The 72089-nt window shown below is 43.7% G+C and overlaps 3 protein-coding genes and 1 long non-coding RNA gene across 12 annotated transcripts; 2 read left to right on the forward strand and 2 right to left on the reverse strand.

The window, feature by feature from the left end:
• Window positions 1-24480: 24480 nt before the first annotated feature.
• LOC120651318 lies at window positions 24481-30729 on the reverse strand. Of its 9 annotated transcripts, XR_005666118.1 has the most exons (18): window positions 30276-30729; window positions 29254-29652; window positions 28481-29161; window positions 27749-28349; window positions 27556-27669; window positions 27336-27454; window positions 27204-27257; window positions 27037-27124; window positions 26828-26941; window positions 26603-26733; window positions 26464-26523; window positions 26299-26377; window positions 26115-26218; window positions 25796-26028; window positions 25542-25725; window positions 25349-25459; window positions 24963-25274; window positions 24481-24870 (listed from the first exon to the last, which is right to left on the reverse strand). XR_005666118.1 is itself a non-coding variant. In XM_039928787.1 (13 exons), exons 2-9 carry the CDS (start codon window positions 27234-27236, stop codon window positions 25864-25866), a joined length of 780 nt encoding a protein of 259 aa, XP_039784721.1. In that variant the 5' UTR covers window positions 27237-27257; window positions 27336-27454; the 3' UTR covers window positions 24481-24870; window positions 24963-25146; window positions 25349-25459; window positions 25542-25725; window positions 25796-25863. The 9 variants fall into 9 exon arrangements, 8 of the variants coding, with proteins under 8 accessions (XP_039784721.1, XP_039784722.1, XP_039784720.1 ...); XM_039928787.1 differs by lacking the exons at window positions 27556-27669; window positions 27749-28349; window positions 28481-29161; window positions 29254-29652; window positions 30276-30729 and having other exon boundaries at window positions 24963-25146; window positions 27198-27257; XM_039928788.1 differs by lacking the exons at window positions 27556-27669; window positions 27749-28349; window positions 28481-29161; window positions 29254-29652; window positions 30276-30729 and having other exon boundaries at window positions 24963-25253; window positions 27198-27257.
• A 3124-nt stretch (window positions 30730-33853) lies between these two features.
• LOC120651319 lies at window positions 33854-38630 on the forward strand. Its single transcript, XR_005666119.1, has 4 exons — window positions 33854-34209; window positions 34945-37206; window positions 37611-37835; window positions 38253-38630. It is a non-coding gene; the product is annotated as an uncharacterized LOC120651319 (long non-coding RNA).
• A 62-nt stretch (window positions 38631-38692) lies between these two features.
• LOC120647966 lies at window positions 38693-41790 on the forward strand. The gene is made up of 5 exons (XM_039924760.1): window positions 38693-38840; window positions 39595-39757; window positions 40466-40533; window positions 40938-41002; window positions 41213-41790. Exons 1-5 carry the CDS (start codon window positions 38693-38695, stop codon window positions 41264-41266), a joined length of 498 nt encoding a protein of 165 aa, XP_039780694.1. The 3' UTR covers window positions 41267-41790.
• Window positions 41791-66312: 24522 nt separating this feature from the next.
• LOC120647967 lies at window positions 66313-66960 on the reverse strand. The gene has a single exon (XM_039924761.1). The coding sequence runs from the start codon at window positions 66958-66960 to the stop codon at window positions 66313-66315; it is 648 nt and encodes a 215-aa protein (XP_039780695.1).
• Window positions 66961-72089: the final 5129 nt, after the last annotated feature.

A 72089-nucleotide genomic window follows, 5' to 3' on the forward strand; every position in this document is an offset into this window, starting at 1 on the left:
TGGTGATTATCTAGGCAAGCATGTACGTTTCATGCAGGCCTCTTACTAGCAAGATGTGGCTAATGATTTATACACGTGAGCACGCATGTGTTTGTTTATTTCTTTTACTTTCATGTTTATCTTTATATTGATCAACACGTAAATCACATAACAGACTGCGTGAGCCAATCGATTTTTTTATTTAGTTAGTGAACCAGGAGGGTATTTCCTTTAATTGGTATGTTCTTTGTGTCTTTGGAGTAGCCGGCCAGCCGGCGGCGTATTCGTCTACGTATTTGCACGTGGAATATATATGAATATACTTCCATCTATATTGCTCTCGCTTTTCACTCGTATTCACGGAGAAGTACCTGATCAGCTGGCTGCATATTCGAGCTGAGTGGGCCATATTCATAGCTTTTTTTTTCTAATTTATGCTATTTGATTTGGTTTTGATTTGGATAAAATCTGGCCATAAACACATTTTATTTGATAAGGTATAATTATTACTCATATTTTGGACTATGCCAAAATTGGTGTCAACAACCGCCACCGCTACCTCCGCCACCCGGCTTGGCAGAGGTCCTTGCTGCACAGACCGTGCTGCTTTGCCAAATTGCCCAAGGGCAGCAGCAGCGAGGCGGACGCAATGACAACCAACCTCAGTCAGCAACGTACCCGGATTTCTTTGGGACGCACCCTCCTTTGTTCAACAGGACGGAGGAACCCCTTGATGCGGATGCTTGGATCAAGACAATTGAGTCCAAGTTTGACTTATTGACAGTGCCATGCTCTGAGGCTAACAAAGCCCGTTTTGCCGCGCAGCAGCTTTGTGGCTCAGCACGTTTGTGGTGGGATCACTACAATGGCATGCTCCCTGCTGATCATGTTGTCACTTGGGATGAGTTTAAAACTGCTTTCAGAGCTCATCATATTCCTGAAGGTCTTATGGACAGAAAGTTGAATGAATTCTTGGCTTTAACTCAAGGCACTAGCACAGTGATGTAGTATGCTCAAGCTTTCAATCAGTTGTGCCAATATGGCAGATATCACGTGGATACCGATGCTAAGAAGCGTGGTCGCTTCCGTCGGGGTCTTGATACCAAGTTGAAGGAACATCTAAATCTTGTTCGAGTTGATTCCTATAATGAGCTAGTGAACATGGCAATTACTCAGGAGGATTGTATCATGGCTCATAAAGGTGAAAAGAAGAGGAAGGCACCAGTTGGACCCTCGAGTGCTCGGCCACCGAGGTATCGTTTAGTGCAGAACACTCCAGCTGCACCCTCTCAGAAGGCCCCTCAGCAAGGGCGTTGGATCATCAGGCCTCCTCAGCAGCAGCAGCAGCAGAATTGCTCAGCACCTTTTTAGCAGCAGCAAAATGGCCCAAGGCCAAATATGCAGCAATCATCTCGCCCCGACAACAACAACCGTTGTTTCAAGTGCGGGAGTCCGAATCACTTTGCCAAGCAATGCCCCCAATCGGGACAATCTCAAGGGCAAGGACTCCGTCGAGATAATCAGAACAAAGGCAAGAAGCAGACTGTGCAAGTCAGGCAAGGTCGAATTAATTTCACCACTCTTGCTGATCTACTTGAAGGAGCGCCAGTTATGACGGGTACATTTTCTATTCATCACAAACCCGCAGTTATCTTATTTGATTATGGTGCATCTCATAGCTTCATTAGTGCTAAATTTGGGGCAAAAGCTAGTTTAGATTTTTGTCATACACAAGGGTCATACATGATATCTACACCTGGTGGTAGGATTGCATCAAATTAAATCATAAGACACGTACCAATAAAATTGGGCAGTAAAATTTTCAAAACAGATTTGATACTGCTAGCACTAGAAGGCATAGATATAATTTTGGGAATGGATTGGATGAATCGTCATGGGGCAATCTTAGATATCTCTTCTCGAGCTATTGAATTAAATTCCCCTAACCTTGGAAGCTCTACTCTTTACCTGCCATTTCGGGAATGCATAAAGTCTTGTGCATTTGCCATGAAAGACATCAAATTAGAAGATATTCATGTGGTATGCGAGTATGCTGATGTTTTTCCGGATGACTTGCCTGGAATGCCACCAGATTGGGACATAGAGTTTGTCATTGAACTTCAACCCAGTACTGCTCCTATATCAAAAAGGTCGTACCGAATGCCACCCAAAGAATTAGCTGAGCTGAAAATCCAATTGCAAGAACTCCTAGACAAAGATTACATTCGCCCAAGTTCTTCACCATGGCATGGGGTTGCCCAGCCTTGTTTGTAAAGAAGAAAGATGACAGCTTGAGGTTGTGTGTTGATTACCGGCCTCTCAATGCGGTTACTATCAAAAATAAATATCCTCTTCCTCGCATTGATGTTTTGTTTGATCAATTGGCTGGAGCAAAGATCTTTTCCAAGATCGATCTTCGTTCGGGTTATCATCAAATCAAGATCCGACCTTGTGATATTCTGAAGACCGCTTTCTCGACAAGATATGGGTTATATGAATATCTAGTCATGTCGTTCGGTCTCACAAATGCTCCTGCCTACTTCATGTATCTCATGAACTCGGTATTCATGCCAGAACTTGATAAATTCGTTGTGGTTTTCATTGACGATATCTTGATCTACTCCAAAAATGAAAAGGAACATGAGCAAAATTTGCGTATTGTTCTTCAACGTCTCCGTGACCATCAACTATATGCTAAATTTTCTAAATGTGAGTTTTGGCTGAACAGTGTGAAATTTTTGGGTCACACTATTTCTAGCGAAGGCATATCAGTAGATCCCAACAAAGTGCAAGAAGTGATGGATTGGAAACCTCCTACTTCTGTTCATCAAATTCGCAGTTTTCTTGGTATAGCGGGATATTACCGCAGATTCATTCTGGACTTTTCCAGGATTGCTAAACCAATGACTGAGCTATTGAAGAAAGGTGTGAAATATAATTGGGATGCGAAATGTGATGAAGCATTCCACACCTTAAGAGCACATCTGACCACAGCACCAGTTTTGGCTCAACCTGACAACAGTAAGCCATACGATGTTTATTGTGATGCATGGGGCACTGGTCTTGGCTGTGTTCTTATGCAAGAAAATTGGGTTATTGCATATGCTTCCCGTGCTCTCAGACCTCATGAAATCAATTATCCAACTCATGATCTTCAGCTAGCAGCGGTTATTCATGCTCTCAAGATTTGGAGACACTATCTTAAGGGTACTCATTGCAACATCTACACTGACCATAAGAGTCTCAAATATATCTTCACTCAGAGTGATTTTAATATGAGGCAAAGAAGATGGCTAGAATTAATCAAAGATTATGATCTTGAAGTTCATTATCATCCCGGCAAGGCCAATGTTGTAGCTGATGCTCTCAGCTGAAAAGTTCACTGTAACTGCCTCTCAGTTGAATCATACAACGAGACATTATGTGCTGAAATGCAGAAGCTAAATTTGGAGATTATTCCTGAAGGGACTTTGAATCATATCTCCATTGAACCAACCCTTTATGACCGAGTCATCATGGCACAAGTACATGATAAAGGTGTTGGGATTATCAAACAGAAAGTGTTAGAAGGTGAACGGAAATACAAGTGTTTCCGTGTGGATCACAAAGGGATTTTGTGGTTTGAAAGTTGCTTGGTCATTCCTAAAAATCTGGAACTCCGAAAGCAAATTCTTGATGAAGCACATCTCTCCAAATTTTCAATCCATCCTGGTAGCACTAAAATGTATCAAGATCTTCGGCAAAAATTTTGGTGGACAAAAATAAAAAGAGAAATTGCTAAATATGTTGCAGAGTGCGACACTTGTCAGAGGGTGAAAGCCAGTCATTTGAAAGTTGCTGGAACTCTCCAACCTCTGCCAATTCCGTCTTGAAAATGGGATGACATCAGCATGGATTTCATTGTGGGCTTACCAATACCTCGCAGCATCATGATTCTATTCGGGTTATTGTTGACCGGCTCACAAAAACAGCTCACTTTATTCTGGTACATACTACCTATAAAGCCAACAAATATGCTGAGGTATATCTTGACCACATCGTATGCCTCCACAAGGTACCCAAGACGATTATTTCTGATCGTCGTGCTCAGTTTATTGCACGTTTTTAGGAACAACTCCAGGAAGCTCTTGGAACCAAATTGATCTGAAGTTCTGCTTATCATCCTCAGACTGACGGTCAAACTGAGAGAGTAAACCAAATTCTTGAAGATATGCTTAGATCATGTGTCATTCATTATGGCAAGAATTGGGATAAATGTTTACCTCTGGTGAAATTCTCATATAACAATAGTGTAACGAACATGGCACCATTGATGCCATTTCGAGTGATTTTGGTGATCGAATGACAACACAACACTTGGACTAATATGATTGTTAAGATGATCATTCTCAGGCTTTTAGGTTCAAGTGATGACAAAGAGAAAGAGAAGATAGGCGTAGCAAGGCCCGATGGACTGCCCCTACGGGGGTTCCGCCGCCAGGGCATCGGAGCATCCGATTGTAGTCGGAAGAACCGACGCCTTGATACTTTGGTGCAGAAGGGAATCGAAGCCAAGTCAGCCTATAGGCACCGGTTGAACCGACGGTCCAAAATAGGGCATCGGTGCAATGGCCGTCCTTTGTACCAGAGACGATGTCAAGTGCCCAAAAGAAGTTTCTTCAGCACCGGTTCAACCGACGGTGCATCGGTGCATACCACCGGTGTAATGACGTCAGCATCCAGGAGAAGATTCTTTCAGCACCGGTTGAACCGGTGAGGCATCGGTGCATTGCATCGGTTCAACCGGTGGTCTCTGCGTCAGCTGTCAGGACTTCAACGGCTACTTCATGTTGTGAGTGACCGGATGAACCGACGCTACCCCACCAAGAGGCATCGGTTCTTCCGGTGATACGCAGATTTTCAGCTAACCGTTGGAGCAACGGCTACAAGACTTGGTGTCCTATATATATGCCTCACCCCGGCCATTTGAAGTGTGCTGGAGTTGCTGAACATCCCAAACACACCCAAGAACATCTCCAACCACCATAGAGCTTCATTGTACATCATATAGGCTTAAGCACACTTGTGAGAGTGCTTAGTGCTTGTTTAGGGATTAGTTCTTGCGAGAGCTCCCTTGAGAGAAGTCTTGCTGCGGCAAGCAACTTGTGATCCGTCGTGTGACCCTCCGTCTTGGTGTGGAGTGGCAACGACACTTTGTGCGGGGGAAGAGGAGGCCCCCTCCTTGGTGGAGAAGCTCCGTAGTGGATTTCGGCCGGGTGACCGAGAGAGACGGTGGCGGTGCACTAGACTCGGTGTCTTGTGCGCACTTGCCTTTGCTTGCCGGCATCGCCTTGGTGGCGTAGTGCAAGACGGTGATCGGAAGAGCCTCGGTGTCCCGTGGACGTAGGTGTTTGTGCCGAACCACGTTACATGACCGTGTCTACTCGGGAGTTTGCATATCCTCTCCCTTACCGCTTTACTTACCGCATTACGTTTCCGCATTTACTCTTTCTTGCTTACCTTTACTTTCCTAGTTAGTTTGATTAGGATTGGCTATAGGTTGCAAGTCTTTTGGGGTAAGTAGAGGGTAGCATAGATAAACCTTAGTCATAACTAGCTTGTGTAGGACGTGTTAGGTTTATCTTATGCAATTAGATTGAGCCCTAGGATAGAAAAGCGATTAGCGACCCTATTCACCCCCTCCCCCTCTAGGGTCGGACACCCCGGTGATCCTTACAAATAGCTATCAAGCCAGTTTGAAAATGGCACCCTTTGAAGCCTTGTATGGTCGCCGGTGTCGAACTCCTTTGAGTTGGTCACAAACTGGCGAACGTGAAATATTCGGACCTGATTTAGTGGTTGAAGCTAAGGAACAAGTAAAGGTGATACAAGAAAACTTGAGGGCAGCTCAGTCGAGTCAGAAAAGCTATTTTGATAAAAGGCGGAAGCCTTTACAATTCAATGTAGGTGATCATGTCTATTTACGTGTTTCACCAACCAAAGGCGTTCAACGCTCCGAAATCAAAGGCAAATTAGCTCCTCGCTATATCGGACCTTATGAGATCATCGAAGCGTGTGGACCAGTGGCTTATCGACTGCGACTTCCTTCGCAACTCGCCGCAATCCATAATGTGTTTCATGTATCTCAACTCAAGAAATGCGTCCGAGTTCCTACGGAAATTATTGAACAGTAAGAGATCTTCGTGGAACCAGATCTTTCTTATGATGAGCATCCCATCAAAGTACTAGATCAAAAAGAAAGGAGTACTCGACGAAAGGTGGTTAAAATGTTTAAAATTTAGTGGAATCATCACACTGAAGAAGAAGCTACCTGGGAGACCGAAAGTTATCTCAATCAACACTATCCGGGTTTTCTTCCATCTACCCCAGGTACCTCCATATCCGTCTCCGTTCTTTTATCCAATCTCGGGACGAGATTCTTTTTAAGGGGGTAGGCTGTGACACCCTAGGTTTTCAAAAGTCACTAATAGACAAATTAGAACAAAGAGGATAATTAATGAGAGCGCAAACAAGTATTGAATGACAAAAAAAGATAAAGGAAATTTAAATTCAAATATTAGTTTCACTTTTGTGAGGGCAATTAAAGAAAGTTCCAACTATATTTCATGTTCAAATCACCTCACCAACATATTGTACACAAAAATCTGGTACTATTAGTAACATGTGCTAAATGGAAGGTGGGCCCAATTTCAGCCCAAAGAAATAAATTAAATGAATCCTTTTATGGAGTTTGTGAATCTCTTAAAATAACTCACAAACCGTTTCTCAAATGAAAAAGTGCCTAAAACAAAAGTTGTAGATATCGCAAAACTGAACAAAAATGGTATTCAAAAGTTTTTCATTTGAGACCAATTTGAGGGAGAAAAGTTGAGTTTACAGAACTGAATTCTGAACTTTGTTTTATTTACAAAATTGCCACTGGCTGTTTCACTCTCCTCTCTCCCTCACGGCAGGCCGTATGCTGCCGGCGGACTCCGTCCAACGTGCGCGCCGACCAACTAGGCCCCCGCGCCCCTGGTTTTGCCACCCCGCGGTCCACCCTGTCCTTCCCCTCATGCCTCCACACGTCCCAGGCCAGCTGGGAAAGCGCCACGACACCCGGCGCTCGCCAACGCCGCCTGCCGAGCTGCCACCTCGCCGTCGCCGCGTTCCAACCTCCCCCAGGCCACATTGCCTCCCAGGTGAAGCAAACGAGCTTCCCAGCTCACCCCTCTACCCATCCCGCACATATAAATAGAGACCCAAGCCCGCCGTGTCGCATGAGCCCCGTTTTCCCCATCCGCCGCCGCCATTAGCGGCGGCGAGCTCAAGCTCGCCGTGGCTCCGCCGCTTCAGCCCCGCATTGCCCAAGCCACCACTGCCACTAGCTTCGCCTCACTCTACTGAAGCTCCAGAGCCCGGCCGCCCCTCCCAAATACCACCAGAGCATCGCCGCCGGAGAGCAAAGCCACCGCCGGCCGCCGCTCAGCGTGGCCCCACCATCTCCGACCGCCTCAACTCGAATCGGAGCTACCATCAGGTAGCCCCTGAGCTCCTCTTGCACCTCCACCCCCTAGCCCTCGCCGCCGGCGATCACCGGTGCCAGAAACAGTGCCGCCATCCCTCCTCTGTTTACCCATACCCGGCCAGGGACCCGTGTGCAAATAAAACAAAAGAAACCAGGGGCTAGACTGTAAAATGACATGAACACTATAGAATCCAAATCAGTGAACTTTGAAAATGCCTAGAAATTCGTAGAAAAATCTGAAAAATGAAAATACAAATGTTTTGGAATCCTTGCAACAAGATCTACAAATTTTGTTGCATAAACATCTTCATAATCTGTCAACATTTTAATCTAGGAAAAAGATTAGATTAAATAGGCTCTAAATGTTCTAGGAGTTCCACTCGGTAACTTTATGTGATTTTTGGCTAGAATGTGTCTTGTACTGCTTCTAGTCTCCGGTAAAAATTTGTACACAAATGGACATCATTTACTAGCTCAAAACTCCAAGATTTCTAAATTTGCTAGTTTTGTTCATGTATTATTTCTGGTAGAAATATTGTAGTTCTATATTTGAAACTTTTTCCTTGCATGCATGTCCCAAAAACCTTACTGTTGAGCAAGTTTGGGAATTTTTAGATCTGTTTAACTATATATTTGATTTAAAGCTTGTTAAGTAGGCTTTAATGGAGATAAATAGTTTATGTACTTAAAAAAATCCGGAAATATTTGTGAAACTTTATTCTGGTCATATACGAATGTCTGAAAAAATTAAGATCCAGAAACACTCTAGAACTTACTGTGCTATTTAGTTTTGTTATACGTGGTTTAAGTTTGTCGAATTTATTACTTCTGTTTGAATCCTAGAAAAATTCTAAAACATTTACAGTATGTTTAGAAACATGTGTAGACTTCTTTGTGAAATTTTGAGCTTCAGAACAGTTGTAGTTTGATCTCTATAAATTTATCTTCTTTTAAACATGATCTGTTTTGAGTATTTTTCATGAATACATGCTTTACTGTTTTTGTTTGAAATGTTTACTGCTAGTTGCTGATTAGATGTACTACCTTGTGTAAATTTTGTAGCTTCAGAAACTGTTCCTAGCTTATGAATTGAAATAGTCAAATAAATTCATGTACTTTAATTCGAATTAAAAACTGCCACCCAGTTCATTTTATGAAGCAAAGTAAAGTTATAAACTACTCTATAAACGATTGCCCAGTAAATGAAATTAACTAAGATCACCACAACAAACACATGCTATGTTGGCCTGCAACTTTATAGTGAAGGAAAGAAATGTGTTTGTATCATGTTGTAATAAAACTCATTGTTGCATTCATATAGAAACTGCCAATCTCGCTGACGGTACCTACTAGTTGGCGCGAACGCGCGAGGCCGACACCGCTGATGCGCAAGTGAATGCCCTTGAGCTGATCCAAGACCCGAACCAAAGTTCGGAAGAGCCCAAGGCTAGCAGTGCCCAAGAAGGCAAGCCCCGGTGCATCTAATGCCCATTATTTTTAATCTATGCAATCTATGTTGTACTATTATTTCTTTGTGCATTTACGTTCAGATGTTGGTTGAAACCTTATATGCATGATCCTAGGTTCCTATGGTTTGTTACTGTGGCAGAACCGCCAAAATTAATCCGGCTTAAGTGCGCTAACCGTCACTATTACTGCTAAAATGGTTAACACGCACGTCAAACGGAGAAATTTGACAGTCTGTCGGGTAAAATCCCGATAACACCACTTTATTTCGGATCAAAACAACATACCTCACTCGAAGGTGAGCCCAGAGATTACAATAAACAAAATTTTACTACACCAACTTCAATAATAAATGTTATTATAAACTGAGTTTGAGGATTCGAACAGGGTACTTCAGAAGTTTGAAACTAGATAAGTTTTTCAGAGTTTATAAACAGCGGAAAAGAAAACGATATCTAGCGACGATATATGACATCATGATGAAGCCCGTACATGACGTCAATCTCACCAAGCATTCCAAGTTACCTGAAAACAAGGTTAAAAGAAAGATTGAGTATACTAATACTCAGCAAGGCTGACCCGACTAAGGGTATATAACATCCCTTTAACTAGACATGCAAGGTTTGTGAAGGCTCTGTGTTTATTTTGCTTAAAACCAATAAAGAGTAGGTCCTTAATTTCAAGTTTTTAGCTTTCAGGTTCTAGTTTCATTAACCATTCTAGGTTTGCACTTATCTAAACAAACATGTAGAGAATTAATTGCATTCAATCATATTGAATATCATCTTGTTTTACTTCTTACTCTATGTGGCAAAGAGATTAAGCAGCCTCAATATCCGTGAGAGGCGGAATAGTTCAAACCAAATTTCAATTCTTGCAAGGTAAACCTAACACACACGCTTGGAGCACTGTTGAGTCACTCCCAAGCAACCGTTTGCTGGTCATTCCGGTTCATGGATCAGTGCCACTCTCCCCGACTACAGCGAGCCCAACCCTCTCTGTAGCCGTAGTGTTGCGCAACATAATATAAACTTTCGAACATAAAATAACTTCATATCTCTAAGAGAGAGTGGTGGGTATGTCCACTTGCCGGGCCGATCAGTTACTAGGCTTGCCGCGTACCATATTTACAGCATGTGGCTAGTACTTTCAAACGCTTAACCAACACTACCACACACTGCGGCCTTAGTAAATTTTATCAACACAGACGGATTTCCACCATGAAACTTGTAACCCAATCCGTCCATGGTCCTTATAGTGATTGCATAAAGTAAACAATCAACTCCTATAGAACTCATGAGTGACAGGAAATCACTTGACTTTTACCGGTTTTATTAGTATAGCATCTATGCGAACTTTGTTTCTAGTGTTCAAACAATAGCTACCTAGGATTATGCATCTAAGGTTTTCATTCAACTCCAATAACTTAAATGCACAAATAAATAGAAGTTGCATAATTTAAAATAATGGGATTATGCACCGGGGCTTGCCTTTAGTGGTGTCCATAGAGTTAGTAGGCTTTACTTCTTCCGAATCAGAGTTCAGAACTTCAGTTAATTCCACGACGTTGGTTGGACTTCATGCAATTCACTCTTGGACTCCGGGTTCACGTTCAAGTCTTCGTTATCTTCCGTAATGTTGACTTGGACTTTAGAAGTATCCTCATCTGGTCCCTGATGAGTTTGTACATTCCTTTGATTAGCGATATTATTTATATATGCAATGCAGTACTCGAAATTAGTGAAGTGTTTAAGTATAGCTTTAATTTCCTTCACTAAGGAGCTGAAAACCAATAAAGTAAACATTTAAGATTTAAACTTAAAAGTTTTAGTTTATTGGGCAATCGTTTATAGAGTAAAAGTAAACACAAATAAATTTCATAAAATATCATGGAAAAAGGGGGGTTTTATTTCAATAAAACAAACAATCAAAACTAGCCATGATAAGTACTCATTTCTATAACTCATTAATTTTAACTTCATGAAATAACAAGACAAGATGGGTGAGGTTCAAAATTAAACATAAAATTCAAAAGGAAATAACATGTATATGAATCAAGCCCAAACATGGAGTTTATTTTGACAAGAACAACACTAGCATATATGAATTAACCCTAGAACTCAAGAATAAATCAAAAACTCAAGCTAGACAGTGCAAAAATTATCCCAAAAATTACCATAAACTATTTATGATTAGTAGATCTCATGATGAAAAGATGACCTTAAGTAATTAACAAAAGCATGCTTTAAATAAATAAAAGGGTGCATAAGCTAGAAATAAACAAATCACATGAAATAATGAGAAAAAATCATGCATTTGGACCACAAATTTCACACAAGACTATACATGTTGAAAGGATGCTAGGTTTCAAAAATCAAGCAAAACAAAGCTATGGTTAAAAAGATATAAATAAATTACTTATTTGTTAACAATTAAACTAGAGAACACAATATAAAGTTTCATACAAACTTTGGTAGCCAAAGTTATAGAGCTAGTCAAGTGGAGCACAACAAAATTTATTTGGCATTTTTCTGATTTTTCTACATTTTTCTAGGATTTTTCCAAGTTCGCAAGCAAAACATAAAAAGGGTTCTGAAGTTTTTGCAGAAAGGACCTTAAAAGAATTGCAATCATTGCAATTGGACCCTTGGCCATGGCCGACGGCAGGAGAGCTCCTGGCCGGTCTTGATTCCAGCGAGGGATGGACCGGCGGCGAGGGAGGAGAGGGGGAAAAGGAGGAAGGTGAGCTGCACCCATGGGTGGTGTTTCTGGGGCTCAGGGCGGTCCGAGGTGAGCTGTCCGCGGCGAGCGGTGGTCGGCAGCGGACTGAGCTCGTCGGCGGCAGCGTTTCGGCAAGGGGAGCGAAGGGGGTCGAGTCGAGGAGACTCGATCAGGGTGGCAAGAGGAAGCTTGATGTGCTACCTATTGGGAAAAAGGGAGGCCGAAGGGGCGAGCTCGGCGGTGAGCCTGAGCTCGGCATAGCAATGGCAGCGGTGGTGGTGGTCGGAGTGGTTGGGTGAGTGTGGGGGGTTCTACCCCTTTTATAAGCCAAAGGAGGAGGAGGATGGGTACGAGAAGAGGCTCCTGGGAAGATAGGCTTGCCGAGGCAAAACCGGCGGTAAGCAACGGCTGTCCACGGGCGGCGCTCCAGGGGCGTCTGGCGGCGCGGCGTGGCGTGTGTTGCAGGGGTCCAGTGGAGGCGGTTCGAGTGGCGGCGGGGAGGGGCGCTCGACGCGTGGGGCGGCGTGGGGTAGTTGGCGGGCGGGGAAGGTCGGCGCGGCCCAAAACAACATCGAGAAACGGCGGCGGGGGCGGCGCTCTGTTTCTTGCAGAGAAGGGAGGAGGAAGATGAAAGCAGGGGTGGTTTCATAATTTTCCAAAATTCCTGGGGCTAAACTAAAAAATAAAATTTCCCGTTGATCTAGGGCTCAAAAGAAAAGTGCCCAAAATGAAAGTTGTTCAGTTTTTCAAGACCTACAACTTTCATGTTTTGCAAAAATTCATTAGATCAAAGGATTTGAAAATATTTTGAAATCCGTCAAATCTTTCATTTGCAAAAGAACACAACTCAATTTTTTTTAAATTTCAAGGGTAGCCCTAAGCATAAATACATCTTTTTATGAGGGTAAAGGTGAAAAACCAAATTTACATTTTAACCCCTCATAAATTTTGAAATTTTGCCTTTTGAAAAAATTATTTTGTAAAAAGGACTTTGCACTTTTCCAAAATAACCAAAATACCCTTGCTATTTAAATTTTTAAATCAACACAAAAATTATATTTTTAACCCCTAAATCCTGGATTGTCACTACACGGTTACATCGACTAGATGCTCTGCTAACTAGGACCGGTAAAAGTCAAGTAGTTTCACATCGACTAGATGCTCTGCTAACTAGGACCGGTAAAAGTCAAGTAGTTTCCAACTACTCGCGAGATTATAGGATCTGACTGTTTTCCCACATACTGCAAAATATATGGTTTGTGGATGGGATCATGGGACCCCATCATAGAGAGAAAAATGAATAAGGTCGCAATATGTGGTAGCTTTGTTAAGCGTTTGAACGTACTAACCACATTCCGAAAAATATGGTAATCGGTAAGCTAAAGTACATAATTGGACCTGCGAGTGGACTTTACCATTACCCTCTTTGAACATTGCACATAGTTCTCATGCGTGCAACATGCGAGTGCAGAGTAGCCATACTCTATAGTCGAGGGGGGTGGCCCTGATCCACGGACGGGAAAGAAAGGGGAGATGTTGTGTGGGTGACTTCGTTCCCCATACGTGTGTGTTAGGTTTGCCTTGCAAGGTTAAGAAACTCGATTCGAATCGTTCCGCCGCTCACGGACAATGGTACTGCTTAACATTTTTGCCACATAGAGTAACAAGTGGAAGATGATGATGATGAATATTGATGGTTGATTAATTGTTTACCAACATGGATGATTAGAGATAGATGTTTATCTAGAATGGTTAATTGAACTAGAATTGTGAAAGCTAAAATCGGAAAGTAAGGATCGACTACTAGTTGCTTTTCGGCAAAACAAACCCCTCCAGCCAAAAAGCCTTGCATGTCTAGTTAAGTGGACTAAATTATATCCGTTGACGGGTAAGCCTTGCCGAGTATTAGTATACTCAGCCTTGCTTGTGGCTTTGTTTTCAGGTGAGAACTTTGAAGATTTGATCGCTGGTTTAACTTGGCCTTGTACTCTACCTCCGGGTTGGTCTGTGGAGTGGGAGGGATCCTCAGCTGGTGCTGATGCTTCTTCTCCCGAGTGATGTCTCGTATGGGCTTTTATCGAGATGTTAAATTATCGTTAGTTACCGTGTTTTTACCTTCCGCTGAATAAATGAACTCTGATGAACTGTAGTAGCTAAAACTTCGGTCGTACTACTATCTCACTTTCAGAACTGGTTTGTAATAATTTCGAATTCCGCTGCAAGACTCTGTGATGTATGAAATGCGTGTTGTTGTACTCTCTGGACTCGCCTTCGTGTGAGGTTTGTTTATTCGATCCCGATTTTTTGTGGCTTTAATCGAGATTTTACTCGAGGAACCGCCGAGGTACGTGCGAGTTGCCTTTGCAATGATGGTTAGTGCACTAATCCAATTTATTTTGGGTGGTTCCGCCACAATTTAATGTCTCTCTAGAGTCAGGCACACTTTGTGCCCAGAGCACACATGAGGACTACAACTGCCTTAGGGTCCTCTCATGCAAAACTTTCAGAAGGCTGGTTGTAGATGCATATGTTTATCGTAAACATTGCAGATTTTGTGAATGCTTTGCGGCACTGACCTTGCAGCCAAAACATCATGTCACATCAATAATTGGTGATTAAAGGGGAACACATCACCAACCATAGCTGCAAGGGGAAGTTTCCATGGTCGAGCTTATGACCATAGAAACAAAGCACTATCGGGAGATATGACCATAAAAGCAAGAGCATGCTCTAGGATAAAGCTTTCCTTTGGGTATTTTTGGTCGCTAACCATTTCAGGTCGAGATTGAAAAGAACGATGGATAGGTGATGCCTACGAACATGAGAGCTACACCGACTACAATGCCTTGTTGTGTCTTGATGGAGAAACAACTACAGAAGGAGACGTGAACTCCATACACTTGATTTTTGTTGCAAACTCCAAGTGTGGGGGAGGTATGGGAGCACCCTGAGTAAGTTCTCTCTTGCTAATTCATATCTAGGTTTGTAAATGGTGTTAGTTCCTACATCTTGCACCATAAAAAGAAGAAAAAAATATTTGAGAGGAGTTGCCATGGTGACAATATTGAATTCTCATCAACAAAACGCCATGGTAAGTACTCTCAGTGTCCTGCTTTTGACATTAAACAAAGCCCTGCCGGGAGGTCGCCCGAAGATTGCTAGAGTAAGTCTCATGGTGAGATTAATATTTAGTTTGAATAAATTTTAGGGCTCCCTGGTTCCTAAAACCGGTGGAGCCATTATTTTGTTTCCACCATTTTGTTTGAATACAGCACCAGGTACAAGCATAACTGTGGGGGAGATCTCTAGGAGCTTTGACGCACATGTATACTTGAGATCACCCCTAACATGTGCACAACACCGAATGAACCAGAATGCAAAAGGCCAAGACAAACCAAAGCTAGTATTGGGCAGTGGAACCCAGGTCTTGCTGACCAGCACTAGCCCTGCTAGTCTTCATCGCGACGGTTTGTGCACTCTAACTCTCACTCTCCCTAACTTATGAGTTTAAATGAGAATCATTGCAAAACATTAAAATTAAACTCAAGGTTATCATTTGGTCATGTGCTTCTCTATTTTTGGCTTGCATACTTTTTATTCTTTGCTAAGCTTGAGCTCGTGAATCGTATCTTAGGGAACCCATAGTTGTTAAGTTGTTGAAAAGTGAGATATTGTTTGATGTAAGAATCCTTGATTTCTCTGCTTATATATCTGGGAAACTTTTATCAAAAGGAAAACCTACATAGCTTTACAACTCCATGTTTTTGTCCTACCGAAGTCATATGTCGATCGTCATGATAAAACCTTATACATATGTGCCTTATTATTTCATTGAGCTTCATCAAACTTTGTGACTCTAGTGAGATGTCTTTCATACTTGCTTGATCAAGATCACGTGTATTCCACCAGCTAAACTCCTACACTGGAAGTTAGCTATGCCATTTTCATCCATCCACAAAATGAAAACTCCATGTTTAATGATCTCTCTCTAGTATCCCCCAAAAGAGGCATGGGCTATCCAAAAAAAAGAAAAAGAAAAAGAGAGAAAAGATGGCATGCCCCAGAAGCATGACCCAAAAAAAAGAAAAAAATATTTGGACACATGAAGGTCCAAAGAAAAGAAAAGGAGAAAAAAATAATAGTATAACCATGTCCTCATATTAGCCAAATAAAAGGGAGAGGGATCCATAAAAGGAGTATTTCATTTCCACCATCCACCTTCCACACACGTGCACAATCTTGATCAACTTGTATGATTTGTCATCTCCATGCATCCATTATTTGATTTTGCAATATATGTGACACAAGTGCATGCTTCCACGTTCACCTACCATGAGCTCCATATAAACTATCTTTAGAAGTTGGTACACTACTAGATTTGCCCCCTAATACAATGCTAGAGATGTGTTGCAATATGCCCTATTTGGTTGCAATAGCCTCAATTGCAACCAATTTTTTTTGTAATAAACCGCAGCTAAATGTCTCGCTGCATTAGCCTTTAGCGACGCATGTCTTTCTTTCGTTGCCACAGTTTTTCTATTACAACACAATGAGGTGTTGCTACTAGCATCTAAGGGCTCGCTCATGTTGGTTGCAAATTATCATATTGCGACGCATCTGGTGTTGCCAGAGGTTCGATTGCAGCATACCCAACGAGTTGCAATTCCTAAAATCTTGCATTGCAAAGTATTGTATTGCTACACTCTAGTTGTGGTTGCAATAGGGGAAGCACCTCTATTGCCACTAAATTGTTTTGGGTGCTATATGTGTTTCCCTCTATTACCTCGAAGTTGAATTCGGTGCTATAGGTGATGTCCTCTATTGCCGCGAAAGTTTTTTGGGTGCTATATGTGGTTCCTTATATTGCCATGAAGTCGATTACGGTGCTATAGGTGGTGTCCTCTATTGCCACGCATTAGGGATGGTTGTTATAGGTGGAATATTCTATTACCACCAAAATAGTTTGGAGGCTATAGGTAGAGCACACTAATGCCACCAAGTTTGATTGGTTGTAAGATGTTTTCTCCGTTGTTGCTTCGAAAACGTTTTGGTTTCCAAAAGTTCATGTCTCTATTACCACCATAATACAGGGCTGGTACAAGTGGAACTTACTATTTCCATGAGGCTTTGTGACACCGAAAAAGATGGGTTGCGATAGGATGGATTCTCTTTTGCAACGTAAGGTGTTGCTGCCATAGTTTTGTAGGTCGCCATTTGTCTATTCTGCCATGCTCATTTATTTGTAGCACCAATAATTTAAAACATTATAATACATGATAAATCATAATTTTGCATTTATAAATCATGAAACAACATTCAACCATTCACTGATAAATTCCATGACATACGAAGTAATGAAATACTAATAAGTTTTCAACAGGACATTATTTCAACACATAGTAGGCTAATTTGATAAGAAATGAAGATCTTGATCAGCAAAGGGTGACTTCAAGACGATCCCATCACTTGATCAGTAAAGGGTGACTTCAAGAAGGTCCCATCACCTGTTTGCTCCATTCGAAATGGCTTAGTTTCCTGAAAAGAATGAATAACATTTGTAGGCATCAAATAATCTATAATAATGGAAGGGGGGCAACAACAGCAGGCAGTAAACCAAAGTTTCATTGGGATTCATAAAATTATGAGAATGACAGCAAATAATTAACACAACTATAAACACTTTGACAGCTGAAATAGAAACATTCACAGCAGATAGAGGAGTTACAAAAATTTCACCTCCTATCTTTTTGGCGTTTTGTCGTCTCTTAGCTGTAACTTTTTCTTGTAGCTGTTGTGATGAAATGTATGCCGGGGCCGGTGCTTCATTATTGTTAGCAGCTTTACTACTTCTTGTAGTGCGAATGCCAACTGGTGCCCTTGAGTTAGCACCAACTTCAGATTGCTCTGGGTTGCTTTGAGGCTTGTCCTGGGAACAAAAAAGTTGGAAGGAAAAAATTAGGTGCAATTTTGTTCAGTATCTGATAGTGGTAAAAAGTTGTCAATTCACAAACAACCTGACGTGAAGAGAGCACATTCGGTGTGTTTGTCTGTAATTCTTCAGTAATCAATACTCATGTTTGATGCAGCCGCCGCCACCTCTGCAGATGCAGTGACATTGTTGTTTGCCTGGACAGATGTTGTTGCCAGGAGAATCTATGAAAAGATACAGACAATTAGATATAGAACCTAAGGAAAGAAAGTCATTGAATAACTAGCATGACTAGTACCTGCTGAAATGGTGCCTGTACATTTGCTGCTTGCATCATTGATAGGATCTCTTGCCTAAGCGCTTCTTTATCAGCCTCCCTTGCCTTTTTTATTTCATCAACCTATCGTGCATGTTCTCTCCTTTCGACTTCCCTGTCAGCTTTCCATGTTGACATTTGTTGTTGTAGCTGCCCAAACGATTCCATGAGCTCGACATGTTCCTGATGCTGTTGCTCCTCCCTAATAATTTGTTCCTCGCGATCCACATTCAGCAGCTCCCTTCTAGTTGGGTTTTTTGTCAGGTACCCATTACCATGCAACTTGGTTGATTTGCACTCTGTGACTGCCTTGTATGCCTTTTGAAAAAACTTGTTCTTTTCCTTTTGGGTAATAAAGTTGTCCTCTGCATTTGATTCCGCCTCAGTAATAAGGCTGCTTGCTTTGTCCTAACATTTACAAGGTACAGATGGATGATTTAGTTGAACAAAGAAATTGCATGTATTCTATATTTGCATGGACTATAGTAATGTATGTACAAATTCATTGAGAACTCACATAGACATCCCTAGATTCTTGGTCTTTTCAGTGCCCATCATTTGTGTGAGTTATAAACCAAAGTTCCATATCATTGGGCTCTTCACCAGTTTCTGGGTCTCTCTGAAATGCCAAGAACATAACAAATTAGTAATATATCCTACAAGAAAACTTGTAGATGTGCTTCTCCAGTTATTACCTTCTCATAGCTGCACTGAGCATAAGGCTTAGAGCCTGACAAATGTCTGGTCCTTTGTTTGCCTCGAATCCTTGAATTTTATATGCTCCTTTCCTATAGAATGTCAAGATTTGAACAATAATCTTAATGAGTCAGACATAGCCATTTGTATGAATTTGGTATTGTTCAGTAAAACTAACAATGTGGAACAAACCTGAAATTTTGCAGTCCTAAAATACTTCAACAGATAGTGCCATTCAACAATATCTAAGTCTTGAGGCTTATGTAACATTCTCTGGTGGTAGCTGTTGTATGCCTTGGCTGTAGCACTGAAAGTTGAATGCCATCCTTTGTAACACTCCTTAGCAATGTCCCATATGATTCTCCTTGAATGATCATTATCCTCAATGTCCCACCTAGCCTGTTATATATTTACAAGAACATGCAAATACTATGTTAGTTGTTACGTTAGTTTATAATTGAAATGTATACACAAGCAAAGATTATGATTACCAATATATCAGATGCTATTGACTCTTTCACATCTTGATGGATATGTTTCCATGTTTTCACTCCAATGAGTGGCACCCTTTTCCTTGTAAACATTACTATTTCATCAGTGAACGTGCGGTAATTATCACCTACCGGTCCTTCAAGTCTGGAGAAGTCAACTTTCATCTTCTGATTGCCCGCCTTGATTCTATTGGAGATTGCCTTCAAGCCTTTTAGGGACCACGTCCTCTTTTCTTTTCATTTTTTGAGCCTATTCCATAAGAACAAAATGTAATAATATATACTAAACGACATAATATGCATATAGGAACACAGAAAACTGAAACACAATTAATTCCTAATAAATACAAGTTACCATTTCTTTGCCCCTGTGTCCAACGCCGAGCATGAGATGGTGGCTGCACTGGAGGTGTTGGGTTGCTGTCTTGTCTCGATTGTATATGAATGGTAGAATCCAAATACGCATCTGTAGACAATTTTGTCACATGATGAGCTAGTATAATTTGAAGTCTAACAAAGAATGGTAATTTGTTTGACAACTAGGAGAGGGATATTACTGATCTCATCAAGTTTTCCTTCAACCCCCAACCATTATTGGTATGTCTTGATGTTGTCCTCCCTGTATATATCTTGAAACTCTGAAAAGGAACGGTAATATCAGTCATGAGTGCATTGCAAAATCCATGTGTGTGTGTGTCTATATATATATGTATATATATATATATATATATATATATATATATATATATATATATATATATATATATATACATATATATATACATACATACATATATATATACACATATATATACATATATATACATATATGTATATATATATATCTATATATACGGAAGCTATATTCTATAGCCGGCCACAAAATAGCTATTATGTGGCCAGTCCACATGGCGTGCTGTGATTTACCATCGTAATGCCCACGGTCACTAACACCCACGAGCCGAGCGTCCAGTATTCCTTTATGCGAGTAGCGCGAGCCACGCATGTGTCATGCGAGCCGAGTGTCCAGCTATCCGAGCAGGATGATCATTGACGGCCTGGTAGTAATTAGCATATTCATGAGCCTTTAACTACCTGCGTAGCTCATGCTCTCTAATTGCATTACCAATTCCTCCCATTTTTTTAGCTTCTGTAGTAGTAAAAAATCAGATTGAAAGCTTCCAAGATGCAGCCTACTGAGCCAGCACTTTCATTCAATTCTAGTGCACCTGAAGGAGCTTCAATGGTTGTCATCAACGGCACGTCCGCCGCAGTACAACCTGCATCAGCAAGTGCACCTACACCAATGGCTCTCTCTCAGGAGACCGTGGAGGTCTCGCCGTCGGCTCCGCAGGCGTCGCAGATGATGCATGGTGATATTGCGTCCCCTTGCCTTGCAGATGTCGTAACCCCAAGGCTGATGACATGCAACGGAGTTGGCTCGATCAGGCAGGGCACATCCTGTCAATCTCTTGGGACTCCGACCAAGTTGCCAGCCGGGACATTTACACAAGCTGTATCACCGTCGATGATGATGACTCCTGATCCATATAAGACGTACATGCATGTAAGTTTTCTCCAACCAATTGATTTAGCTTAGTATTGACTCTTGCAACAATATTATACTATAGTAACTTACGTTGATTAGTTTGATTCAATTTAATTTTGTTTATGTCGGCTGCAAATGATGAAGGTACCAGGTTGATTAGGTTGTAGGTTTTAGATTTATTTTTGGATTCCTGATCTCTGTAATAGTCCATAATACCAGATGGCATAGGTGATTTACTTTTTTTTTGCATTACGTTTCTATCTCTATAGGCATTCAGTAGGCATGGTTCATTTATCCGAAATTTGGACAGGCCTCACCAGGTTGATTTACGTCAGGATTTAAGGTCCATAAACCATCCTAATCTAAAATGTGTGTCAATCTAATTGTGTGACCATCCTTGCAGGATCCCCTGTTGCCTGCCGAAGTTGTCCCAAATGAAGATCTTCGTTTCGAGAGCAGCGCTGAAGCTTACAAGTTCTACTGCTACTATGCGGGCAAAGCGGGGTTTGAGTACGGAAGACAAGGAATAATAGAAAGACTATTGCAGAGTTTTCATGCAATAAACAGGGCCATTGGGAAATCTATAAGCCTGATGAAGAGAGGACACGTGAGAAGATGTCAATGAGGTGTGAATGCAAGGCATTTGTGAAGGCTAAGAAGAACACTAAAAAGGGATATTGGTTCTTTGAGAGGATCAGGTTGGAGCACTCCCACCCATTGCATCCATCACCGCGACTAACACAGTTCATGAATGCACATAAGAACAAGAATCCAGTGATCATGGGAATTGTTGACAAGATGCAACATGCTGATGCATCCCACAATACCATAGTCAATTATTTATCAGATATGTATGGTGGTGTCCAGAACTTCACATTCACTGAGATGGACCTGAAAAACAGGTAATGTATATAATAAATATCTTGAGTGCATAATGATATAGTAATTATTTTAGAATTGAAAATTGCAGTAACACATTCTCCACATTTTATAGGAGGGCTGCATCTGCAAGGTCGGAAAGGGAGAATGACATACCAAAGCTGATGGAATTCTTCAAGGAGATGAAGGCCCAAAATCCATACTTCTACGAGGAGGTGCAAGTGGATGAAAATAATGTGATAAAAAATGTATTTTGGAGTCATGCAAGCCAGCGGGCGGAATACAAGGATTTTGGTGATGTGGTTACGTTTGACACCACTTATCGCACAAATATGTATAGCATGCCTCTAGCTATGTTTGTCGTCTCAAACCATCAACTTCAGAATGTAGTGTTTGGCCAAGCACTTCTGCATGACGAGAAAGCTGACACATTCGAGTGGCTGTTTAAAGCATTCAAGAACTGCATGTCAGGGAGTGAGGACCCACAATGCATACTTACTGGTGAGAACAATAAAACAATGGTTTTGTCGTAATGACATGTCATCAACTATATACATAAAGTTTTTACTAACTTTGTGATCAACTTTGTGGCTCAGACCAGGACAGCTCTATGGCTGCTGCAATACCAAGGGTGTTTCCAAATATGCAACACAAGCTATGCCGATGGCACATGCTTAAGAAATACAGAGATGAGCTAAAGAAGCTGTACAAGGAGCATGAAGGTCTGAAGATCAAGCTCCTGACAGTGATAAATCACCCACTAACACCTATAGAGTTTGAGGCGGCATGGAGTGAGCTGCTAACAGAGTATGGGATGGGAGAGAATGATGCTATAAAGGGCATTTGGGAGTCCAGGCATCTGTGGGTTTCAGCCTATTTGAAGCCTCTGTACTGTGGGAGGATGACATCAACACAAAGGAGCGAGAGTGTGAACAAGGCAGTCATAAAAAGGGTTTTGCAACGAGGAAGACATGCATGAGTAAATTTGCTCGCAGGATGCTCAAGTTCATTCAACACACGAATCATGTCTCAGCTGGTGAAACACATTGTTCACAGGTACTGAAACCTTTGGTCCAGCATATAAACTTCTTTGTAGAAGTTAGTTTATGAGCTACCTTTTAGAAATGCGGTAACTGGTCATTAATTGTTGCTAATGAAACAGGCAGAGAACTTTAGAGTGACATTGCAACCATTCGACAAACAATTGAGCCAGGTATATACCCGTGTAGTGTTCAAGAAGTACCGGGAAACATACATATATAGTACTGCATTTTGTATTGATCCCGAGGAAGGCAAGGCAAACAGTTACCTGGTAACCCACACTAATCAGTCCAAGGCATATTAGTGGTTTTAGCATTCTTTCAAAGTGGAAGCCGATGTGAACGCAGGTGAATATACGTGTGAGTGCAAGACATGGGAACACACAGGTAAAAAAAATTATACTTAGTTACATGTTAAATCATTGTCAGGAAGGAACACATGAATAGGCTAGAGCACAATTATCAATTTACAGTTTGTTGTATTACTGGTTAGTGATGGAAGTCAATGTTGTCTATTTCAGGCATGTTCTATCCCCATCTGTTGAAAGCGTTCACGCATCTACAGATTACTAGTATACCTACAAAATATGTGCTGAAGAGGTATAGTTGGGATGCAAGGTTCTTCGTTATGTGGGACAGGCATGACATAGTAACTATGGGTCCAAACTACACAACTGAGCAATCCAGAACAACAAAGCTAGTAGAACTTGCAATGGCTGCAGTGAAGGCATGCTGTAGGTCAGCTACAGGATTTGATAGAGGATGTGATGATCTAGCTGCATTAGCTATGTGGGCTGAGGCTATTCTAGGAGATTCTGGACCATCTCGAGTGGTGGAACATGAGAATAACCAAAATGTGGAAAATGAAACTAGAGAGGGCTCTAGAGCACCCCAGATTGCAAATGATTCGCAAATCTCAAATTATGCGCCGAAAGAGGTTAGAACAAAGGGTAGGAAGCGCGGGGCGCAACAAATTGATAATGGTGATGAAGGTACAACACAAGGCATCCATGTTTGTAGCTACTGTGGAGGCAAGGGACACTATATTACTGGATGCAAACTAAACCCAGACAATGCAAAAAAGCAAGCAAGCAAGGGGATGCGCAGCTTGATGGGACGGAAGAGAGGACGACCCCCCACTAAAAGGCATTTGGTGAAGGAGTTTGACGAAGCTGCATGAGGTAGGCATCAGAATGGACATAATAATGGAGGCGCTAACAGTGGGCAAAGGCGATGATGTGTTTACTATATTTTGCTTATTATATTGTACATGGTTTGTTCCTGCATGCACCTTATGATTTTGTTTAGTGTGTTGACTAGGAAATTCCTTTGGAATGAAAGGTTAATCGATGTGCTCTCGTTAAATTCTTTGTATGTGTCACTCGTGGTAAAGTATTCATGTCCGCAGCGCACAGCGGCACACATATGGACCTTGTCTTCTGCCTCGCTAGCACTTTATATTTAGCTCATCACCCTAATTATTGTCTCCTGATTACATAGGTGTATCACGTAATTCAAGTAAAATGAGTCACCATAGTACACTAATTCCGGTCAACAATAGTTTGTTAGTATGCCATTGTGACAACCATATGGCTAGTCAGTTAAATCCAGATTTTAGTAAATGGACATCATAATTATCGGAACAAGGTGTTTTATATTTCATCTTGGACTTTTCCAATTAATGTAAGTCATAGCTATCTCTTTGCCATCATTATTGTATAACAAGTTAGGTAGATACTAGGAAATAGACTATAATTATCAGATGAAGTTGAGAAGTAGTCATTAGATGAAGTTGAGAACTAAATATCAGTCAAAATTGACAAGTCACTTATAGTTATTGGTACCCGCAGGATGCATATTGGAGTAAACACACAGCATAGTTAACAGACTGAGTTAACAAGCACAGTGACTAAGTTATGGTAATTAGGCATCTTATTGTAGTAACTTATAATACAAGGTAGTAGATTGGTACAGAATCATGATAATTAACATTGAAAAGTAGTATTTCCATGCCATAGATATGGGCATAGTATTCTAGAATTTTTTTTATAGATAACTATAATTACTCCAATACAGTAACTGACAACCCTGGGACAACTCAGTCTTGTCCTAGTGGGAAAAAATTGATAACAGACTTGTTCACTTGCACACATATTTCGACGATAATTTGGAGGAGACAGGAGGGTCACAGACGAGGCCTGTATGCTACTAGTCCAGTAGGGAGCTTCTTGATAGTGTTCAGTGGATGGTAGAGGCCGTAGAATAAGAGCTCAGACCTATACAGACGTCCGTTTGCCTACATTTGAATTCGTGAAAAACAAAATCAGGACTTAGGATGTTGGAGGAAAAGTAAACTCATGGATATTTGGTAAAAATGGTAAGCCTTACTGTGAGGATGGGAACATGGAAAGAATCACCATTCCAAAGCTCCATGAACTTGATTGCAAAGAATACACAATCGTTCTCGTGTGAGTGCATACATACGTCAATTATTGGGCGCTTGAATCGAGTAAACTGCTTGACTCTATAATCCGTGGCCAGCTGGAATAGGAGATTAAGCCTTTGAATGATCCTGTCACCGAGAACATTATGATAAATTATGTGGTCTTCTGGACTAGAATCAAGTACATCTATCCGATCGTGAATGAAATTGATGCAGTAGACACTATAGTGGTCCTCCTCCATCACAGGCAAACAGAACTGTATATGATAAAAAAATATTTTAGGTAGGAAAAAGTAATCACTATCATGTGAGGTTGTTTTGAGGTACTTACAAGCTTTACTTTGGTTGGGTCGACGTGCTCAATGTCACGCTATAAAATGGCTAGGGCCGGTGGAGAATCCCACTAGGAAAAGTCCTCATCTTCCTCTATATTTACATATTCCTGCTATGAAATATAAAGGTTAGTACACAAGGATTATTGGCTGAGCACTGGAGTAGTTAAGGTGCCATTCGTGTGGACTCACCCCAATCTCTGGAGATAGGAAGACCCTGTATCCAACACCCTCAGCCATGTGGATTGATTCATCATGGCTCAAGCAAGCAACAAAGTAGGACATGAATTTGGTTGAAAGCCATTCGTCATCAACGAACGATTCGAATATTTCTTCTCCATTGAATTCTTTCAGACCATAGCGAATGAACACATCACTGGTAAAGCAATGATTGTAAGTTTAAGCTGGTTGCATATAATGTTTAGGAGTTATTTCATAAACAATACCTTAAACACTTTAGGCGAGGGTGGAACTTCTTCCTTACAGCAAGTGCTTTTGACATAGGAACTTTTGCTCATTGTGGATCACCTTTAAAAGGTGACACGTACATGGCTGGGCGTTTGGTAAGGCGTTGTGGTCTAGGAACAATTGATGGACGCTGGATGGGCTCGTTTTGAGTGCAAGGATGGAAAAGAACATGGCCTAGGGGGTCGTCAGTTGCCATATGAGTTGCTTCCATCTGCCAACATTTGAGTAAATGTTATGACATAAACGAAATGCACCAAAAATGTATATAAATTACAGTAGGAGGTTAAGTTGTGCAACCTGATATGGTTCTAGATCGTCGGTGTCCAAAACAACACCCGGTGTTGGTATAGTCACACTGTAGCTTGAGGTTGCAGCATCAGCATTATGATGGCTTCCTACAACTGACATGAGTAGAATACATGTGAAATGTGGGAAATATATGCGAAATGTGGGACAAACAAGTTAAGAAGAAATTACGTACTGCCAGCAATGTCTGGGCCAGTAGCTCCTTCAGCTGCAATAGGAGGCACGAGTTGATCAATGGTTACATTTATGGGAACCTGCATTTGTCAAATAAAATCTGTGTAAGATATTTAACAGATTGTGGTAAATGTTAGAAGTGTTCATTGTAAACATCAGATGTCACCTGAGAACAGATAGGTGAAGGTTCATCTTCAATTTCCTTATCATCCTGTATATTGTGATTCTTTTGGAGGGAGCAAGGAGGAATTAGGGAAAAATTATGAAAGTGACAACCAAAAAAGTAATCAGGTTAAGTGAATTACATCAGAACGAGGGAAACTATCATCATGGCTATTGTGCTGCGCTACAGGGATTGGGATCCCTGATTCTAGGGCCATGTGTTGTTTCAACTGCATAGGTGTGGCGTGGTTGATGTCTTGGTTGGTGTGGTCACCTGAAGCACAGAATATGTATTAGTGAATATGTAGTATTTAAGGTGCCTTTATGATTGTGTGGGACTGGCAAGTTTGATTTGGAAAGGGAATTACCAGAATGCAATTCATTTGCCCTTGTTTCTAATTGAATTGGCATGTCAAACTCATGTTCAAATCCCATATTGTGCCCAGTGTGAGTATCATGCATATAAACGTCACCGGCTTGAGCTTCATACAATAAGTAAAGGAGAGAAAGAAATGTTTTAAGAAATAAGCAAATTTTAGTTGAAATGTTGAAGAAAGGGGTTAAGAAGAATACATACTAGTAATTGGCAAGGCTGCTGTTGTGTCTCCATCAGCCACGTCAGGAGGTAGTACATGACCACTAGTCAGACCTGTGTGAACATGCACCTGTGGAATTCAAATGGTAAGATAGGCCACAGAGTGCGGTAAACAGTACAGTTGTTTACTGAAAACAGCGTACCCTAACCTGAGAGGAAACTAGTGAAGGTTCACCTTCCATGTCCTTATCACAATGTACATTCTGATGAGAGAAGGGGAAAATTTAGGAGCGAAGTTAAGAATGCGACCATAAAGCAAGAAATTAGTTTTATTTACTTACATCAGTCTGAGGGAAAGTTTCATCATGGGTATGGTGCAGAGTTGCATGGTTTGACAGATCTGGTTCTCGTGCCCCGTTTTGTGCGAACTGCAAAGGCCTATCCTAATTAGGGTGGCCACCTGAAATGCAGGATATAAATGAGGGGAAGTGGCATATGTCAGATGCGTTCTATAATTTGTGCAAATGATAACTAACATTCGATGTCGGGAATCGGGATTACCATAATGCAACTCATTTTCCCTTGTTTCAGATGGAACCTCTTTGTCAAATACATGTTCAGATCCCATGTTATGACCATTACGGCTACCATGCATGCTGACATCATCAGCTTGAGCTTCATACATGGAATGGAAAAAAATGAATAAACAAAGATATTTAATGAAGATGACAATGAGCTGGACTCATCCCAGTACCTGTATCAGAAGTGTTGGGTTGATGATGATGATCTTGACCAATGTTGCCTTGCGCCTTGTCCTGCAAAATTGCCCGCAGATTTCGTATAACTTCCTGGTGTGCATTCTGTAACATCAGTTGCCCCGTGTTCATATAGCTTGACGCTTTCTTGGATTTGGCATCAAACTTTGCCAGGGCTGCCCTTGCCTGCGACTTCCTTGTCCTTCTATCAATATGATCAACAAATCCACCCAGTTCTGCGAGTATACTTGGGAAATAAGATGCAGCCAATGGTTCATTGTTTGCTGGCACATCTGAAAATGGGTGATGGGTCGTATAGTAGCAAGTATTGTTGCTACTCTTAAGCTGCACACGGCAAAAGTGGAGTGAAATAGTGGCATTACAAAACAACATGGATACAGGGAAAAAAATTAAAAAAATGTACAGAAACTGAGTAATAGAACTCACCGGTAATAGCCCAAACGTAGCCTTCCCTTGTTGGTCCTTGGTTCTATCAGCAGAAGTGATCTTTTGTATAACATTTTGATCGAAGTACTTTGCACGAGGAGTGTTCATGTGTTCGATCTGGTGTTTGCATTGTAGGTTATCCAAATACAGTATCTATAATGAAAATTTTAAAAATATTTACTGGAAAAGTGTAGCACTGAATTGTTATAGTAATTGAAGAACAACCCAGTAATTGATTGACTAAAGTCACTGCAGACTTATGGATGACACAATGGTATACTCACAATCAGTAATATAGCACATCCAGGAAGCGATGGTGTCCCTTTCTTTGTCTTGTCAATATGATATGCATGAGCAGCATGTCTAAGGTCATCCACAACCGCCTTGCACCAGTTCATATCCGATAAACAAGACAAGTCCCTAGTCAGGTAAATATCCTTGCATCTGATGTTGTTATCTGTGCTAGGAAACAGGAGCTTGTTAGAAGCAATGATAAAGAAAAATCTTATTGCCGTTTCATCATCAATCAAATTAGAGCACAGCTCTAAATCATCCTTCAAGATCTTTTGGAGATGGCTCGCGTGAAGGTCCTGGGATTCTTCAAGACCCAACATAATCTTGAGTTTGGACAGAGCCTTGGATGCATGGTTGTTTGTTTGTAGAGGTAGATCTTCATCACTATCTGGTATGCCGAGCACTTGCTTCACGGCAAAGGGAGTCACATGGATTCCCCTATTTTTGCCAAGTTCGATTACCATGCTGTTGGGGTCTAGCCTGTCGAACAAGAACTTCAATAGTTCTCTGCTTCCTATCCTCTCTGCAGATATACCAAGGAGGCCACCAAAACCCATCTCTATGATCTTAATACGCTGGTTGAGGGTCAAGTTGTCAACAAATTTGTTGAATGTCGAAGGGGCGCAGCGAACTGTTGGAGCATGAGCATACTTTACTAGAGTCTTGGTAGTCTGGCCAACAAAGATAGAAAACTGGTTCAAAAACATGTGATCACAATGATATGAGAAGCACCTAAATGAGGAACTAGATTACTATGTTGTACCTTTGCAGTTGCATTGGCTGCTAAATTTGCATTGGTGCATTGTTTCTTGAGCACACGACGCCATGGCGGGGGTTCCATGAAGGCATCATCATCATCATCACTTTCATGGAGATCCCTGTCAGTGCTAGGTCCAGCGTGAGATTGGTGCACACTCCTGGTTGGAGGCATGTTCTTGGTTTTCACCATATTAGCATCACAAGGAACTTGTGGTTGAGGTCGTGCTGATGGTTGTGGCTGCCGAGCAGCATCGGCGGGTGGCCGTCCAGCACCAGTGACGGAACTTACATCGATGGACCAAATCCCTTGTGATGTTTCTACTGAGAATGATTTTAGTCTCCCATGCATTTGCTGAGCGAGCCTCATCTCCTTCAGAAAAGGAAGTAAACAACTACTCGGGTCCTGAAATAGGAACGCACGGTTAATGTAAAAAAGTTTCGCAGCTCATTGAGAATTTACTGAAAAATTGGTGGTCATCGATAATTTACACAGAGCTCTGAGGTATGTTAAACTTACTAAAATTCCCAGCAAAAAATAATTTAGAAATTTACTATGTGGTGTGTTTAGTGTGAAGGGTCGATGAACATATAGTAAAATTACAAAGTATTGTGTGAGATGGTCTTGCAAGAACATATGAAAATAAATTAGTAGATAAGGTAAAATACTGAAGAGTAAATGAATACAATGGAATCGGCTGCTAGTCTAGATGGATTTTTCAAAATATGATTTAGTAGAAAGAAAATTCCTGATAACTAATCAGTAATTCAGCATGAGTCCGTGAGAATCCATATATGAAGGTGCAGTAAAATAATTAAGAAATATGAAGTCTGGTATTTTTCCTATAAGATTGGTGAATTATTGAAAAGTACAGAACGTGTGTACCTAAAATAAATCCAGGATGATACACGACTAATGAGAGAATTAAAAAAGTCCAAAAACTAATGGGCGTACGTGTGGCAAATTCCAAAACAAGGGGCGCCATTCGTCAGATTAAATGTGGGAGGCTGAATTACGTGAATGCTTACCTCAGGGTCCCTCTCCTGGCTTGGATTTGGATTGCCGGGTCACCCTAGCAGGCACGCCGGTGGAATCTCTAGACGGATTGCACAGGCCAGCATGGGGGGTGGAGGATGGGGGTCTCAGGTGGGGGAACTGCAGGGATGCAGTTGGAATTCACCAGCGTCGTCGCCGGTGGAGGATTGGGGCGTCTCCAGCGGCAACGAAGCGAGGTTCCAGCAGGGAGAAGATGGTGGGGGACGAATTGGAGTTTTGTCTGGTGAAATTGGCAAGCCATTGAGGAAGCTGCGGCAATCAGGGGATCTCGGGCAGCAATGGCAGAGCGGCGGCGTCTCCGGTGGGTTGCACATCGTGCTTCCTGCCCGGCGAAGAATCTGGGTATCGGTGTTACTGTGGACAGAAATTAGGGATCGCTTTTTCTGTAACTATTGATTGATCGGTGTGAGTGAGCCGTCAAGGTTGGGGTCTCGATCGAGAGAGCCGAGCCGTGCTGCTGGAGCCGTGAGCGGTGGGGTGCACGGATGATAGAGCTCGAATCGGCGGATTGAAACTGGCTATAGAATTATTTATTCTGTAGCCAGCTACAAAATAGCTATTCTGTGGCCAGTCCACATGGCGTGCTGTGATTTACCATCGTAATGCCCACAGTCACTAACACCTACGAGCCGAGCATCCAGGATTCCTTTATGCGAGTAGCGCGAGCCACGCATGTGTCATGCGAGCCGAGCGTCCAGCTATCCGAGCGGGATGATCATTGATGGCCTGTGGTAGTAATTAGCATATTCATGAGCCTTTAACTACCTGCATAGCCCATGCTCTCTCATTGCGTTACCAATTCCTCCCGTTTTTTTAGCTTCTGTAGTAGTAAAAAATCAGATTGAAAGATTCCAAGATGCAGCCTACTGAGCTAGCACTTTCGTTCGATTCTAGTGCACCTGAAGGAGCTTCAATGGTTGTCGTCAACGGCACGTCCGCCGCAATACAACCTACATCAGCAAGTGCTCCTGCACCAATGGCGCTCTCTCAGGAGACCATGGAGGTCTCGCCGTCGGCTCCACAGGTCTCGTCGTCGGCTCCGCAGGCGTCGTAGATGATGCATGGTGATGTTGCGTCCCCTGCCTTGCAGATGTCGTAACCCCAAGGCTGATGACATGCAACGGAGTTGGCTCGATCGGGCAGGGCACATCCTGTCAATCTCTTGGGACTCCGACCAAGTTGCCAGCCGGGACATTTCCACAAGCCGTATCACCGTCGATGATGATGACTCCTGATCCATATAAGACGTACATGCATGTAAGTTTTCTCCAACCAATTGATTTAGCTTAGTATTGACTCTTGCAACAATATTATACTATAGTAACTTACGTTGATTAGTTTGATTCAATTTAATTTTGTTTATATCGGCTGCAAATGATGAAGGTACCAGGTTGATTAGGTTGTAGGTTTTAGATTTATTTTTGGATTCCTGATCTCTGTAATAGTCCATAATACCAGATGGCATAGGTGATTTACTTTTTTTTTTGCATTACGTTTCTATCTCTATAGGCATTCAGTAGGCATGGTTCATTTATCCGAAATTTGGATAGGCCTCACCAGGCTGATTTACGTCAGGATTTAAGGTTCATAAACCATCCTAATCTAAAATGTGCGTCAATTTTATTTGTGTGACGATCCTTGCAGGATCCCCTGTTGCCTGCCGAAGTTGTCCCAAATGAAGATCTTCGTTTCGAGAGCAGCGCTGTAGCTTACAAGTTCTACTGCTACTATGCGGGCAAAGCGGGGTTTGATGTACGGAAGACAAGGACTAATAGAAAGACTGTTGCAGAGTTTTCATGCAATAAACAGGGGTGAGTGATCGGTGTGAGTGAGCCGTCAAGGTTGGGGGCTCGATCGAGAGAGCCGAGCTGTGCTGCTGGAGCCGGTGGGGTGCACGGATGATTGAGCTCGAATCGGCGGATTGAAACTAGCTACAGAATTATTTATTCTGTAGCCGGCTACAGGGTAAGATATATATATATATAGAAAAATTTTATTCTACACTCGTTTGTAGCTACTCCCACATGTGTAACTCATCATATATTATGTATCTGACCTAACGAAGAGTATGTGATCATACTTGAACATCTGTGATGGTATGTACATTAGGTATGTAACCATACATTAAAGTATGTGGACATACTTATTTTATATACTAATAATAAGGTATAATTATATATATTTAAAAAATAGGACTGCTTTTGAAATTTTTTATGTATATACCTTTGAAGTATGTTAGAATAAGTATATGAACATACTCAAAGTGATAAATGAGTATGAGAACATACACACGGTGGTATACTGATGATGAGAGTAGCTACACGCGAGTATAGAAAATTCCTTTCTACACTCGTTTGTAACTACTCCCACATGTGGTATCTCATGATACATGACGTAACTGACCCAACAAAGAGTAAGTATGTGGAGTATGTGTTCATACTAGAATATCTATGATGATATATATGTTGGGTATGTGATCATACATAGAGTATATGGACATACTTATTTTATATACTAATACTAAGATATATTCATAGTATATTTAAAAAGTAGGATTGCTTTTGAAATTTTTCATGTATATACCTTTGAAGTATCTTAGAATAAGTATATGAACATACTCAAAGTGATAAATGAGTATGCGGACATACACATGATGGTATACCGATGATGAGAGTAGCTACACGCGAGTACTATATATATATATATACATATACATACATACATACACACACACACACATGACAGTATACTGATGATGCGAGTATGTGTAGCTACTCTCATCATCAGTATACCACCGTGTGTATGTTCGCATACTCATTTATCACATTGCGTATGTTCATATGCTTATTCTAACATACTTCAAAGGTATATATATATGAAAAATTTCAAAAGCAATCCTAATTATTAAATATATATGATTATACTTTATTATTAGTATATAAAATAAGTATGTCCACATATTTTATGTATGGTTACATACCTAATGTATATACCATTACAGATATTCAAGTATGATCACATACTCCATGTACATACTATTCGTTGGGTCAGATACGTAATATATGATGAGATACACATGTGAGAGTAGCTAAAAGCGAGTGTAGAATAAAATTTTCCTATACATATACATATACATATACATATAGTAGCACTACACAATACCCTAGGTACCGAATAATATTCAGTACACGAGCCGCTCATCCACGCGGCGCGCGCCCGACGCCGCATGGCCCCGGTTTTTTTTCTTTTTTTTGAAGCATCCAGGAGCACTGGAAAGTCATGTAAGATTTCTGGGCGCCCACGCTGACCGGACTTAACGCAGACGAAGCTGCCCGAGTAGTCTCGGAACGCGCCGTACCGAAGACGCACACCACCACATGCACACACACCCAGCACACACACAACCCCGGTAAAAAGGGTGAGAAACCCGGAATCGATTCCTGGGAATCGAACCCGCGCCGGCCGCCCGCACACCTGCGGTGCGGACCACCCGAGCTACCCCGGTTTTCTCAGGTGCCCCACCCCCACCTCTTTGGCGGTTTTGTCCCCCCCCCCCCCCCGGGCCCACCCCCACACGACCCAGCTCGCGAGCAGATCTCGACGGTACCCGACGCCGCCGCTCCTCCCGAGGGCGCCCGCCGCCGCCGCTCCTCCCGACGGCGCGCTCCCTCCTCCCGATAGCGCTCCCTCCTCCCAGCTCGCGATCCGTTTCCCGACACGGCTCCGTCATTCTTCCCGTCGCGGATCCCGTGACTGGCGCTGCCCGCCGCCAGCAGCTGGCCATCTCCCCGCATCCAAGGCGACGCCCACCCGTTCCTGACGCCGCTCGCTCCTCCCATCGCCATTCCGCGAGTCCGATCCGTCCTCCCGTCGCCGTCGATCCCTCTCCACCTGCCTTTCGATCAGGTGATTCCCCGCCTGCTCAAGGTCCCCTTCAATTCCCTCATCTTTTGTTGTTCCTACTATTAATTTCGTGCAGCCCGTTGAACTCCATGGTCGCAACCCCGTTGGTCCTGTAGTTGGATAGGAGTACTTATTTTTTTTTCAAGAAATGTGTGAATTTAGGTTTGTTTTTTTTTTCAAGAAATGTGTGAATTTAGGCCCTGAGTCCTGTCCATGTAACCCTACAGAGGTTTAGTGTGGTTGTGTTCATGAAACAAGGAATAAGAACAAATGTAAAAGCAAACTATAGATGGAGAAACTTCGATTCCAGTCAGATATTCTTGTTAATCTGCTAGCGTGTGCTGATACTTGAGCCTGGGAAAAGGTTCAATTACATGGTTATTTGTGTTATCTTAAAGAGCTTGCAGAATGCCAAATTATAGGCTATCTGTTTTCAACTAGTGTGTGCATAGTTAAATTATTGGTAGGTTGGATGCTACTGGCATATTTTTCTTATACTAGATCTTATTTTTTAACGAGAGAAGTTCTCGAGGTGTGTTTGAGGCTGCTGCTCTGTTAGTCTACCTGCCCGGCAAGTATGAGAATAGTTGGGGATGTGAAATGGACCTTCTTACAGTTATATGCAATTGGGGATCTGCGCTAGTGATAGATTTGGATAAAGATGAGTCCTAAAAGTGAATTTAAGTTTCGTAAGTGGATTAATGCAGGTTACATCTTGATCATCTCTCCTTTTTACAGCATCCATCATGCCAACCAGACAACATCTTGTGTGTTGTGGTTCATCCTGCATCACAACACACAATTAACTAGAGTTCCGCTAGGCGACGCCTTAGGCGCGCCTAGGCGCGACTAGGTGCTAGTCGATGCCTGTCCGCCTGGCTTAGGGGGAAGGCGGAGGTCTAGGCGAGCGCGGCGCCTAGGCGACTCCAGGCGGCGCGGAGGCGGCGATTCGGCGCGCGGAGGCGCCCTAGGCGAGCGCGGAGGCGGTCGTCGCGGCCGGTCGCGCGAAAGTTTTCGCTCCCGCGGTGGGCGCGTGCGCAGACGCCTTCGAGCGCGGGAAAAGAAGCCCCGCGCGGGAAGAATAAGACGGGGAGGAGGCCGCGCGTGCGCGGAAAGGAAGCCGCGGGCTCGGACGGCTGCTCACCTGCCTGCGACCCTGCCTCGAAGCTCGAAGGTCGTCGTCACCACCGGTCGAGCTCGTCCACGCCTTCCTCATCCTTCGCCAGGAGCTCCTCCCCGCCTCACCGCCGGTGCATCCCTCCCGCCGCCGCCTAGAGCTCCTCCACGCCTCCTGCACCCCTCCCCGACGGCTGCTCCTGCTCCCCTCCCTCCTCCCCCAGTGGTAGCCCCAAGTGGCAAGGTGAGTCCCCTCCCCCATCGGTTGCTCTGCTCCCCTCCCCTATTGCTGTGCTCCCCTCCTCTGCTTCTGTATATTGATGACTGTGACTGAATTTGAATGACTGTGTGACTGAATCTGAATGGTATTACTGTGTGTGTGTGATTTAAGTTGAAATTGCAGTTCAGCTGATTTGGTTGAGGCATGTAGCATGCTGATTTACTGGAAGTCATGATGATTCATGAGTTCAGGCATGCTGATTTAGTTCAGCTTGTACAGAACTGATTCCTTTTGTGAGAACTATGCGGTGTCTGAACAAGACCTTTATTTATGCATTGTGTTGTGCACTTGTAATGCTTTCCTGTCCACTTGTCTGTGATTCAAATTTGCAATTACTAGCTGCTGCTACTCTCCTTTGGTGTGTTCCTGGAATGGATGGGAGATGGCTGGTATTCAGATAAGTATCAACTTCCTATTTAAGCCACCCAGGTATGTCTACTACTCTCTCTTCTATATACATTCAGCAGTATATGCTTCTATATAACTTATTTATTCAGCATTTTCTGCTGTATATAATATATATATATATATATATATATATATATATATATATATATATATATATATATATATATATATATATATGTTATTTAGTAAAATGGCAAAACGCCTAGAAACGCCTAGGCTAGCCTAGGCGCTAGGCTAGGGGTCATCGCCTAGAGAGCGCCTAGCGCCTAGCTGAACTTTGCAATTAACCTAACAAAACCCTGACTTATAGAAATTCAAAGATAATTGCTTTATATAGAAAGTCAGGACTAGGAACCACAGATGATGATTGTGTCAAATACTATTGATATTACTGGAGCTATAATAAACTTGAATAATCCATAAATTATCTCGATTACTTGTTTGTTCACTATGTAATTCGGTCTAATACTCTAGGTCTAGTCTAATGAACTGTTTCCAAAACCTGCTAGCCTATCAAATGCATTATGGTTCAACCTGAACCATGGAGGGCCCGATCTGAATCAACACACGTGAAAGGAAAAGATTCTTCATGGTATAGGCTGGGAGTCTCTTTGCTAAATAATTACTACCTTGATTTGTGAAAATGAAAACAGAAACTGGTATTGAGATATACAGATCTTAATCCTTTAGCTTATGATATGGTCACATACCACATGGAATAAACTTTCACAAATAAATCTGTCCACAAATGGTTTTGCTTTTATTTGTTTTATAGTATATAGTACTGGTAGTGGTAGTGGATCAGCATACCACTGCCTAAACCATATATTCTCTGGCCTAGCTGTTAGGTCCTGTGGGTGTTAAGAAGGGAAAAAAAATCTATTTTGTTTCCGTTCGATATATCAACATATTTTATGGTGTTTTTACACTCAGTGCATCATTATTTGCGATTAGGAAGCAGGCATGATACTAGATTACATAGAATTTATGTTTTGTGTTTACACATGGCATAATTTTAATACTAGATTGCTTGAAAGGAATGAATTTTGATTTTCCTTGCTGATATGCAGGATGGTCATGAAACTCATGGCAGGAGGCAGCTGCTGTAGTGGTGGCATCGATTTCCTGTTTCTGTTGGGGGTTTAGCACAGCTTGTTGGCAGAATTAGTAATTTGGCTTCAATTCAGTAAAAGAAGGTATGATTTTCAGGAGCTTGTGATATTGGACCATTATGTGATATATAAATCTCAAAAAATCTTGGTCTCGCAATATTTAATTTGATGCTTGATCATATATAATTCAAGTTTTCTAGTCACACATGGCAATATTTGTGATTAGGCTAGTTTAGTTGTAAATAACTAAGGCTTTTATGCTTCACTCAATCTTGTAACATAGCCTGACGTTGGATTAAATGTTATTTGAGTTTTTCTAGTCACATATGACATTAATTATGATCAGGCTAGCATGGTTGCAAATAATTGAGGTTGTTATGTTTGAAATACTATGGTTTTTGCAAGTAGGTATGTCTGTATTTCAAACAAGGAACCTAACTCCATATTAGATCGTATATAATTGATGTTTTTCCTGTTGTACATGACAGTATTTGCGACCAAGCTAGTTTGGTTGTAACGGCGGAGGCAAGATTGAGCTCAGGAGGGTCTCCCCTTCTTTCTGGTTCGATCCCACCTCGGTTCCGAATAGCCTGAATCAGACCATGGGTCTACTTCCAGATTTGGCTTGTGCCCACCGCCCATCCTGCTGTTTACACCGCCACCCCACGCGTGCTCTACTTCTGCCATGGCCTTTACCATCCTGTCAATTTAAGGTTTGTTAATTTCTCGATCTGTTGTTTTGTTGCTGACTTGCTGGAAGCAGGATTCTTATATGACTTCTCAGAATTGATACCTGGTTTACTTTCCTGTAATTAATTTTGTTTCACGCTTTCAGTTAGATCAATGACCACAATCCTAATCAATATTTGGAATTGATGCATATTTTCAACTAGAGAAAATTATATATAGTCATGTCTAGTTTCATTACTGAATATGCATACTCAATTTGCATCCAGTTCTATAATCGTCACTGAATTTTTCTACTTTTTTTTACTGAATAAGTCCACATCTAGTTTATTTACTGAATCTGAGTGTAGTTCCAGTTTTGTTACTGCATTTGAGCTACATTCTATTCTTGTTACCGACTTTGAGTTCAGTTCTGGTTAATCTTTGTACTGACAACCCTCTAGTGCTGAGGACGAGCGCGACGATATTGCAGAGCGGATGTGGCAGCTGGTAGCAGTGTGGTGGGACAAGTAGCTGCAGTTGGTGCTTCATTGGTCGAACAAGTAGCTGCAGTTGGTGCTGCATCGGCAGCATGACCTCGTGTCGTGTTTTATTTCGAAGATCATAGCACAAGCATTGATGGCATATGCAGCTATATACTAGAACTGGACATCGATTTTGTAGTCTAGATACATTGATTTTGCAATATGTTTGTTACAGATCACAAATATTAGTTTCCGTTGAACGAGATGAGTTTATCACCATAACTTGCGTGAACTGGTGATCACAAAATCAATATGTTCAACTAGCAAAATGCTAGCTCTGATGGCCATTGAGATCTACTCGTTGCGTCAAGATAAATGTACTTACATTGTAAATTCCAAAAAAAATTCACGTGGTAGAGATGTGCCGCATGACTACCAAATTGACAGAAAAAGTGATTGTGGGTCTTACGATTGCTAGCCTCTTCGATTTTCGTGCATGCGCTCCAGAAGTGCTGGCACTGCTCCTCCCGTCGCCGTTCCTCCGCGAGGTCGCTCCATCCTCCTGTCGTCGGCGCCATCGCTCCCAGGAGAGTTCGGCCTGCCTTCTGCTCAGAATCTTCCTCAGCACACCCTCAATTTCCATTTGCTCCCGTGTGCCTAACCCATCTCCCGTGTAAGGGTGGCAACGGGTGGGTTCGGATCGGGTGGATTGTCTGGGCACCCAAACCTGAAACCCGAAATTAAAACCCAAACCCGACCCGAACACTGATTCGGATTAAAATTCATCCCCGAAATCCGCGGATCCCCGAAACCCGACGAATAATCCGAAACCCGAAATATATTTTCACAGAACAGCAACACACTGCTCACCCAGGACCCAGCCCCGCAAACGGTCGACCGTAGCACTCACAGCTGACGCGCAGACCTAGGCGCCCAGCCTCCAACCGCACCAACCAGCAGCAAACGGCGTCACGCCCGCGAGCCCACTCGCTCAGTCCCTCTCAGGTTCAAATGCACCAACAAGCGGGCCCAGCGAACCACACATGCAAGCATGCAGGCATGCAGCCATGCACTGTGCCGAACGGCAGGGAACGGATGGCTTAGGGTGCACCCACTCCACTCTGGTCAAACATGCGCCTGCGCATGTCGCCGCCTGCTCTCCCTGGGCAGTGAAGGCATTTTGGGTCAGCGACAATCAGCGTACTGCAGACGGTTGAATGTTTCGGGTCCCGTCGGAGATCCGCGGGTTAAATTAAAGATCCACCCCAAACCCGCTGCATTTCGGATACCCGAACCCGAAAATCCGTGGGCGAAAATTAAGCCCCAAAACCGAAACCCGCGGACCCGAAATCTGCGGATATCCAACCCGACCCGAACCCACTGCCATCCTTACTCCCGTGTGCCTCCTCGCAGACGACGACAGCGCCCACGCCTCCACCCCCTCGTCACCGGTGGCAATGCCAGCCGCCTCTAGAAGCCCCCAGGTGCAGTCTTCTCCCCCTCGCCATACCCCTTCCCTCCTATTTCCCTCACGAGCCCACCTCTTAGTAGATCTTCTTGGTCTCATGTTCCAAGTCCGCACATGCGCGCCGGTTGCCGCGGCTTGCGGTGCTAGATCTACGGCGCGGTTGGCCTGGAGAAGCAAGCTCAGCGCAAGAACTAGCTAGTTTATAATTATGTTTGATTCGAATTTCTTTTAGGGGTTCATGTCACTGCGTGATTTCAATTTTTTTTATTCCGTTGGTCATGTGGAGTTCCAGAAAGATTAGTCATAGCTGACTCCTGGTCCCTACCTCGACTCGATCTGATAGGGCTGCTACCATGGTGGATGGGTTGCTCGATTCTGATCGTTGATTGTTTGTTGGTTAGATATAAGTTTAATATAAACACCATGCAACATGCGAACAGGAATTTAGCGACAACATTGGAAAATTCATTTATTTGCTTGCAGTTTTGGAGTATAATTTTCTCGATTCTTCTAATTTAATTGGTGAATCAGCAAATCTGCCCCCCTATAGACTGTGTACAGGCCACTATTTGTAAAACTAAACAACACATAATTGGCACTGCAAAACAGTTGACAGCACTGCTGAATTGAAAGTGGTGAAGCATTGAAGCCATATATATTACTTTATACTTGCTGATTCCTGGTGATTTGTTTACTAATTTATGCTCATTCACACTGCTTTCAGGCAGACCACTGTTTGTTGGTTCCTCAATTCTTCACCTAGCACTTCGGTTGGCAGTTTCAGTTGTCAAGGTACTTAGTACTTACCACTTATTTCCTGAGGTATTATCGTAAATGAATTGTGGTTACAAAACACAATATGCTTATGATTTGCATTCTTTGATTCCATTTTACCTTTTCTAGACATATTAGTGTGGCTAGCTGCCACTATATGTCATACTGATTTATAAACCTTTCTGATATCTGAAACTTTTTAAATTTTGTTATGACAAATGGACCAGCTTATATGTAGTTGTATGTACATTTTTCCGCTAAACATTAAATTGATCTCATCTTAGGTTCCTCGTCAATCCAAAATTTTGAGTTTTTCTTCTCTGTGGCCCTTCAAATCTCTAACTGATTGGATGGGATTTATTTTGCTAAATTGCAGTTTAAATCCCTGATGACCTGCTACATATGCCCATCCTTGACTGCAGAGCTCGGTGAGCGTGCGGGCGTGTGCCTGGAGCGGATGTATTGTGACGCACGGGAGGCAGCAATGGTGTTCACCATAATGCACCTTGCATTTTTTTTTTCTTGCACTTCTGCTGATTTGCTATTCCAATATATCTTGACAAGAAAAAATATCCAGTATCATACCTGAAACAGAATTATTTGGACTTTATTGCGATGTGCTAATCTGAAATCTTGATGTCTCAAGTCGGTTAGGTTTTTCACATCATCAAATGACTGATTTCCGTATTATCTACAGATGTGGAGAGCGAGGGGAAGAATGTGGAAGGCCATCAGAGATGTTGCCAAGTGAAATGACATGGCATCTGCAAAGTTGTGACTAGTAATCATACACGCTTTATTTCAGTTCATCAGCTCCTAAATCATACGTGCTTTATTTCAGTTCATCAGCTCCTAACACATCTTTCAGTCAATGTGTACCTGCACTTCTATATGCTTAGTCATTCACATATCACAAATTTTCTGGAGAGGGATTGCGTCTGAAAAAAGAATTGTTTTGTGCAGCAAGTTGGACGCAACTTTTTAATTTAGTACATGCGCTGGAGTTGCTTGCTTGCTGGAGATCGCCCATTTCTGGAACCTGGAGTTGCTTGCTTGCTGGAGATCGCCCGTGCAGACTTTTCTTTTTCATGGAGAACAAAGTTTGGTGCACAGATATTCGTTGGCCAATCTGAAACAATCCTTTTCTGTACATAAATCAATCAGTTGTATGAGGGCCACAAGAACATGGAGTACAAATGGGATTAGTTTGCTTTCGATCATAAAAACTCATATATTTACAACATCGATGAATGAATGGAGCATGTGCTTGCAGTATTTGTGTTTTGGTGACTCCTTTTTTTAGGAAAAATGAAGAACGTTGGTAGCTACCTGGTAATATATGTCTCTAATCGGCTACTGACGTATTCATCGATACGGCTGAGAAACCATCGAACGCCATCAACTTTTTAATTTAAATTAGTTTCCAGCTGGTACTAATTATTTCGCAACATGAAACCTCCATCGCACATCCCCGATTAAACACGTGTCCATGAATTTTCCCCAATAAAAAAAAGAACCCCACACCCAGACTTACGTGGGTCAAACCTGACAGGCGGAGGGAGGAAAAAATCGGAGCTAGCGGACGGAGGGGAGGCGGCCGCGAGCAACACGCAGGCGCGGGGTGGGTGTGGTCGGGTACCGATGATATATATATATATATATATTTCTACACTTGCGTTTAGCTATTTACATCATCAATATCTATTTACATCATCAATATATCATTATGTGTATGTCCATATACTTATTTATCACTTTGAGTATGTTCATATATTTATTTTAAGATATTTCAAAGGTATATACATGAAAATTGTATAGAAAGGAATTTGTATGCATCTAATTTAGATTCTTGCACTTCTTCTTCATCATGATCTAGCAAACTCTTTTGGATTTAATTGGTGTTATGGCCACAGATGGGTCTGCTATTGGATTCTTCGACAAAACTATTCTGACCTCCCTCTCTTCCTCGTTACTACCTATCATTCTTGATACATCAACATCGAACTCGATCTCATTAAGTGTTGCTTCCGCAGGAGCTTCAGCACTTCTCTTCTTGTAGTACATGTTGTCCCTGGATCGATATCCCAATTTTAATTTCATTGTTGTTAGGTTACCAATCGTGATTTGACCCACGTAAGCTCTATATGTCTTAACATATTCTTGTCCCTCCTCACTCCCCTTGCAAACGGCATGCATGATCCATCTATCATCCGTTCTGCGTATTCATCGATGGCATTTCAATTGTTTGCAGTAAATTGCATGCACAAATGCATGAATTCTAGAGTAGCAGTGCACGCACAAATGCATGAAATCTAGGGTAGCAGTAGCAAGGTATGATCGAACCCGAAAATAGCATACCTGTTCTCGGTCTCGTCCTAAGACGAAGGTAGCAAATTTTCTGGATCTTGGCCGTGGTCGCCTGCATCTTCGTCGGCCGAACTTTGTGATGCTCTTTGGGACAAAGGTGACCCAAACAGCGAAGTCGTCGCCCTAGGCCTGGTGGACATGACAGGTTTAGTCGCCCTGCCAGAGGTTGGTGTGAACATTGGAGGTAGCATCGCCGACGCAGGTGTGTGCTGCGTTTTCGATGAGGAAGGGGTCCCCCTTGATGCCGCCTCACTGGACGTCGGCATCCTCTTCGCCTGCATGGTGGAAGGCGAGAACCAACTTGGCGGCGCCTGTCTTCTATCCCTAACTGACCGAGATCTAGATTGGTTTTTTGCGAGGGGATTAGGGAGGGGAAGATGCACGAGTATTCAATTGTTATAACTCGGCATTACGCTACAACGTGGGCCTAGTGACGGTGGCACGGTAGTTTGGCGCTTTCTAAACAATTTCGGATGGAAAAACTGACATGGGATCGCTAGATGTGGGGCCCACAATTGCTGGATGCGGCTCTGTATGGGTGATTGACATGTGGGTCCCACATGTCAGCACTTGGTTCTTCACCGGTTCATCTTCTGTTCATCGTGAAGTATGTTTTTGTTTGCTTTGATCTTAATTAAATGTTTAAACAAGTATATAATCTGCATATGTTGTCCAAATTAGGTCATTTTTTGTTTGTTCACACAAATCTTTAAACAAGTATATAATTTGCATATGTTGTAAAAATGATGTAATCCACACGACATATCTATTGAACCCCTTATGGTCTCGCTTCGACATTTTCTTATATACTGCCTTCGTATAGGATTTAGATGTTGTTTTGGACAAGGTTTTTGTCAAACATTCGCAATATAAATCACGACTAACTTTTAAGTCATTGAGTTTGGAAATATGGATACCATGTCGTTGTCTAAAACGACATCTAAATCATATACAATAATGATAATAATACCCTAAACTTCACCAAATCTTCTATAAACTGTAATAGTATCATATTACGAATGTATAAGCTTGAAATAAAAGTTTCATAGGATTTTCCACAAAATAGAGTATACATTGTTCATAAGTTGGACACAGGCCTTACATAGTTTCATATACTTCAACTCAAATGTTGTAAGTTTGATACTTTATAACATCTTTAAACTCGTAAGCATCTCAATTTTGTACACAACCTTATGTTGCAACTGGTGAGAAATGCGAATTACAAAATTTAATTGAAGATCAAAAAGAGAAAGATGATCTTCATTATGAGCATATATCCTTTCAATAAATTCCGTTACATTAGCTAGACAAATATGGTTGCATAGTTCAGTGGTAAGGCATGGGACTTGTTTCCCTCCCACTAGGGTTCGAGTCCTCAGCGCCAATTTTTCTGAGAATTTGTCTTCTCTTTTTTTTTTTGGTCGCCATTTCTGATGTCTCGCCAAAGTCTGTTTGTTAGATGAACTGGTAATAAAATTACTTCAGCATGTACCTTTGTTGGTTCTCTAATTAAGTACCAGAATAACATGCATCACACAAATTAGGCAACCAGTGCATACAATATACAAGGACTGATGTAAGGATCACCGGAGTGTCCGACCCTAGAGGGGGAGGGGGTGAATAGGGTCGCTAATCGCTTTCTATCCTAGGGCTCAATCTATTTGCATAAGATAAACCTAACACGTCCTACACATGCTAGTTATAACTAAGGTTTATCTATGCTACTCTCTACTTACCCCTAAAAGACTTGCAACCTAGCCAAACCTAATCAAACCAACTAGGAAAGTAAAGGTACGCAAGATAGAGTAAATGCGGAAACGTAATACGGTAAGTAAAGAGGTAAGTGCAAGAGGGATGCAAACTCCCGAGTAGACACGGTCATGTAACGTGGTTCGGCATAAATGCCTACGTCCACGGGACACCGAGGCTCTTCCGATCACCGTCTTGCACTACGCCACCAAGGCGATGCCGGCAAGCAAAGGAAAGTGCCCACAAGACACCGAGTCTCGTGCACCGCCACCGTCTCTCTCGGTCACCCGGCCGAAATCCACTACAGAGCTTCTCCACCAAGGAGGGGGTCTCCTCTTCCCCTGCACAAAGTGTCGTTGCCACTCCACACCAAGTCGGAGGGTCACACGACGGATCACAAGGATTGCTTGCCGCAGCAAGACTTCTCTCAAGGGAGCTCTCGCAAGAACTAATCCCTATTACAAGCACTAAGCACTCTCACAAGTGTGCTTAAGCCTATATGATGTACAATGAAGTTCTAAGGTGGTTGGAGATGATCTTTGGCTCTTGTATATTTCCTTAGTCTCCAGCCCTCTCAAAAGAGCCGTGGGGTGGCATATATATAGCCCACACACCTCAAACTAGCAGTTGGGACAAGGCTGACAAAAATCCTTAATGCCGGTTAAAACGACGCTCCAATTTTGCCATCACTGGTTTAACCGGTGAGTGTATTTTCCCAGCAACTAGCCGTTACAATCTTCCAACGGCTATTTGATCAATCGACCGACGCTCTCAAAATTAACGTCGGTTTAACCGGTGAGTGCAAGCTTAGAAATCCCCCCAAAAATGGAGTCTCTGGACAACTGCACCAACACTCACTTTTTCTTTATCGTCGGTTTAACCGGTGCCTCTGGGTCAGTCTTCACTTCAAGTCATTGCACCGACGAGTTGTCTTCAGGCATCATCGGTTCATCCGGTGCAAAACCCTAGTCTCAGCTTTCTGGGTCCATTGCACCGATGAGTACAATTTGCCTAACGTCGGTTTAACCGGTGCCTGATGTCGGTTTAACCGGTGATAGCAAATTGTCTCTGTCTTGTTCGTTTTGACTTGAATTTCTTCACGGTCTCTTCAATTCTTGTCCCTTGGACCGAAGAGGTTTCAGGGCGCTGCCCTGAGACCTGCGAGGGGCGGAACCCCCGTAGGGGTGGCCCTTTGGGCCTAGCTACGCCTATCTTCTCTTTGTCATCACTTGAACCTAAAAGCCTGAGAATGGTCATCTTAACAATCATATTAGTCCAAGTGTTGTGTTGTCTATATCAATCACCAAAACATTATATTTTTTTGCTACAACTGAGTTCACACACAGGCTCCCCGAGCCACGTGGACACCACACTAATTAAGGACCAAAAACATGAGCCACATCGACACCAGGCAGAGGCATCCAGCGTACTACTACTGGTAGTTTTTCCATTAACAAACTAACATCGACCTAACTACGAGTACACTTGATTCCCGTCCGTGTACCAATGACCCAATTGCAGCTTCTTCTTCACAACAAGGCGAACCTCATCCATCTTCTTTCGAATCTGACATAAATTCAATGCAAAAACAGAACTAAGATGTCAATAGTTTACACAAGGTTGGAAAATATTTATGATTACTTTAAGGGCATGAACTTAACCTCCTTTCCGGACAGTAGAGGAACATCGTCTTCGTTATCGCTACAAGCATTTAGCTCCATTGTGCAGGTGATCTTCTTGCAGCATAATTCAAAAACCTTTCATCCTTGTGCCTTCAATCCAAGCAAAACAGGGTCACAATATATAGAAAAAACATGAACAAGTAGTGAACCTCGCACCAAAAAACCCCCAATTTTGAACCAAGCTACTTGACATGAGGAGTAGAAGTGACTTGATTCGCGGCAATTCCATTCCTCAACTACCCAAGATGGCATGATAGACACTTCAAAGTTCACAAGTGCAAAGTATGGTTTGGAATATCTCTTATACTTGCTTCATACCTTTGGAAGTCATGTTCCACCTTAGTCCTTTATGCTTTACTCGAGGATGAGCAAAGGATAAGTGTGGGGGTGTTGTTGACTGTGGCAGAACCGCCCAAATTAATCCGGCTCAAGTGCACTAACCATCACCTTATAGGCCATATGAGTTAACACGCACTTCAAACAGAGTAATCCGGCAGCGCTGTCGGGTAAAGTCCCGATGAAACCACCTACGCTTTGATCAAACCCAAAGCTTGCAAAACACTCGCATAAAGATGAGTCCAGAGATTACAACATTTCATCATTTCTTACATCACAGAGTACATCATAAATTTATTACAGACCAAGTTCAAAATTCAAAAAAATGCTTTTGAATCATAAAAGAGATCATCAGAGTTCTTTATTGCAGTGGAAAAATAAAACGTGAGCTAACGACGTCATTGATATCATGATGAAGCCCGTACATGACATCAACCATAACCCCGAAGATAACACCTGAAAACAAAGCCACAAGCAAGGCTGAGTATACTAATACTCAGCAAGACTTACCCGTCAACGGATATAACTTAGTCCACTTAACTAGACATGTAAGGCTTTTTGACTAGAGGGGTTTGTTTTGCCAAAAAAGCGACATAGAGTAGGTCCTTAATTTCAGATTTTAACTTTTTCATATTCTAGTTTAATTAACCATTCTAGATAAGCATCTATTTCTAAATAAGCATGGTAGTGAAAAACATTAATCATACAACAGTATTATAATCAACAACATATTCCACTTGTTACTCGATGTAGCAGAAGTGTTAAGTAGTCTCATTGTCCGTGAGCGGCGGAATGATTCGAATCGAGTTTATTAACCGGCAAACCTAACACACACGCCCGGAGCACCGATGGGTCACCCCAAGCAACCTTTCTCTTTTCTTTCTGGGTCGTGGATTAGGGCCACCCTCCCAAAGTACATGGCCCCACGGACTACGGACGGTGCCGGGTCGTGCCAGCACGTATACTCACCATTAAATGGGACCGAAGTTAGAAGGGTGGGAGAAGTCCACTTGCTGGTCTAATCAGGTACCAAGCTTACCGATTACCATATTCTCGGCATGTGGCTAGTATGTTCAAACGCTTAACAACTTGTACCACACACTGCGACCTTATCCATTTTTCTCTCTACGACGGGGTCCCATGATCCCGTCCATAAGCCTTATATTTGCAATATGTGGTAAAACAGTCAGATCCTAAAATCTCGCGAGTAGTAGGACTACTCGACTTTTACCGGTCCTAGTTAGCAGGGAAGCTAGTCGAGCTTATCTAGGGGTAAACATTACATAGGAACCTAGGATTATGCATCTATGGTTTCAAACAACTCCTGAAAACTTAAATACACAGATAAATAAATTACAACATAGATTGCATATAATTGGTTTTCACGTTGAAAATCATGCCACTCAATGGCATGGATTTCAACATGAAATCCAATTTCAAGAAGTTGTAGTGGCATAGATCCAACTGACCCTTGAAAATAATAGGCATTTAGATGCACCGGGGCTTGCCTTCCTACGCAAAAATTAGCCTTGGGCTCTTCCGAACGTTGGTCCAGGTCTTCGGCAACTTTAGTTAGATTAGCTTGAGCTTCATGTAGTTGATTCTCGGACTTCGGCACCAACTCGTTCATTCCGTCGATGAGAGTAGTCGCGTCTATATGAATGCAAAGTGTTCATGTTACGTAAATGACAACAAATTACATTTCTTTTCTTCACTATAAAGTTGTAGCACAAGTTTTATTATGAAATTTCTTAATTATATTTTCTTGGGTAATCGTTTATAGAGTAGTAATTAACTTGACTTAAACTCATTGAGCAAGTTGGATTTCTCATTTTTGTCTTTTGTCATTTTTCACATAGAAAATTAGTTTATTTACTATCATTACTAGGAAGAGTTTCTGGTGTTGAAATTTTTATGCAGATAACAAAACTAAATAACAAGCTTGCTGTAAAAATTTCAGCCAGTTTTATAAAGCATATTAAACATGGAAAATAAAACAAATAGACACTACTAGAAGGAAAACCTATTTATACAGAACAAGGTATACAAGTTCTGGTGTTCAAACTTTTTCTGAGAATTTCTAATATGGTGTAAAGCATGCTCTGAATTTTTCATATTTTTCTAGTTACTAGAACTATTTATCATGAAATAGCACTATTAAACATGGATTAAATCACATGTACAGCTAGACAGTTCACAAATTAACCAAACTTGTACAGTGGTGTTTATTTAGCATTCCAAGAACATGGAAAATGTTTCATGCACATATCTATACTAGAACATCCAGAAATAAATAGCAAGGCATTATTCTAGATCTAACAAAGACTAGGATTTCATCTAGTTAGGGGTGTCCATTGGTTCTCAGATTTTTACACAGGGCTACAAATTGCAGGAAGTAACATCTAGCCAAAAATAACCTATAGATATTGAGTACAACTCCTAGAACTTTTATATCCTATTTATTTTAATCTTTTTCCTAGATTAAAATGTAGACAGATTCTGAAGATATGTATGTAGCAAAAATTGTAGATCTTGTTTCAAGGATTCTAAAACATTCAGATTTATATTTTTACGTTTTTTCTACGAATTTCTATGCATTTTCAAAGTTTGTTGTTTTGAGTTCATGTCACTTTTTCACATAGACCCCTGGAACTTTGGTTTCTTTTAATTGGAGGTCCCTGGTCGAAAATCAGAGCACGGGCGGTGGTTCCCGACCGGATTCTGGCGAGGTTCGTTGCTGTAGGCGAGGGGAAAGTGAGGGGAAATGAAGAGGGGCTCGAGCCGCACCTTTTGGTGTAAGGGGTTGGAGTCGGGATGGCCGGATTTGGGCTCTCCACGGCGGCCGGAGGGTGGTGGAGGCTCTGTGCCGCGGGTTGCACAGAGGTGGGGCGGCCAGGCTTGGGGGCTTTGGTGGGGCATGAGGAAGGTGCCTGGGGGTTCCATTTGAGGAAAGTGAGGGCGGAGGGCGGAGGTCCCAGGCGAGCTGGCATCCATGGCGGGCGGCCGAGGGGAAAGACGGGGGCACGCGCGAATTCCGGCTACTGGGGCCCTATTTGTAGGTGTGCGGGGGTTTTAGGCGAGGCAATGTCGCCTGGGGGAGGTGCATTCGGGCCGGGAAACGCTCGACGGAGATTTCTGACGGCGACGGCAAGGTGGCGGAGCTGCGTGTCAAGCGTGGGAGGCGCCGGGGAGGGTGGTTTGGGGGCAATCCAGGGGCACGCGGAGTGGTTTCGCCAGGGGAGAGGCGCGTGGCCTGGCCAGGTGGCCAGCGCCGGTGTACGGCGCCGTCACGGCGAGAAACAGAGAGCGGAGTGAGGAGAGAGATGGTGATGGCAGTTTTGTAAATAAAATGAAGTTCAAAGTCCTGTTTGTAAATTCAGTTTTTCTCCTCCTTCCTGTCCTCAACTGAAAAACATTTGAATACCATTTTTGTTTAGTTTTTCGAGATCTACAACTTTTGTTTCAGGTACTTTTTCATTTGAGCCATGGTTTGAAAGTTATTTTAATACAATGAGAAGACTTAATGATTAAGAAACTTGTCATTTCATGTGCACACACATATACATACACAATGTTTTCAAAACATATGCATAATTTGAATAGTTCTTGTTTGTTAAGCACGATTCTAGATATATTAGGCATGATACCATGTTTAAAATTTCTTGTTTAGCATTCTAAAAACCTGGGATGTCACATTGACGGCTACTAAGTACCAAATTTAGGCCGTCAACTCCTGCATAAATACATAAAATGTGAGCATCAACCTAGTGGTAGGGGTTTATTACTGACCAATTCCACGAGTGTTGGTAAATATTTGTATGCATGTGAATTAAGAGATAAAACACACTTCATGAGCAGGGAAACACACTCCACAGATCAAGGCAAAAGCCGCAACCAATCAGAGAACACGATTCAGACTCAATTGGATCAAAAGAGGCCCATGCACCCAAGTAAAACCAGTTTAGGACATGCTGTGACCCATGAGATTAGGACAAGGGACACCAGGACAGCCCAAATACCAAGATTGGGGGCGGTTGGTGGCAGTGGGCCGTCGGTCGACCACCACGGTCGGCCGACCAGCCCACTGCACCAACCGACTTCAATCTTCAATGTGGCAGCTCCTCATTGGTCCTAGATGTCGGTTTTTGGAGGATCCCCGGTTGAAACTGACCTTGCTGCCTTTGGCTCCCTCCTATAAATATGAGAGGAGGGGGTAAGAATCAAGAGACCACCAAGTTGGGTTTCACATCCATCAAGTGCTCAACTTCAAGACTTCTCATGGTTTAAAGTTGTCTTAGTGTAGGGAGAGGGTAGAGGTACTCAGGAGGGGCACTGATCTCTGGCGCTCTTCTCCATTTTGTACCTCTACGAGAGTGAGGGAGTAGTTCGGGAGAAGTGCCGGGGTGTCGGCACTCTGCCCCTGCTTGAACCTCTACGGATGCTGCTACATTATTCAGGTTTAGTAAGTATTTGTGGTTCCTATCTCTAGTTTTATACTTGGTATAGTATATGCTATTAGTGCTTGTAGTTGAGTGAGATTAGTTCTCTTACTCGCGGGTTCATCGCTCTATATTCATACAGAGTGCTGTAGTTTGCTACGGGACGTCATACGTAGTTAGACTGCAGTAGTAATCAGTAGCATAGACGTGGTGTCTAGGCTAAGGGTTATCCTTGGTTTGCCTTATATCCCACGGTTTGTTAGAGTTAGGCCGTAGGTGGTGACAGCCCCATTGGTCCTCCGTAATCCTCCACGTTCGGATATAGCTTAGAGCTGTTGGCCGGAGTCGACTGGCAGACCAGTTGTAAGCCGGTGCCCGAAGCGAGTATTGTGCATGAGATCGACCTTTAACTCAGCAGTAGCACTATCTTAGGAATTCTCTCTACCCTTCTACCTATCTTGGTGTGTCCTTGGACCAATTAGAATAAAAGGGAGTGCACACACATTCCCTGTGGATTCGATAACCCTTGGAATACTCTGAGGTGAATGTTACAACGGTATTTGTGCGCTTGCGGATTTATTCGTGACGCTCAAATACCCAACAAGCTTTCTGGCACCATTGATGGGGAACGGTTGATGTATCTTTCTTCGATCCTAGTCGTCCTCGTATCCTTTCCTTTTCTTTTCTTCTACCTTGACCCCTGCTATACATAGAGAAGCTATCCTTTAAAAGCTTATCTACCCTACGGGATTTATCTCGTGTCATCCTTAGTTTTCTTTCTGCTATATTTAGCCCCGCTACCCATGGAGAAGCCATCCTTTCACAGCCTCTCTGCCCCTAGGGAGGAGTTCCCAGAGCCACCATCATCTACAAGAATAATTCTCACATCCAGCTATGAACTCTTTCCCGATCTTATCACTATGGTTCGGAAGCCTTCTTTCTCTGGGTTAGAAAGTGACAACCCATATCACCATTTGTCGGATTTCAAGCAACTGTGTTCATTGTTTGCCATGGTAGGCATGACACAAGATACCCTTAAGTGGAAACTGTTCCCTTTCTCTGTTATAGGGAAGGCCGAACAATTGTACACGTATACCGTAGGCAGTGTACACAACCACTGGGATGAGCTTGGAGACAAGTTCTGTCTTGAGTTCTTCCCGATGTCCCATATCATTTCTCTACATAGGGATATCTACCCTTTCCAACAAAATGAGAGGGAATGCATTAGTGCGGCCTGGTACAGATTCTTGAGTTTGATAGAATCAGAACCTGTACTATCGATACCCGAATCCTTGTTGCTTCGCAACTTTTATGACGGCCTCGACAAGTACTCCGCCTTTCATCTCGACGTTGTCTCTGGAGGATCATTTTCCCATATGACTCTAGCTAAAGGTAGGAAATTCTTATATGATATCATAGATTCTATCGCCTTCACGATCATGCCCAAACTCCTCCGGGAAATATGCAAGTCGAACCAAGAGGATCTTCTAGCAGTTAAATCCAATTTTTCATCTTCCACATCCTTAGATTCAGCTCTAGAAACCTCGGCCGAACCAGGAACATCGGAGAGAGAAGAAATTCACCCCCTGAAGTTCTCTTCTAGATTCGAGGATGAATCAATGGGAAACCATAGAAACACCTCGAATCTCATAGATACCCAATCAGGGAAGGAACCTTCCTCTATCCACACCGATCAGTCTAGAGATCTCTTGACAGAACCTTCCCTTAGGCCTACGGTACCTCTTTCTCCTCCCGATACCCTTAACGAAGCAATACTCAAGGAGGTCTTGAGAGAGGAATGGTTAGATGGAGAGAAATGCTTTTCTGAAGCAATTGGGATTAGTTCACCCTCCATGATCACTCCTTGTTCTATAAGGGGAACTACCGTAGAAGCCCACATTAACCCCATCATTGAGGTTAATGTTTTGCCATGACACTTAGCGTACACTCTTCTGGGCAATGTTACGCTAAGACCATCCGACACAACTACCGTAGAAGCCCACATTAACCCCATCATGGAGGTTAATGTTTTGCCATGGCACTTAGCGTACACTCTTCTGGGCAATGTTACGCTAAGACCATCTGACACACTCCTAAAGTGTTGTCCCTCAAGACACATCCTCGAATGTTGGGGGCTCGCAAGTGCCGTTCCACTCGTAATAGACAAAACCGAGGTCAACTTAGATTTCCATATCTTCGATATCCTCGATTTTGATCTTCTCCTAGGCTTCCTGCTTGAAAAACTTCTCGCATCTCAAGGAAGACTAGATGAGACGCTTAGGAAAACCGCTTCTGCCACTGCTACCCCATGCTTAGATAATTCTATGGCGAAGCATTTTTTCGAGCCCAACCCATTCAAGGAGATGATGCATGAATCTCCGTTCACACCATCTGAGCCCGTTCTCTCCGAGGTTACAAAATCTGCCGCTTCTGAAGAGCACGACTCGGAAGTTACCTTTCACTTTTGTGGAGACGAACGATCATTATAACTCTTGAGCGAGTTTGAGCCTCTTCCCTCTGGCCCCGAGGAAGTTGTTCTCAACTCCGATCAAGATTCAACTATGATTTCTCATGATGAATCTCTTGAGATGGAGAATCGATGGGCCATGGAATTTTGTGAGGCTCCGACTCTGGAGTCCGATGAAAAGGATTCCACAGATGAGCATGAGACCATCATCTTTGAAATACCATGCTCATTCAATGCAACTCCAGAGTCAGGCATGCTTAGTGCTCCATGCACACACGAGGACTACAACCACCTCCTCTTCTATAAAACTTTCAGGAGGTTGGTTGTAGATGTATATGTTTATCGTAAACATTGCAGATTTTATGAGTGCACCGTCACACTCATCTTGTAGCTAGCTGCAACAATTGGTGGTGAAACAATGACCCATCACCAATGATGGATACAAGAGTTCTCATGGTCGAGCTTATGACCACAAAAACAAAGCACTGCCGGGAGATAGCCCGGATTATCATTTATTTATTTCCCTTCAATAAAAGCAAGAGCATGCTCTAGGATAAAGCTTTCCTTTGGGTATTTTTAGTCGCTAACCATTTCAGGTGGAGATTGAAAAGAACGATGGATAGGTGAAGCCTACGAACATGAGAGCTACACCGACTACATCGCCTCGATATGTCTTGATGGAGGAATGACTACAGAAGGAGACTTGAACTCCACACACTTGAAATTCTATTGCTCAGCATTGCAAACTTCAAGTGTGGGGGAGGTATGTGAGTACCCCGAAGTAAGTTCCTTTCATTTCAATACATATCTTGTTTTGGAATTGGTGTTAGTTCCTGCATCTTGCTCTATATATAGAATTCAAAAAAATGAGAGGAGTTGTCATGGTGACAATATTGAGTTCGCATCAACAAAATGCCATGGTAAGTACTCTCAGTGTCCTGCTTTTGACATTAAACAAAGCCCTACCGGGAGGTCACTCGAGGATCGCCAGAGTAAGTCTCATGGTGAGAATAATATTTAGTTTGAATAAATTTTAGGGCTCCCTTATTCTTAAAACCAGCAGAGCCATTATCTCGTTTCCACCATCTTGTTGAATACAGCACCAGGTACAAGCACAAGTGTGGGGGAGATCTCACAAGTGCATCATTGCCATACATATTCCAGATCTCCCACATATGTAATGCACAACATCGTCTGCACAAATATGACAAGGGACAAGGCAAGGACACCAGAGTCAGTCTGCTGTTGGCATTTCTTATGCCCAATAGAATACAAATTCCGCTAACGCACAGAATCACCACTGTAGCACTTCACCTTGGAGTATTCCAGGGTATCGTATTTTTCCTCAGGGAAGAACTATGGTAAAGAGTATCGTAAATCGAATGATAACCGTACTAGCTTAATCAACCGACTAACTAAACGGGGGTAAGCCAGATATAAGGATAGGATAAATGGCTAGTCTATGACCGAGTGACACACGGAGGCTCAACTCCTTAGAGAGGTAGCAGCTGGGAGGACAACGAGCGAGATAAGACACCTGATACACTTCTGAACTATCGAGCTAGCCTCTCTAGATTAGACTAACTATCTAACTAATTCTCGGGAAGATAGAGCTTACTTCGGCGGCCTCAGGGAAGGGCTCACACTGGGATGAGAAGGGAGCCCAACGGCAGTCGGCACTACTGCTATGAAAGCATCCGAACATGGTGGCACTCGAGCTGAACACTCAAACTCGAGAAGATAAAAGATGTGGAAAGTAAAGCTGACTCAGAAAAGTAGAGAAGATAACTTATATTAATAAAGTCGAAAGAAAGATACAAGAGCTATACCAGACTTCCGAGGACTCCGGAATCCCGAGCAAGCTCGACTCGACTCTAACTCCCAAACTACTAACCTACTCTAGAAAGTAAAGAGAGAATGAGCTCCAATGGTGTGTGTTTACATGTGAGAATGAGAGTGCTATTTATAGCCTTCCAAGGTCGATTCTGAGCAGGTGAAACATGTGGCATCGGTTGTAAGAAGTTAAGGTGGGTGTGCTTGTCTTCCACTCGAAGCCTGGATGCAAGACGCTGCAAGGTGGGGCCGGCTGGCCTCCCCTAGGCCGGGCGGCCAGGGGGTGTGGCCATGTGGCCACCGCCTTTGTATGGACGTCTATGATCACCTCCTAAAGTCGGTATTCGTTGTGTAGCTTGGCCAACCTCCCTCAGGCGCGTGCTAGCCATCCATTCCACCGATGTTGTGTCTTGATGCTTGTGATTGCTCCAGGGTGTTGGATCACTGACTTGAACACAAGTTCTCGCTGAGTTGTAGGTCCTTTGATCCTTGTGCAAGCCTTTCGGTCCATTCAATCAAACCGACATTCAATCCACAATTCAGAGGCATTGTGAGTGTGTCACTTTGCTCCTAGATCCAAGATGTGGCAGGATCTTTAGGGGTGTCAGGCCAGCCGGCCTAGGGGAGGCCGGTCGGTCTGAGTTTGTGCCCAATTTCACCAATTTTTGTTACATCTACTCCTGAAATCATAACTCATCCAAAACTTATGGAATTTATTAGATTTAAATAGAATATGAATGGAACATAGTGTGAAGCTCAATTTATTCCCAAGAAGTTGACGGTCAGAATGAGAAATAATGGCCATCAACACCCCCCAAGCTTAAACTTTTGCTCGTCCTCGAGCAAAGCTTAGACTGAGGCTTGGTGGATCGGGAGTTGCGTCAATTTTCACATCCTGCAGGTACCTTGTGCACAACATATTACTCACCCCGTATGTACTATGAGTAAGTTGGCTCATACCTAAGGTTCTGGAGAATGGGGCGTATTCGTTTATCATCCCTCGATCTTGAGCGGTTGAAGGACTGAACAACCTTGACCGGAATGTTTTCTACTGCCTATTCAGGTTCCTAGCTCGGAGTTTTGCAAGATTGTTTATTCAAAAGAGGTTCAGGTTCCCCCAATGGTACTCTCGAGTCACTCAAGGTGTATGATCCTCACATGGGGTCAGAGTTTTGACCCTCTTTTTCCTACCTCTAAGGCTGATATGTGGAGTTCATGGGAAGGAAGAGTGTTGCATACCTTGGTTACCTGCATTGCCGAGCCAAATGGTGATCCGTGAAGGATTGGAACTTAGCCAAATTCCGATCTTATGGAGGGTGAAATGTCCAGGGGAAAAGGAAGGAGATGGACTCACACTTGGAAAGGGAATTTGGTCTTTTTATTCGAACTCCTTGTTTTACAACTATTTGGGAGAGTGGGACTTTTTGTCTCTCATTTTCAGCATTTTTTTAGAGAATAATCCCCACTCTCTTTTGCTCATATGTTTTTTGACATCTTTGGAGTTTCATGGTGGGAAGACCTTTTGTGGGATAACTGGGTACACTGTGGAGATTTTGGGTGTAGGTTTGCAGGGGAATGATGTCTGGCGAAGGTGGATGGCAATACCCGGAGTGGATGATTGACATACCAGACATTTTGAGGCTAGCAAACAATAGGTACAGAAGGAGAAAGACCGGTAGATGGCAAGTTCCATTTCCTAGGCGGACACACCGTTCGGCAAAGCTCATGATAATACAAGATAGCTCATTTTGGTTCATGTAACATAAAAGGCTCTAGATGGGTCATTATCACCATGTGGGAAACCTTTACCGAGATTTTAATTTTTAAAAGAACTCCAAGAGGTTCCCTACTAGAGCAAACAGGTATGAATCCGGTTTGGGCTATCTCGAATCCCGCAACAACTTAGACTTTAGAAATTAAACTCATGCCTCCACAACCATTTTTTTAGTGGAACTAAAATGTGCCAACTAGCTCAAGTACTAGGAGAGTAAAAAGCAGTAAACGAGACACATACGGACATGAACAGAGCAACTATTCATCATTTTCAAAGCAAGAGCTTACACAGATTTTCACTCATATTTTTTTTATTCAAACATGGGAAATATTTTTGAGTTTTTTTATATGTTTTTTTATATCATGGGTACTAAAAGGACGGTTGGGATGTGGTGACTTACTTGGCGATACGACCCCCCAAGCTTCGATGAAGCTTAGTTCTCCTCATCGAAGTCCTGCTCTTCCTCATCAGGGTCCTCTTCCTCATCGTCATTGCCCTCCTATTCGAGCTGCTGGTACTGCTGGGGCTGATAGTATGGTTGGGACTGGTGATGATCCAGCCCCATGTGGATGAAAATGTTGGAGATGTCGTACTGCATAGCCGATGTCAACCCCCAGTTCTGTTGAGTCAACTGGGTGTTGTGTGCTAAGGTGTCCTGCATCTACTGCTGCTGTGTGCCAAGGGTAGTGATCTGGCTCGAGAGGTCGGAGATGCTCCACAGAATTGGGTCCACCTAGTTGAAGCGGGCTGATGCCGAGGGACCCACCTGTGGACCATAAGACAAGTGCATACCTGGGAGGTAGTAAGGACCTTGATCACTGGCATACCCACTACTGCCGGCCTGATATGAGTTTGGGTCGCCATAGGTGTAGTGCCCATATGCTTCCTCGAAGATCATGTTCTGAGTAGAAGGTCCGGGCTGCGCAGGGGCCGGGGGTGATGGTCCTGCTCCGGCTTGTTGGTCCTGCTGGGTTCTGCTCCTCGTCTGTGGACCTGCAACACTCCGTCATGCGGGCTCCTTCTTCTCCATCTGCAAGGTTAGGATTTTCACCAAGTAGAGAGAGAGTCTCGGGCATGCAAGATCGATCTCCCTATCGTACCCGGGGTAACACATAAAGATAGAGTTTTTGGCCCTTCGCGTATCATGTGCCCTTGCACGAAGTGCTCAAGACCGACCTCGTATCTGAACGCCTCAGCCTCTGGTGGGAAGGTGACTTCGGCATTTTCTATCACACCGACGTACCTCTCAATGCGAGTGACCAGAGAGGTCATATTGATGGGGCTCTTGCCTGAAATCATCTTCTGGTAGTGAGCGAGCATGGTTCTGACCGGAGAGCAACGAATTTGCTTTGCCATGGCGTACAGATACTGCATCTCAGGTAAGCTGCAGAGGCGGAGGTCTGCACATGGGTGCACGACTATGGCTAGCCACTTGGCTAGGAACCTCAGGGTAGGATTATGGATGGAGACTATGCTATTGTTACTACTCACAGGTTCATTTGAGATTGCACTCCACCATGAATTTCGGTCATAATGGTGTTTCTTAGCAAGCTCGTTGGGATCGAGGATGCATCTTTTATGAAACCCCAACGCGATGCTAAACTCTTTTAGTTTCATTACGAATAGTTCATTGAACAGCCAAAAATAAATTTTAGTTTCAGTGCTGGTTTCTTCAATGGCAAGAGAAATTAGAAATTCCATGGTGAGGAGTTGCGAACCTGGTTCCATGACGTCGGCAAAATCCTCCCATCCGATAGCAGTGAAGGCTTGGTTCATGTCCTGCTTGAGCCCTGTCTTCATGACAAAACGGGTGTCAAACCTCTTGGCGTGGCCGATGTTTTGTTTCTTCCGTAGTTCAAGGGCCTCCCGTTCATTGTCATTCTTGACAGCGATTTGCTCGACCATCGTCAGAATCCTAATACGGAGACAGGGTCCCAGGACTGCTAGAGTTTCTTCTTGACTCGGGGAGACATTTGTACGGCGACCGGAGTCTACCAACATAGTATCCCGGGAGGAAGACGAACTTCATGAGCTTCTGGAGCTCTTCGAGAGCGCCTTCTTGATCTTCTCCTTGGCTTCCCAATCATGATTCCTGCAAAATGTTAGCACACACAATACCTGAAGGATAGGGCAATTAGGAAGAGGGGTTAGTCGTTCTTGCGGGTTGTTACACCACCACAAACATTCGTCATTTAGCATTCCATGAGTTTATTCAAAGGTAAAAAAAATATTTTTGGTATTTTTACGTTTATGAACTTCACTATGCATGACATAATTTTATTTGTGTTTGGTTGAGCTAGCACTTGAGTTCTCTACTTAATTAGCTCAAAAGAGCTTGATTAAGCAAAGAGACTCAAGGAAGGGAGAGTAGATGGATGAGCTCGGGTAGAGGCAAGCTAACGTGTGCTTCTGGTGCATCGAGGAACGTTTCCATCATCAGATTTTATAGGCGCACGCAGAGGCCAGGCCAGCCTCCAACGGCGGCGCGCGTGCCACGACGAGAGTCTAGGCCTTAGAGTTGCAGGTGCTGGTGCTCCTTTTGGTGGTGATGGGACAGGAAAGGAGGAGGTGAGCCGGGCGGCCTCCAAGGGGCCAGTCGGCCTGCCCCTACACATTCTGCACTTCGTCTTTTGCACCTTGCTCCATGCGCACTCAAGCATCCTATCCCCTGCTGCTCCTGGCCAACATGAGACAAAGTGGGGCCGGCCGGCCTAACAAGTGGCCGAAAATTTTCAAAATTTTTTGTGAAGTTCTTTCGAATGCAGAGTTTTGGAATCCAAACATGCTTTGGTTCAAAACAAATTTGCTTATGCAAAGATGAAACGGAAAATTATGCAAGAAAATTCAAACTATCCTATATGCAATGCAATGATGGATACATACCATGAACATCATGGTGCGGGCTCGGGTTTTGAGTCTAGAGCGGGACTCTCCATACCTTTGGTTTGTTTGTCGTCGCTGGGTGGAGTCCCTAATGACGACACTTTCTTCCGCCATACTTTCTTGGGTGTGGGTGTTGCTTCGACCTCTTTCTTTTCCGATTCCAGAAATTTCTTATGTTGGATCCTTCGTCTCACGTTTCTGTAGTTGTGAAACTTGATTTGCTTCGCCTCTTCTTGAATCCGCAGACTTTCTACGTACTCAATGACGGCTTCAATTGGTGGGATGGATGGCTTCTCCGGCTCTTTCTCGGATTTCCTCTTCCGATTGATTGCCTTGACTTGAGAACATTGTTCGACCTTCGGCTTGAAGGCGAACTTTTCCTTCTGACCATTGATGTTGAGCTAGATTTCTCCAACTCCCACATCGATACTAACGTTTGCTGTGCTCAAGAACGGCCTCCCCAAGATGAGAGGTGTCTAGGTGTCGACCTCCATGTCGAGGATGACGAAGTCGACGGGAATCAGAAAATTCTAGATTTTAACCGGAATGTTCTCTGCTATTCCCGTGGGGTAACGAACCAATTGGTTCACTAGCTGCAAACACATGGCAGTAGGGGCAAGCGCATGATGGTTAAGGTGGTCATAAACTACCTTGGGCATGACGCTGACACTTGCTCCCAAGTCGCATAGAGCGTTTGAGAAATGTTGAGTTCCGATTGAGCATGTGATGGTTGGGCAGCTTGGGTCCTTCTTCTTCACCAGGAGGGGATTGAGTATAGCAGTGCTACACTCTTCTGTTAACTGCACGACCTCGGTGGTGGGCAGCGCTCTCTTGTTTTCAAGAATATCTTTGATATACTTGGCATAGGTAGGCATCTGCATGGCATCAAGAAGCGGTATATTGACATATAGCTTCTTTATTACCTCTACGAACTTGCTGAATTGTTCATCGGCCATCGGCTTCCTTATCCACTCTGGAAACGGTAAGGCAGTTGTGTCATGGTAATCCCGTGAAGTTCTAGGGGGTTCCACGGGGTCTTCCTAGGTTGCAAATGTGTTGGAGTCGACGGCCTCCTCCTGCTCTTCGTCTTCAGTGTTGGTATGGCTGGCGGTTGCGGCTTTCCGCCGAGTTCTTGCATCCTGTGGGAAAGGTGGCTCCCGTGTGGACTTACCACCACGCGTAGTCACCGCATTAACGTTCTCTTTCGAGGAAACTTTCGGTTGCCTGGGTAGTTTCCCTGTGTTAGTGTTAGGAAAGGATGAGTCTAGTTGAGCTACTTGAGTTTCTATCATTTTATTAAAGCTCAACTGGTTTTTAATAACTGAATTAAAGCCCTCTAGTTGTGTGGCCAAGGACTCCAAAATCTTGTCATTACCTAGAAACTTCTTGCTAATGTTGTCATTTATCTGCTTTTGGCCGTACACTAGGTCTTTTAAGGTAGGCTGAAAATTGTTATTAAAGTTCATACCTTACTGATTACCGAAAGGGAGGTTGGGCTTTGAGTTCCAACCATGCTGAGGATGGAATCCCGAGTTGGGATTGTTGTTGTTGGTGCCAACGATGTTCACGTCCTCTTGAGTTAGGGGGCACGAGGTGCCCGAGTGCCTAGTCTCGCCACATGTTTCACATGTCATTCGAGACTCTGAAACTTGGTTCACCTCCTTAAGCTGAGATTCCAGTTTCTTCATCAGAAGGACCATCTTGGCGGCCAGCATGTCGACACTGTCGATCTGATACATGCCCCTAGGACGGGCTAGCTGCTTTTCACCTCTCCAACTCTGATTGGAGGCTATCTTGTCTATCAGCATCTTCGCTCCCGCAACATCGAGAGAGAGGAAGGAACCACCCGCTGCAGCATCTACGTGGTCCTTGGCTTGCTGATTCAGGCCGTGGAAGAAGTTCTGAATAATCAGCCATTCTTCCATGCCGTGATGTGGGCATGTTTGTATGTACTCCTGCAGACGCTCTCAGGCCTTTAGAATTGTCTCATCCGGTAGTTGCTGGATACCGTAGATTCTGTTTCGAAGGGCATTTGTCTTGCCCACCAGGAAATATTTGGCCAGAAATGCATTCGAACAGGCTTCCCACGTCGTGCAAGCCTCCTTGTTGGAGTAAAACCACGTCTTGGCTTTTTCGAGCAGTGAGAACGGGAATAGCCGAAGGCGGACGATATCCATCGTAGTTCCTTTGGGGTTGATGGTGTTACTCACCTCCAGGAGGTTCTGGAGATGGGCGTTGGCATCCTCGGATGCCTTTCCACAGAACGGACTTGCTTGAACCATGTTTACCAGTCCAGTTTTCACCTCAAAGCCGTCATTGCCGTTTTGGTCTTGGTTCAATCCAGTAGGGATGTGGCTACTGGACGGGGCTGAGAATTGACAAAGAGTCTTCTGAGCCATGGGTGATGAGGCGTAAGTGGATGGAGAACTGATAGGCCAAGTAAGTCTTTTCTGAGGTGGGACGACACGGCGTCTCACAATTCTCCCAATTCTTTCTGGATTCGGGTTGAAGTTATTCGGTAGGTCAAAACCGGTCATGCACTGCTCTGCGTCAATCAAAGGATAGAGAGAGCAATGGTAAGCCCGCTACGATTAGCGGTGACAAACTAGTAAAGTTTATCAAACTATTTACGATATCTTTAGCCAATTGATTCCCCGGCAACGGCGCCAGAAATGCTTGTTGGCGTTTCTTATGCCCAATAGAACACAAATTCCGCAAGCGCACAAAATCACCGCTGTAGCACTTCACCTTGGAGTGTTCCAGAGTATCGTATTTTTCCTCAGGGAAGCACTAAGGTAAAGAGTATCGTAAATCAAATTATAACCGTACTAGCTTAATCAACCGACTAACTAGACGGGGGTAAGCCAGATATAAGGATAGGATAAATGGCCAGTCTATGATCGAGTGACACACGGAGGCTCAACTCCTTAGAGAGGTAGCAGCTGGGAGGACAACGAGCGAGATAAGACACCTGATACACTTATGAACTATCGAGCTAGCCTCTCTAGATCAGACTAACTATCTAACTAATCCTCAAGAAGATAGAGCTTACTTCGGCGGCCTCAGGGAAGGACTCAGATTGGGATGAGAAGGGTGTCCAACGGCAGTCGGCACTACTGCTATGAAAGCACCCGAACGTGGTGGACTACGAGGGATGGACAGGGCTGTCACCACCTGCTGACTACCACAACGGTTCCATGGGGTGAAACACACTTTCTAGCTAACACTATGCTCAGACACCATGTCTGCACTCGGTGTTAGGATTTCTCTCGAGGCCTTCGAGAGAAATCACCCTCAACCTAGAGCACTAACTTGAGATACTCTAGTTCAGGCAAGAAAACCCGTAAGATAGAATCGCGAAAACTAGGAAGATAACTTAGCTTGCGCTAAAGGAAACAACTTCCGTGCTCGAGCTGAACATTCAGACTCGAGAAGATAAAAGATGCGGAAAGTAAAGCTGACTCAGAAAAGTAGAGAAAATAACTTATATTAATAAAGTCGAAAGAAAGATACAAGAGCTATACCAGACTTCCGAGGACTCCGGAATCCCGAGCAAGCTCGACTCGACTCTAACTCCCAAACTACTAATCTACTCTACAAAGTAAAGAGAGAATGAGCTCCAATGATGTGTGTTTACATGTGAGTATGAGAGTGCTATTTATAGCCTTCCAAGGTCGGTTCTGAGCAGGTGAAGCACGTGGTGTCGGTTGTAAGCAGTTAAGGTCGGTGTGCTTGTCTTCGACGCGAAGCCTGGACGCGATATGCTGCGAGGTGGGTCCGGCCGGCCTCCCCTAGGCCGGTCGGCCTGGGGGTGTGGCCACGTGGCCACCGCCTTTGCGTGGACGTCTATGATCACCTCCTGAAGTCGGTGTTCGTTGCGTAGCTCTAAAGCAGACAAGGCCAGGCCGGCCGGCATAGGGGAGGCCGGCCGGCCTCCCTCTAGCGTGTGATGGCCCTCCGTTCTACCGACGTTGTATCTTGACGCTTGTGATTGCTCCAGGGTGTTGGATCACTGACTTGGACACGAGTTCTCGCTGAGTTGTGGGTCCTTTTATCCTTGTGCAAGCCTTTCGGTCCAATCAATCAAACCGACATTCAATCTACAATTCAGAGGCATTGTGAGTGTGTCACTTTGCTCCTGGATCGAAGACGTGGCAGGATCTTTAGGGGTGCCAGGCCGGCCGGCCTAGGGGAGGCTGGTCGGCCTGAGTTTGTGCCCAATTTCGCCCATTTTTGGTACATCTGCTCCTGAAATCATAACTCATCCAAAACCTGTGGAATTTATTAGAATTAAATAGAATATGAATGGAACATAGTGTGAAGCTCAATTTATTTCCGAGAAGTTGACGGTCAGAATGTGAAATAATGGCCGTCAACATGCGCCACCCGATGGTTTGGCTGAATCACCACTGCTTGGATCCCCATCTTCTTCAAAAGCGATGGTTTGTGCATCCTCTACCTCTCAACTCTCTTTGATTCATGAGTTTGAATGGTTTTTAAATCTTACTCACTAAAATCAAACTCAAAGTGAATTAGTGTGTTGCACCTGCTCTACATGTTTCCTATGGTTGGCTTGCATATGTTTTATTCCATACATATCACCTTGATGCTTTTTTTTTGCAGATAAAAGAGAGCTTTATTAACTAGACAAAAGGATTACAATCGGTGGCAACGGTGTCCTCGACGCACGCAGGCGCCCGGCCTAGCCACACCGCAGAATGCGTATTCCTTCTAGCTAGATTGTCTAAATCATTAGCAACTATGTTACACTCTCTTTTAACCTTGGCCACTTGCCATTGCGACAGCATCCGTGCTTGATCCCTCGCCTCAAGCAGAATGAAGCTAGCTGCAGACCGGTCCTCTTTTTCCTTCATGGCTTGAACAATTCTAGCACAGTCCGATTCAACAATGACAGGATCCTGAATCCATTGTGCTGCCAGCCGGAATCCCTCAAGACAGGCCCAAGCTTCAGCTTTATCAGCGTCCTGACACCTGAACAGTACTCGCCAAGCCGTGAGAATAACCTGGCCCCTGCTATCACGAGCAATAACGCCCACACCTGCCCTTCCGTCTTGCTGAGCAAAGGAGCCGTCAACATACTTTAACCCACCCCTCAGGAGGTGGCTCCCATTTGGATTTTCATTCTTGTTCTTCAACTAGAGGTCTGCTTTTGTTCTTCTTGACGGCCAGTGTACATGGCTCCTTTCCTTTCCTACTGGAGCCTTCTTCCCGCGTCAGGATATTGACTAGCGTGGCTTGCATGGAGCACAAAGAATGAACAGCCTCCGAAATGCTTGTTGGTCCCTCTTGGTGTGTGATGTTGTTATGCAATGACCAAGTTTTCCGTAGCAACAACTTCGTGAGGTCACGCTCAGTGTCTGAACATTGTTCCAAGAGGATGAGCAACCAGTCCGGACCTGTATAACTAAATAGTTTTTCGTCCGGCAACTTCTAGTGATCACGCATGGCAGTGCGGAGCCCTCTGGCTTGTGGACACGCCACAGTGGCATGGAAGCTTGTCTCTGGTTCTCTCTCGCATAAAGGGCAGGTGTCTGATGAATTTAGCTCGTCGTGTCAGGAGAATATCTCTGGCCAGCTTCCATGCAAACACATTCACTTTAGGGGGCACATGGCCACTCCAGATTCTCCGCCATAATTTCCTCTCCCCATCCGGTGCAGAACTTGAAGCCTGAACATCCTGTCCAATTTTCAGTTTAAGGGCTAGGTTGTATGCACTACGCACAGAAAACATTCCTCTCTTTTCTAGATGCCAAGCGATGAAGTCCTCTGGTAGTCTGCATGGGATTTTGATCTTGGCAATTTCTTCTGCATCAGGCGGGTTAAAGATTTGGATGAGTTTGTCAAAATCCCATCCCCTCCCATCGATGTCCAGCAGCTCGGACACCCAGCGCAAACGACCGCGTCCCTGCCGAGTCGTTACTCTTAGCGAGAGCTCTCTCGGTATCCATGGGTCACGCCAGATTCTTATCTGTCTGCCATTTCCCACTCTCCATATAATTCCTTGCTTCATCAGCTCCAATCCATGCATGATTGCCTGCCAAGTTGGCGGCACATTGGAGCAGAAAGTAGTGTCCACTAAGCTCCCCTTGGGAAGTACTTTGCTTTCAGAAGCCTCGCGCACAAACTGTCAGGGAACTGAATGAGCCTCCAAGCTTGGCGCGCCAACATAGCCTGCTTAAACAGTCATAGATCTCTGAAGCCGATCCCACCACAACCTTTCTTCATGGTCATCGGCTCCCAAGCCAACTAGGCCATCTTCCTCTTCCCATTCTCCTCACCCCACCAAAAGCGCCTGATTATACCAGTAAGATCATCACATAAACCGAGAGGAAGTTTAAACACACTCATAATGTATGTTGGCAGAGCTTGTGCCACCGATTTAATTAGGACTTCTTTTGCTGCACTGGATAAGTTCTTCTCAGAGTAGTCCTTTAGACGTTTGCTTAGCCTCTCCTTCAGATGTTGAAACCGATCCCCTTTCATCCTACCACTTGGTGTTGGAAGCCCCAAGTATTTGGCATCAAACACGGTACTTTCTACCTGAAGTATGGCTTTGACTTGATCTTGCGTGGCCGATGGACATTTGTCATTGAACATAATGGAGCATTTTGCTGGGTTGATCTGCTGTCCAGTACAGTATCCATATGTTGCCAGGACCTCCTTAATCACCTCTGCTTGGTCTGTTGAAGCTCTGAAGAATAGCAATGTATCATCTGCAAAAAGAAGATGTGAAATCCCAGGGGCATTTCTGCAGATTATGAGCTCCTTCATGGCACCAGTTTCTACTTTCCTGTTTATCAGAGTAGACAGACCATCAGCAACAAAAAGGAAGAGGTATGACGAGAGCGGATCACCTTGCCGTAGACCACGAGTTGGTGTAAAAGGTGCTGACATAGCACCATTGAAACGAACTGTATAGCGGACCGAGGAGACACAAGTTATAACACGATCCACCCATGAACTTTGAAAGCCTAGTTTCAACAACACGCTACGGAGAAAACACCATTCAACTCTGTCGTACGCCTTGGAAAGATCCAACTTATACGCACAAAACCTGCTCCTTTTGTCTGCATTAGAATTGATAGCATGTAAACATTCAAAGGCAATAAGGGCGTTGTCAGTTATCATACGGCCCGGGATGAATGCACTCTGATTTGGGGCAATAAGATCCTACAGAAGGGGCCTTAGTCTGTTAACAATGCATTTAGAAACAACCTTGTAAATGACATTACAAAGGCTGATTGGCCGAAAATCTTTTAGGTGCTCAGGATGTGGTATTTTTGGGATCAACACTATGCATGTGTCATTTACCCCTTCAGGCAAGATTCCTGTTGAGAAAAATTCATTGATAGCACGAGTGACGTCCTCCCTCAAAAGAGCCCAATTTCGCTGAAAAAATCTCCCAGGTAATCCATCTGGACAGGGAGCTTTAAGCGGTCCTATCCGGAACAAGACATCTCCAATCACTACCGGAATTGGCTAATTCGCCGAGTGCACCAAGCACACGGCAAAGCCTTAGTAGGCACATGGCGAAGTTTTCGCCGTCGGTGGCCGACGGCGAACCCCCGACGGCAGCGCTAGGCACGGCAAAGGCCTAGTTTGCCTTGTGCCATTTATCGGGCACACGGCAAACACATTCGCCGTGTGTATCCAAGGGTACACGGCAAAAAAAAGGCATTGACGTCGTGAGGACGGCCTAACGGCGTGACAGGAGACTTCGCCGTGTGCCAGGAAGTTGGCACACGGCGAAATTTCCCACTTCGCCGTGTGCCACCTGGATAGGCACACGGCGAACTTGGTCACGCGGGGCCCAGCAGCAGAGTTCTTCGCCGTGTGCCCAGTGCTTTGGCACATGGCAAAATGTTTAGGTTCGCCGTGTGCCTTTTCCCTGGCACACGGCGAACAATGGTCAGTTCGCCGTGTGCCTGGTCTTGGCACACGACGAACTTTCTGTTCATGGCTGGCCAAATGGTCACTTTGCCATGTGCCTACTCCCCGGCACACGGCAAAGTGACCAAACAAATCCTATTTTTTTGGTTTTTCACGTATAAAGGACCCCATATCACAACATATATATCACAGGCATTACATATCACATATATATCACAACAAACATCACAAGCACTATATATCACAACTAGCCACAAATAACTTCAAACACATCCAGAAGTACAATGCAAAGTCCTACAAGTTCACAACATATCCAGAAGTTCACAAATACATATCCAGAAGTTCACAAGTCCATAAATATTGAAATAAACAAGTTTATGGCTGCGGTGGGCCGTCGAACGGTGGTGGGCCGCCGAACTGAGGTGGGAACAACTGCTGTGGGAGTGTCGGTGAGATGCCCGGCGACAAGTCTGGCGCATTCGATGCCGTCGATAGATTCTGCAAAAAATGTAAGACAGTAAATTGCAGGTGAGACAAAAACCAAGTTCTCAAGTTATAATCTAAACAAGTCTAAATATGTAGGTCCCCTAAATCGTAAAGTAAGTAATATAAGTCACAATCTCTAAGTCTAAAGTTCTCTAAGTATCTAATACTTCAAAAGAAACTAAAGGGTTTTCAAGATACTCACCAGGGGAGTAGTAGGAGCAGGAGCCACAGGGAAGGTTGGGATGGGATTACCCATTTGGACAGAAAGACTTTGAATGTAGTTGTACATCTGGGCCATCTCGGCCGCCTGCTTCTGCTCGTTCTCTTGTCGTATCCTCCTCTCTTCGGCCAACGCCGCCTCGTACGCCGCTTGTTGCGCTTGCATTTGGTGCTACAATAGTTCATGACAATGTTACAATGCAAAGCAAATATATGTACAAAATGAAAGAACTATGAATAAATAAGAAATAACCTGAAGTTCCTGCACTTGGAGCTGCGACGCGGACAGCCGTGGGCGTATGGCCGGGCTATTGGCCGTGCTCCTCGCTCGAATCTGGGAGAGGGTGGGAGTGCTGGCCGTGTCTACAAGGCCATCGCCAATGTAGTAGCACCCATGTTTCTTGCCTCCTCCCACCCTCATAATGACTTCTCCATCAAGGGGCTGGGAGCTCGGATCCCAGTCTGGCCCATGGACCTGTCTTCCCATCTCTGTGTACGCCTGGATACGACTGTGGACGGACGGGTTGCTGTACGCCGAGGGCAGGTTGTCAGGGTTGTAGGTGACATTGGATGTCGCCTTGCCCTTGCGGGCCAAAGCCCATCCCACGAATGGGTTGCACTCCTGGCCTTCATGTGAGGACGACTGCGAAAAAGAAGAAGTTGATTACAAATTATGCTTGAATTGAACGTTAGATTAGAGAAATGAGTCTGTGTAGTGTGTACCCATCTAGCCCTGTACTCGTCGTTGTTGAGGCTGCCTTGATGGTGCGGTGGACCTGGCATCAGCAATCGCCGCTGCCTGCCAGCGTCGTGCAAAGCCTGCCACTCGGGGTCGAACCACTTGTCCACTATGCGCTCCCAGCACACGGTGTCATTACGACACCACCACGCAGGAACCTACACGTGATCAAATGCATGACATGTAAGAAGAGAGACATTTAACGATGTTTTTCATCTTACAATAAATTTGAACTTACCTGTAAATATTGCTCTCGGGTCAGCTTCAAATCCCTCGCCTCAGTCTTCCCGATCTTCTGCTTTAGGAAATGTGCACAATAGTTGATGACGCACTGGACTTGCGCCTCATAATGCATGTCCTTCACGAGTTTAACGCATCGATTGTGAGCCACAATTGATGCCCGCTCCTCGTATCCCTCGTCACACCTGTAAAAATCCTGCATCTAAAGACGATGGATCATGTCATTATTAACAAAATGCTCAATGAATGTGATGTATTGACCATTTTTTACCGGGGAAAACTTACCCAGAGCTTGGCCTTTACCCGCTCCGCCTTGTTCTCAAAAGCTCTGCCGCTCCGATCCAACTGATCGTTGTTTGCGGCGATGTAGTGGTCCCAGGTCCAGGCCGGCTCGTACCGTCCTTGATAGTGGACCAAGCCTGGGAAGTGGTCCCTGCACAAAAGACCCAGAATGCCATTGACCTTGCGTTTGTGAGCACCACCACTGAGGATAGTCCAACTCCTGCAAAAGTGATTAAGAGAAAATATTAGTTTGTACCGTGATTTTCGAGTTAGGAAATGAAAAGTAGTAATAACATGTCAAATTACTTACATATCCCCACTCGGTCGAATCAGCGGGCACAAGGCAACAAGTATCGGCCTATCTGGGAGTCGCGAAGGACCACGCAACCAGACAGCCGGCGTAGAGGTATCCTCGGCCGTGTCCTCCTCGGACGACTCCCCCTCCTCCTCCTGCACGTCCGCCTGCCACTCCTCCTCCTCCCACTCCTGCTCCTGGTTCTGGGCAGGCTCCTCCTCCTCCTCCTCCTCCTCCTCCTCCTCCTCCTCCTCCTCCTCCTCCTCCTCCTCCTCCTCCTGAGACGACGGTTCAGGCGAAGGCTCTCGACGCCTCCTGCCCCCACCTTTCCATCGACCACTCTTGGGTCCACCCTTCCCTTAACCCTTGCATCGCCCCAACCCGGAACTCCTATCGGAGCCCTCACCAGCATCCGAGTGTGGCATCATTCTTCTGTACAGTGAGGCGACTGATTGTTGAAGTCCGCCGCCCGGCATCTTTCTTCAATCACCTGCAATTAAAAATAGTAAACCAATCAGCACATATATACAAAATGATTTTATAAAGAGAAAGAAAATAAATGCGACATAATTAGAAAGTAACATTAATAAATCCATTAGTACGGATCATACATGTATTAGAAATAATCATCTTCATCGGGATTAGCTGGATCATATGTCTCATCATCACTATCACGCAAGTTGAGAAGTTCAAGCCCGTGCTCTAACGGTGGAATTTCATCCTCATTGTCATTGCCTAATTGTAATCGCTCAAGTAATTCTAGGTCCTTCGCATTACGAACCTCCTCACCAGCGTCCTCGTCATCAACCATTTCATCATCGTGTACTTCCATTTCAATCACTCCGGTTAAGTCTATCTCAAAATGTCCTTCATGCCCATCTTCTTGAAAGAATTCCCCATGATATGTGTTTGGGTCTATGTTGTAATCCTCATTATTTGGAATAGGTACTTTACCGTGTGGTGATACCTTGTACACAACGTCCCAACCCATAAGGCGATCGTCAGTTTTGCACGGATATGAGAGATAATAAACTTGGGTGGCTTGTTGAGCCACAATATACACATCGTCTCCTGGATACACTGATTTCTGGCGAATTTCGACTAGGCCGAGATGAGGGGTCCATCGCACTTCGTTAGGATCAAACCAATGGCATTTGAATATGACAAGCTTAAGAGGTTTGCAACCATGAAATGTGAGTTCATAGATTTCTTCAATTATGCCATAATACTCGACCCCATCAAGGGCTGTTGTACAAACTCCGGAATTTGTTGTTCTTCGATTGGGCCGACTCTGCTCGTGGCTTCTTGTGTGAAAGCGTTATCCATTAACGTCATAACCGGAATATGACAAGACCCTATAGGCACAACCGTTGGCAACCTATCTCAACTTGGGACACATAGACGCGTCATTTTGGGCCTGCAGGTAGAAGCATGATGATTTGTCATACTATTCGCACGGATAAGAAACTTCAAATGTCTAACAAGCATGATGGTTTGTTATACCTTGTGCTTGAACCAAGAAATGAAATCGGGGGCTCTTTGTCCCGCACCGGATTTAAGAAGGACATCAACTTCCTACGGGGTTGGATCTCTTCGGTGACACCAGAATTGTTGAGTAAATTCCCTATATAAACGAGAGGTAAAGGGGGTTGGATGTAGAATAGTTAATACTCGAGAAAATAGTTTGTTGAGAACTTACTGTATGTACGGCTCGACTTCCACTAGGTTCGTCAACACATACATCATGATAGTGCGCAACTCTTCATTGAGCAAGGCCTTAGGAGTCGCACCACTTGCACTTCCAAGTTGCCCTTTGAATAGGTTGAGGTTCGTTTCATTTTCGGCTTCATTGTAACGAGTGAGTGGATTGTG

The sequence above is a fragment of the Panicum virgatum genome, chromosome 9K (assembly GCF_016808335.1).
Source record: "Panicum virgatum strain AP13 chromosome 9K, P.virgatum_v5, whole genome shotgun sequence".
Classification (NCBI taxonomy): Eukaryota; Viridiplantae; Streptophyta; class Magnoliopsida; order Poales; family Poaceae; genus Panicum; species Panicum virgatum.

What these genes read in the sequence shown, in the direction of transcription:
- LOC120651318 (XM_039928783.1), bottom strand. Translation starts at nt 29,616, where the DNA reads ATGAGGCTCGCTCAGCAAATGCATGGGAGACTAAAATCATTCTCAGTA. An exon ending in CTACGTTTGGGCTATTACCG is followed by an intron (nt 28,095 to 28,196) that starts GTGAGTTCTATT and finishes TGCCGTGTGCAG; the next exon opens with CTTAAGAGTAGCAACAATAC. An exon ending in ACCCAACACTTCTGATACAG is followed by an intron (nt 27,670 to 27,748) that starts GTACTGGGATGA and finishes CCATGTATGAAG; the next exon opens with CTCAAGCTGATGATGTCAGC.
- LOC120647966 (XM_039924760.1), top strand. Translation starts at nt 38,693, where the DNA reads ATGTGCCGCATGACTACCAAATTGACAGAAAAAGTGATTGTGGGTCTT. An exon ending in CCGCCTCTAGAAGCCCCCAG is followed by an intron (nt 39,758 to 40,465) that starts GTGCAGTCTTCT and finishes CACTGCTTTCAG; the next exon opens with GCAGACCACTGTTTGTTGGT. An exon ending in TGGCAGTTTCAGTTGTCAAG is followed by an intron (nt 40,534 to 40,937) that starts GTACTTAGTACT and finishes CCTTGACTGCAG; the next exon opens with AGCTCGGTGAGCGTGCGGGC.
- LOC120647967 (XM_039924761.1), bottom strand. Translation starts at nt 66,960, where the DNA reads ATGTCAGCACCTTTTACACCAACTCGTGGTCTACGGCAAGGTGATCCG.